This window comes from Ostrea edulis, chromosome 5 (genome assembly GCF_947568905.1).
Source record: "Ostrea edulis chromosome 5, xbOstEdul1.1, whole genome shotgun sequence".
NCBI classification, from domain to species: Eukaryota; Metazoa; Mollusca; class Bivalvia; order Ostreida; family Ostreidae; genus Ostrea; species Ostrea edulis.
Window position 1 is genome coordinate 27,801,564 of NC_079168.1, and position 72,089 is coordinate 27,873,652.

Consider the following 72,089-nt stretch of genomic DNA (forward strand, 5'->3'; position numbering starts at 1 on the left):
ACATGCATCCTATATAACCCCCACCTCCACCCAACACACATATATACAAACATCTCAAATTTATAGTGCACAGCTCAATACATTCAAGTGTGTTAGTCAAGCTTGTGGGCTTTATATGGGCTAAAAAGTGAAATCTTTTCGACGAACTTAGCAATGCCATATTTTGAAATTTCGCGGTATCAGTCTTGAATTCGGAGAATAAAACTCATACGTCACTTCCTTGTATACAACGGGCACGCCTACAGCACGCGGTTGAACCATTTGAGGTAAGTTACGGTTTATTTACGTTACCAAACGACAATCGGAGATATTGTTTTTAAAAGTAACAATAATTGACAAATACATATGTAATAAGAGTGCAATCAGATCAATTTTTTAAAGTAAAATTAACAATATTTCAGGTGAGGGAGAAATATATGCGTGTAATCTTCTGTTGGATTTCGTGAAACGAGGTCAAGACAAAGAAAAGCACGTTGTTTGTTGATAGATATTTAGATCATGATCATGACCTACCAGGATCAAACAGATATTGACTATGAAACAAGTCTGGCAGCAGAGGGACTCATGTTAATGTCAAATGTTGTGGTCGCTTCAAATATGGTACAACGAACAGCTGACGAGAAAAATATGGCAGACGTTACCACAGAGAAGACAGACTCTTTGTTCAATCTTGCCAGTATTCTCACGGACCTGGGGAAGATCAGGCAGCAACATATTGACCATGACTATTTTAGAGGGGAAATGAAGAGAGTTCATCTGAGATCTTTACAAAATGACGGGAGTTTCATTGATAAATCTACAAAAGACAAGAAACGAAAGCGCGCAAAAGCGACCCCGCCCACTTCAGTAGCTGAAGGTTCCGACGAAGATGATGGCTCTGTGTGTAATGCGAAGAAGAAGCTGCATCAATGTTATTATAAGGGATGTGCCAAAATGTACGGGAAAAGCTCACACTTGAAGGCACACCTGCGAACACATACTGGTAAATCAATTTAAATTCAATGCTTATAAAATTTGGGGGGTGGGGGTGGGGGGGGGGGGGGGGTGTAACCAATTGTACATAAAGTACTGTTAAACGTTTAATCGTATTTCCTTTTCAATATTTCAATTTCTTCAGCTTTTCATATTATTCACTATAAAATGATGTTTACATACATGAATATTAGGCTTATGTACAGTGTATGATACATAGAAATTTGACATTTTTTGATAAATGATTTATGGACATTTGACATGCATTTTTTATGTAGTCTCAGTTAAACTTCATGTTATAACACAACGGTGTTAATGTAAAGTAAAAATGAATAAAAGACCATTGAATGTTGTGAAAAGCATGTAATAAATCAATACTATTGGATGATTATTCACAATGCAGTGAAATTAATTGCTGATTATATATTATATAGTTGAAGCACGGCATTGTTTGAATGAACTGCTCACCAGAGGTGACATAATGACTGATCACTGTTTGATTGATTTTGTAGGAGAGCGTCCATTCCCCTGCACTTGGTCAGGCTGTGATAAGAGATTCGCCAGGTCAGATGAATTGGCCCGACATTTGAGGACACACACAGGTAATTCATATTCAGGTGTACATTTTACATTTATTCTGCAAGGTAATGTACAATGGATGAATATTCACAATACATATAACAAAGTATACATGTCAATATATAATCTATCAATGTCGATACATATAGCAGGTATACATGTCATATGATTTGTTAATGTCAATGGAAATGGAATAACTATGACATTGCAAATTTTATGGAAATTTAAGTATTGAGTTTCAATGGCTCCTTACAAACCAGTGCAGTTGATATGCATTTTTTTTTTTTATGATACACAAACTTTAAGGCTTATCATTTGATTAAAGTATGTTTAGCTTGCCTGAAGTTAGACCTGTCGGAGTCTGTTCTCGACCCCCAAACTTGTAGCCTCTAACATTCAGGGATGTAGACAAATGCAGTTAACATGTATTTTCTGTGACACACAAAGATAACCATTGTCAAACTTTACACAGCGCCCAAGGGAATTCAAGCTTATTATTATTTTTAAAAAGGACCACTCCCTCTTCCAAAGGGAGATTCCCATGAGGATCTGGGTTAGAACAGGTTCTTAATACCCATTACTTGTTATAAGAGGTGACTAAATGGGGAGGTCCTTCGGATGAGACCGCAAAAACCGAGGTCCCGTGTCACAGCAGGTGTAGCACGATTAAGTTCCCTCCTGCTCAAAGGCCATAAAGCTGACGATAGGCCTACATTTCGCAGCCCTTCACTGGCAATGGTGATGTTTACATATCAGTGAAATAATCTTGAGAGGGACGTTAAACAGTACAAAGCCAAACCTACTACATAAAAGTCTGCTGGTGTTCATAATCTCCCATATTTTCAAAACAGAAGTTTGTCTTCTATTTACAGTTTACTTTCATTTCTGTGAGAGTATTTCCAGCTGTTAAAATAATTGTACTATATTTATCAAAATTCATATGCACATTTTTCCACATTCATGAGGAAATGGCTATCATTTCAATTGGTAAAGATATCGAAGGTAAAAACATTGAAGATGTAAATATACTGCATGATTTTAATGACATTCTCACTTCGCCATTCATGTTCGACCTCATTTTGGCCTCCCTCTGTTCCACACAATACACCATGTATATATTTTGTGAATTCTAGGAGAGAAGAGGTTCTGCTGTCCCTACTGTGAAAAGCGGTTTATGAGGAGCGACCATCTTAACAAGCATGCGAGACGTCACCCAGAATTTGATCCCATCGTACTGCAGAGGTCAAGGTTAAGGAAGAATGGTGCCAGTCCTGCCACTCCGGGCGAAGAAACTGACCGCTGAACTGGGAAAATCCAGAAACTGGTTTAAATGGTTTAAAAATCAAAAGGATATAAGGATCTGTCAATTACACATAGCAAACACTCATTGAGATTCATCAATTGTGGGGTAGAATTATTGTGGGCTGGTCTATATTTTAACATTGTTTGAGAAATGAGACAGCACGTACCCTTGCATGTATAAGTAGAATATGATTCGAGAGCTCAACTGCTTTGAATTCAGTGATAAAAAGTACGAAGCATTCTATACACATATCACAATGTGCCAGCGAGAAAGTTCTTTGTAGCAAATATATATACACAATGTACTCGATCATATGTACATAAAATCAAATTGTATATTTTTTTCATGTTGTGTGGATCTCATGGAATGTTTCTATTTATGTTAAATTCAAGTAATCAATAAACTGATTGCTGAATGTCAACAATGCAATGTACGATGAAGCTGGGTGTGTATTTTGCCAATGGGGGAAACCCATTCTGATAAATTTGTGAAATGTTGAAAAAGATAGATATAGTGTTCTTATAAATGTTATAAAATTGATTTTTTTTGCTCTGTATGTATTTGTTTCCTAACGATGTGTTCACTCATCAGAGGAATACTATGTACAAACTTACTGCAAGTAGTGTTATTTTCATATTTTGTCTCTGTGATGTAAAACTGTGTTGATATCAAGAAATGCAGGTAGATTTAAATATTTTTATGAGAGAAAATTAAGAAACCATGTGTAATTTATTTTACTACAATATGGAGTTTTAACGTGTTTCATGTCTTGATCACATGTACTGAATAATCGCCCTCCGGTTTGTTGTTGCTACTGGTTTGCATTAGAAAAGTTTGGGACATGAATAGTCTTATTATGGATGTTGTTATGGAATATGGCTTCTGTTTATGTGGTTGGAATACAATGTTTGTCAGATTACACTAATGGCCAGTTGTTAAGCAGTTCTAGATACCAAACAAATGGCACAGATATATTAAATTATCTGTAAATTTTTCCTCAGTTGTACACATGTAATATAGTGGGAGTGAACAAGGTCAAAGGAAGGCAGGGATAAAAAAGGGGGGGGGGGGTATAGGGATAAAGGGAGGTACATGTAATACGAATAAAAGATCAAGAGAGAGAGGGGGGTGAGAATGGAGAGGGTAGGAGTAGGGGGAACCCTAGTTAATGCTCTTTGTATTCACTGATACTCACAGATCTGATATAATGTTGATTTTTGCAGTGATAATGATTAATCTCTTGTGTAATGAAACTTGTGGGAGATGATCACAATATGCTATCGAGTACCTGATGGGGCGGTAGTTGATTTGATTAGAATTGTGTGTATTGTGGTTTTTTACTTGTCATGTTCAGTTGTAGTAAGTACATAGACAATGTACACATTTATAGGTTTGGTAGAGGTACAGTTTTTGTGCGTTTCTCGGTCTGTTGGTCAGTTTGTTGCTCGGGTGTCTTGCCTCTGACCTATTGCCAGGTTGTGTTCCTTTGATATGTGGTGTTTTCCCTTACCATTTGTTATGTGATTTTTTTTTTCACTTTTAGTGAAATTTCACCAGTCCCCAGGATCATAAAATTGATGTAAACTTAAGTCAAGCTATCCATGATCTGTTAGATGCATATTGTATATAAAACTGATCCTCAGCACGTGTAATGAACAGCACTCTGAATATCTAGATTTATAGACTGAATCATTTTATTTGATGACTGTCCACCGCTACATATAGTTGTATAAGACTTGGGTAGAAGCTCTGATGTGATTCTGGGGTTAGTAATACGAGGGTAGAAGCTCTGATGTGATTCTGGGGTCAGTAATACGAGGGTAGAGCTCTGATGTGATTCTGGGGTTAGTAATACGAGGGTAGAAGCTCTGATGTGATTCTGGGGTCAGTAATACGAGGGTAGAGCTCTGATGTGATTCTGGGGTCAGTAATACGGAGGTAGAAGCTCTGATGTGATTCTGGGGTCAGTAATACGAGGGTAGAGCTCTGATGTGATTCTGGGGTCAGGAGTCCTGTTAAAAGTGATACATTGCCATATGATTGACACATGTATGTTGATGATATTTAACTTTCATTTATTGTTGTTTGTATTCTATCAGAGAAATCCAGTTTGCTACAAATATTTTTTTTTCTGATGTACTCTCTATTGCTAACTTAATTCCAAGTGAAAACAGTGAACGATTTCCACATGATATAGCATTAGCAGGTGAAGTATTTTCTACAATGGTTTGATGTTTTATGATGGTATAGAATTATACACAGGTAAATACCAAAAGTCTGCATTTGTGATTTTTCTAGACAGTATGGTCGTTGGTAGCAAAGGATTCATACTTTCATAATTGAGAGGTGTTTGAAAGTCGCACGCGTGTACACAAGGATGTGAAAGGGGTTTAGCCTGTGAATTTACATGTTGTTTTTTTTTCATGATTATAATCGTGTTATTGCGTTGTATGTACGATAGTTGAAGAGTTATATTCTAATGGTGATTTTGCAAAAGAGTTTGCATATGTAAAATCTTTCATTTCACTGTCTTAAGCAATCTCTTCACAGACAAAATGCTTCCACGTCATCAATTGCACATAAAAACATGAAGATACCAAAAATGAAAATTGTTTCAGTTTTCAGCATTGTGGTGTGCAAAGACTATTTTCAAGGTCTTAATTCATTCCATTTCGTGATAACTATGTGATTGAAAATTTTCTTGTTTGGAGAATTTTTTAAAATTCATGCTTATTACTACATAGACAATTTACTACATGTATATGTACATAGATATTGTATGTGTTACATACACATTCTCTATATTGTGTTGTAAAACATATACAGTTTACTACATGTACATTGTATATATACATTGTAGATATTGTATATGTGACATATACGCATTGTGAGTATTGCATTGTGTTATATACACACTGTAGGTATAATATTGTGTTATATACACACTGTGGGTATATCATTGTGATATATACATACTGTGGGTATATCATTGTAATATATACACACTGTGGGTATATCATTGTGATATATACACACTTTGCATATAACATTGTGTTATATACACACTGTGGGTATATCATTGTGATATATACACACTTTGGGTATAACATTACGTGTATTGTATGTATGATTGGTGCTAACCTGTGTGATTCATACTGATATCGAGATCTGTCCATATATATATTGTTGTTCCATTCATTTGAAATACATTATAACATTTTAGTGAAAGGGTTTACTTGCAGATCTGATTCATCAAAAACCTGTTATTTTACCATACCAAGCAAATAATTCTGAGTCAGCATTTATTATGATGATCATTATTTTTCAGATCTGAAACTATCTATCCATGTATATCTTCCTGCAGAGACATGTATATGTTCAAAATAAAAAGTGTGTAAATTTTTATTTTTTAATATTTGGTGCAAAATGAGAGTAAATTGTCTTGAAATACCAGACAAGAAGCCATCCTGGAGGTGAGATATCAATGATATTGAAGATGTATAGTTTTTGTACAGAAGTTTGTAACTTTTATCTTTTAAACAAACAGTATGAAATACATGTATGTTACTCCATTAGTAGTGGGTGTTTTAGTCTCCGTTTTTGAGTTGTACCTGTAAATAATTTTATTTTTGTTGATGTTGAATTATATATCTAGTTATAATGTAACTGTTTCATCGAATTCATTTGTGGCAATAAAAAATTTTGTCTCATGCAAAGTGTCAGATTAACGTTTTCTCCACTGTAAGGACCAGTATATTATTAACACTGATGTATTAAGCCCCTGTTTACACGCTCTGCTTTTGCAGCTGCTTTAAAGCAGACCGTGTAAACTAGGGAATATGCACTGCAGGCCTGCAAGCAGACGGAATAGAACTTGCTCTATGTCAGTCTGCTTTGCAGACGTAACTGACCAATAAACTGAAAGCAGACATGGTAAAGCAGAACGTGTAAACTCTCTGTCTGCTTTGCAGAGTAAAATGCAGACCTAAAAGCAGAGCGTGTAAACGGGGCTTAGACAACTGAACCCCCGTGTTATTAATTCATTTTATCCTTAATCATCAGTGTCCCCAGCTTACTGAATAGGATCTATTATCCCAGTCTGTTGTATAAGCCCACTGTCAACTTTTAGCTCACCTGAGCCATTACACCTGAGCTGAAGGCTCATGTTAGCTTTTCTGATCAAATTCATGAATCCACTTTATTTTCATTATTTTCTCATATATTTGAAATCTCAAATAGCACCGGACCAATTTTAGCCAAACTTGGGATGAAGCATTCTTTGGTAATGGTGATTCAAGATAACCCATTTACAGCATATTTGTGAAAGGATGTGTCCTTTTCCCAGGGGAAAAAATAAACAAAGATGGCAAATTTTTCTTTGATATTCCTATCAAAAACCACAATTACAGAATTTTTTTTGTAAAAGTTTGTTCAAACCTTAACCTCGCCTTTGGGGCCATAATAAGGGTTTTGATAATGATAGGCAAATATCCCATTAATGCACATTGATGGCTGCATGGCTCTCTGAGAAAATATTATATGTACATGTATATTTAGATGATACTAGTCATTCTTGTGGTGCTCTAGAATATATATCACTAAATGGCAAATGCTCACATACCCGTATATCATTAAATTTTCGTGATATCAATTATATTAAGTTGAGTATAGTGACACATCCCTTGCTATGAATGATATATGCATACCCTTTTCCATACCACACCCTGTATCATCCTCAGACATTAATATCACACCCTGTATCATGCCCAGACATCAATATCACACCCTGTATCATCCCCAGACATCAATATCACACCCTGTACCAGGCCTAAACACCAATATCACACCCTGTATCTGTCCTAGACACCAATATCACACCCTGTACCAGTCATCCCCAGACACCAATATCACACCCTGTATCAGTCCTAAACACCAATATCACACCCTGTATCTGTCCTAGACACCAATATCACACCCTGCATCAGTCCTAAACACCAATATCACACCCTGTATCTGTCCTAGACATCAATATCACACCCTGTATCATCCCCAAACATCAATATCACACCCTGTACCAGGCCTAAACACCAATATCACACCCTGTATCTGTCCTAGACACCAATATCACACCCTGTATCTGTCCTAGACACCAATATCACATCCTGTATCATCTCCAGACATCAATATCACACACTGTACCAGTCCTAAACACCAATATCACACCCTGTATCTGTCCTAGACACCAATATCACACCCTGTATCAGTCCTAAACACCAATATCACACCCTGTATCTGTCCTAGACATCAATATCACACCCTGTATCATCCCCAAACATCAATATCACACCCTGTACCAAGCCCAAACACCAGTATCACACTCTGTATCTGTCCTAGACACCAATATCACACCCTGTATCTGTCCTAGACACCAATATCACACCCTGTACCAGTCCTAAACACCAATATCACACCCTGTATCTGTCCTAGACATCAATATCACACCCTGTATCATCCCCAAACATCAATATCACACCCTGTACCAGGCCTAAACACCAATATCACACCCTGTATCTATCCTAGACACCAATATCACACCCTGTATCTGTCCTAGACACCAATATCACATCCTGTATCATCCCCAGACATCAATATCACACCCTGTACCAGTTTTAAACACCAATATCACACCCTGTATCTGTCCTAGACACCAATATCACACCCTGTATCAGTCCTAAACACCAATATCACACCCTGTATCTGTCCTAGGCATCAATATCACACCCTGTATCATCCCCAAACATCAATATCACACCCTGTACCAGGCCCAAACACCAGTATCACACTCTGTATCTGTCCTAGACACCAATACCACACCCTGTATCTGTCCTAGACACCAATATCACACCCTGTATCATCCCCAGACATCAATATCACACCCTGTATCTGTCCTAGACACCAATATCACACCCTGTATCTATCCTAGACACCAATATTACACCCTATATCAACCCCAGACTTCAATATCACACCCTGTATCAGCCCCAGACACCAATATCACACCCTGTACCAGTCCTAAACACCAATATCACACCCTGTATCTGTCCTAGACACCAATATCACACCCTGTATCTGTCCTAGACACCAATATCACACCCTGTATCATCCCCAAACATCAATATCACACCCTGTACCAGGCCGAAACACCAATATCACACCCTGCATCATCCCCAGACACCAATATCACACCCTGTATCAGCAGTAGACATTAATATCACACCATGTATCATCCTCAGACATCAATATTTCACTCTGTATCAGTCCTAGTCACCAATATCACACCCTGTATCACCCTCAGACATCAATAACACACCCTGCATCAGTCCTAAACACCAATATCACACCTTGTATCAGTCCTAGACACCAATATCACACCCTGTATCATCCCCAGACATCAATATCACACCCTGTATCATCCTCAGACATGAATATCACACCCCGTATCAGTCCTAAACACCAATATCACACCCTGTATCAGTCCTAAACACCAATATCACACTCTGTATCAGACCTAGACATCAATATCACACCCTGTATCATCTCCAGACACCAATATCACACCCTGTATCAGACCTAGACACCAATATCACATCCTGTATCAGCCCCAGACATTAATATCACACCCTGTATCAGTTCTAAACACCAATATCACACCCTGTATCAGTCCTAGACAGCAATATCACATCCTGTATCAGCCCCAGACATTAATATCACACCCTGTATCAGTCCTAGACACCAATATCACACCCTGTATCAGCCCCAGACATCAATATCACACCCTGTATCAGCCCCAGACATCAATATCACACCCTGTATCAGTCCTGTATCAGATAATAGATAGTGTACACGTGCACACACATAAATACTGATAATTTTGATAAAACAATAGTGACGTCAACAAAACAGTGAAATTTTAAAAGAAACTAATGCAAAATCAGCCTATTAACTCTCCCAATACTTCAGTTATTTATTCAGCCCAGATATTCATTATACTTTTTTTTCAAAATCATTGTCCCAATGATCATTTACACGGTGTACTTTGTAGACATGTTATTTGTATCTCGACGTCGTGTACCATTGCAATGGTCTCAGCGAAAAATTCAATTTTGATATTGATTTAATTTTACCTGTACTTGTTCCTCCAGCTATCAAAATTAATTAGTCATACCGATTCAAAATGAATGCTCTCTCTCTCTCTCTCTCTCTCTCTCTCTCTCTCTCTCTCTCTCTCTCTCTCTCAGAGCATGACATCTACATGCAACTTTTTTTTTTCAAATGTAAGTTTATTATAGTAGCTAATACAATAAATTTTTAATTAATTTAAAGAAAAAAAATGTTGCCTTGAAATGTATTATTACATTTATAACTTTAAAACTATTTAGATGTCTGGGGATGATACAGGGTGAGATATTAATGTCTGGGGCTGATACAGGGTGTGATATTAATGTCTGGGGCTAATACAGGGTGAGATATTGATGTCTGGGGCTGATACAGGGTGTGATATTGATGTCTAGGTCTGATACAGGGTGTGATATTGGTGTTTAGGACTGATACAGGGTGTGATATTGATGTCTGGGGATGATACAGGGTGTGATATTGATGTCTGGGGATGATACAGGGTGTGATATTAACGTCTGCTGCTGATACAGGGTGTGATATTGATGTCTGGGGATGATACAGGGTGTGATATTGATGTCTAGGTCTGATACAGGGTGTGATATTGGTGTTTAGGACTGATACAGGGTGTGATATTGATGTCTGGGGATGATACAGGGTGTGATATTAACGTCTGCTGCTGATACAGGGTGTGATATTGATGTCTGGGGATGATACAGGGTGTGATATTGGTGTCTGGGGATGATACAGGGTGTGATATTGGTGTTTAGGACTGATACAGGATTTATTGAAAGCTACAAAACAAAGAGAAGCACTATACTAGTGTTATTTTGCATTGCTCTTAATTACAATTCCTTTTGATTAGGGTAGGGAAATATTTTCCTTGAAATAAGGTTTTAAAATGTCATAATTATAATCTTTTTAAAAATGGTTATTGTTATAAATAGATATATAACCATTTGATCTGTCAAATTAATTCATATCATTGAGTACTTAATTTTTCATAGGCTAACCTCATTTGCCGTGTTTTGGTCTGTAAACATACCCCTCCCCCGTGAAGTTACCTCTCAATCGTTGCTTTGTCAAATGCGTCAACTTTTATGAAAATTCATATAGATATCTATATTGGCATTTAAAAAAATTATTTAAAAATGATAACTTTTAAAAATTGACCAGAAGGTAGGCGTTAATAAAAAACATTTAAAGTTTATTTCTAATATTTTCTAAAATTGCAAATCAAGGTTATTTATTTCTTTCTACAGTAAATACATCGGGGTCGTTATACTCGTCTAACAACTTCCGATCTGGGCCGGTTTTGGTACACGCAAGCAGAATAAACGAACATGGGTAAAGTTTTTATCAATAGTGAATATGCACTGCATGATGATATACAACAATATATATTTTCAATGACAATGTGGTCAATATTGAAAGGCACGGCAACGTTTAACGATGTAATGGAGTTTAAGGCCAATAGGTTGGGGAAAGGGGGGGGGGGTGCATTTGGAAAAATATCCCTTTCTCAAGTTTCTGTATTGATAATAAGATGATTATAGGATATACGAACAGAATTCAAATTCATAGTCATCTACCACGGACAATGTTTATCCCTTGTCTGATAAACAGGTTGGGAACACTTCCCCTATAGCGAGATATTCTCGCTAAAACGCGAAATTATCTCTCTCTAATGAGAGTAAATATATCCCGTACAACCGAGAAAAACACCCGTGGAGTACATCGCTTCGTGTGTCACGTGAAAAGAAGAAAAAGTGCTAAAATGTCTGATACTTCTGCAAATATATTAATCAAAACAAAAACATTCATAATGTGCATTGGATTTCAGAGTCCTTCCCTCTTACGCAGCAACTTTGATATGCAATTTCTTGACTACGTTGTCAATTTTATAGAAACAATTCGCGTCATGTTCAGTATGTGTCGCACTTATACAGCATTTGAACTTGCACAGAATTTGCCATTATTTTCAATAAAGACTCTAAAACACCTGTTTATGGTAATGTTTACTCTCTCACTAGAGAGGGATAATCGCGTTTTAGCAAGAATATCTCGCTATAGGGGAAGTGTTCCCAACCTGTTAAATGTTGAAGACATGTTACAGTTTAGTTAGAATAATCTAACTCATCTGTGTCTCGGGACATGGACAAGCCCTCACCACCGACCCGGTTATAGGACATTATCACTTTAACATTCTATCTAGTTACAGTTAGGCATAGTGATGGGCAATTGGAAAAAAAAAATTAATCGATGATCGGATTAATCGGATGCACCTTTTCGATTCATTATTCGAAAAATAATCGAATTTTATTCATTTCAAATTTATAGCAGAAATATATTAAATTTACTGTATTTTTTTACCCTAAAAATCAAGTTAATTAGAATAAAATCATAAGATTGATCGAATGTATCTAGTTTAACGTCTCCCTCGAGAATTTTTCACTATGGAGACGTCTAAAATCATTTGAAATTTGAAGTTAATAATCCCATACTATCGATTTTGTTTTCCTGGAATAGGGATAGATCTCTCAACTGTTGTTGTTCCTATGGGTTAGAATAGAGCCTCATTTCCCCTTGCTTGTTGTAAGAGGCAAAATCCGAGGCCCTGGGCCGTGTCACAGCAGGTGTGGCACAATAAAGATCCCTCCCTGCTCAAATACTTTAAGCGCCGAGCATAGGCCTAAATTTTGCAGCCCTTCACCGGCAATGGTGACGTCTCCATATGAATGAAAGATTTCAAGAGGGACGTTAAAACAATATTCAATCTTATCGGATGATTCAGCTTCGTCAGCCATTTTTAATTTTAGTGAAGTCGTGGCAGTAATATTCGTATTATAAAAAAAATACTGATGTCGGCGATTTTCGATTTTGAAAATGACAATCGATTATTCACATCGTTTCAGTTTTAGTGACCGACAATCGAAAGTCGGCGACAATCGGTACATCACTAGTTAGGCATATAACTGCAATTTTACATCGTCGGAAACCCATGGTTGATTACGCTTCATTTCGAAGCATAATCAACCGTGGGTTTCCGACGATGTAAAAGTCACGATGGATCAGTACTCAGTAGTTGGACTAAGTGTTCACTTATAGCAGGTTTTGTGTTTGAGGTCTGAAGTCAAAAAATTTCAAGCCAGCTTGGTACCTGTGACCACTTATACCTTGGCCATTTTAAAGTTACAATGTGAAAATTTTAGGGGTGGGATGATACCCAGTAAATATATGTAATGATCGCTCTTTTGACCAAGCACTCGACATTTTGAAGTGAGAGTTCTGATTGGCACTGCACGTACAGCTGGTTGTATCTAGATAGTAGTGAAAAATTATTGAATGAAGAAGCAAACCAAAAAACAGAACAAATTTATTTCTGATTCAAATTCAAGAATATTTTCCATTAATGAAATGTAATGGCAAATAAAGCTTCAAATTACTCGCCCTTGATTACAGGTGGTGCACGATCCGTTTACATCCAAGGCGTTTCTAACCTCAATTTTAAGAGAGCGTCGGAAGGACACGTTTAGATTAGAAAGTTGTTGAATATTTAGTAACGAAAGTGAATTACGGTTCGTAGTACCTCGCTGCGCTTAGAGACGAACTTAGAAAACGCAATGCAAGACTCTCTGGGCGGAAAGGAGAGCACAATGAGAGTTTCAGTTTCAACCGAATTTTCTCTGCCACATCGATTAAATAAAGACATTCAATACACATTGAACGTTTTTCACTATAAACTAATTCGTGATTAAGTTTACATGCTTAAACAGTAGTATAGGTTGAATATATAATATACAATACATCATAATTCTTTATAAGTTGTTGAATTGCATGTGTTTAAAACAGTAAGATGCGGATCCCCCGCCCCTCTCTTTCGATCGAGGATTAAGAATATCAATTATTAAATATATCCATATATCTCTGAATTTCTATTATTAAGCTGTTAAAATATGTAGTAATAGTGAATATATATGTATAACTTCTCTTTATAAAATAAAATTCATGATAGAGAAGGTATACATGTATATAGAGTACATATATCATAACCCTTAACTTCACACTTTAACAGTTTATTTGTGTGTTTTAACTTATACCACTTACGTGATGATGTCACGGTAAGTAAACAGTCCTTGCGATTAACTTTTTTATTAGTCCATAGGGCAAGCAAGAGCATAAAAATTGGCAGGTCAAATAAATTTTACTATCCCAAATGTTAGCTGTAAAATAATGATTCAAAATTTCGAGTTTCTACATTTTAATTGAATATTACAATTTGGATTGCAAGTTTAAGACAGAAGTTCAAGCTTTCTTTCAACTTCTAAATTCATGTCTCTATCCATATAGTATTATTGATATACTATGAGTTGGTTGTACTTTGTGTGAAAAGCACGACTGTATCCTGCGTAGGAATTTTTGTATCCAAATGACGTTTGTCCATGGTGTTGCAGGAAACTGATGTAGGCCTACATGATTTGACCCGTGTTTACTTTCATATATAAGGATTTATCATGCTTATATGTACCATGACAGTTCATGATATGAATGATTTAATGTATACTAAAATACATCACTTAACAAATGTAGCACACTTTTCAATTTGTAGGTCAATTTGAATGTTCATACTTCAGATTGAAATCGAAGTTACAAGTGAATATTGAAAAATGTAATTAATGTAATGCAATGATTTTTTAAAATAAAAACCACAATGAACAATAGGCCTATGTATGGCTTTTATTATAAACACAACATTGTATATGTGACAGTGAAATTTGTATTTACTTCACTTGGATAAATATATAGCTTTATGAATTTGCTTTTAATTTTCAATTTTTGATAAAAGTAGATATGATTCAAACTTTATTTCTAAAAATTTCAGGAATATCTTAATCTCTTGTACTTCCATGGGTCAGTTGATCAACATGACATAACAAAATAACCATGATAATGCAAACTTTGATAAGTTATGAAAGTTTGACAATTTCATCACATATTTTGATTTATGTCATATGTATTGAAGAATCCAGACTCGTTTTCCCTGAAATTCAAACAATATTTTACAACACTTTGAATTATAACAAAATTAACAATGAAAGTAAAGTGTTGAAGTTAATTTACAATCCAGTCATCAAAAACGAAAACAAGACCTAGGAATATTCACTGCCTTACAGTTACAGTCTGATTATAGCCATCCCCTTATTACAGTCGCGTCGTCGTAGCGAGTGACGGCGGAAGGGGGGGGGGGGGGGGTAGCAATCGCGTTCATTCATATTTTGACGACCTTGGTTAACTCTAAAATTAATTTTTTAATGACATCTTAAATATATTATTGTACCATACTTCGTTTATATATTGATGACTCAAATTTCCCCTGTTCGATTAGATCTAGTCTATAGGGGGGGGGGGGGGGGGGGGGGGGGGTGAGAGTCATAGAATTATAAGATCATTGATGACTGTATCACTAAGGATAGATAAAATTTCAGCATAAAACATTAATGCAGAATATTACGATCTACAGAGCAAATGTGTAACCCACCGTAAATACTTTCTGCAACAAAATCGTCATCTGATATATGTGAAGTCGGACTGAACTGAAGACTGGCTTTTCTAGCGCACAGCGCTGCGTGGAACTTAAAATGATCGTTGTCGCTGTCACATTTGATGACAATGAACCGATTGGGTTTTTTTTAAAGCTTCATTTCTCAGGAACTCTACCCCTGCTCCCTGTTTGCACTCTCATGAATCTTATGTACACCGGAAGTCAACAAGGACGTAAACGAGTCTTGCGCCACCTATGTTTGAAATAGGGGAAAGAACTGACAAATATTCACAATTCTGCACAATATGCCAGTTGGTGCAGTAAGTGATACTTCGAATGCCTAAGTTGGTAAATCTACGTGTATATCCAGACGATAAAATCAAATGTATTAAAGGTGTCTTCTGTTTGAACTTTCAATATGTGAATGTAATAAATGCAAAATACAGTCACAAGAAATGTCTTGCTAAAGCAAATACTTAAAAACAATGTTATATTTGTAAGTACTTTTAATTAGATATAGTAATTACAATCAATGTGGTTTAATAAGAATTGCATGTAATTTTAAAATTACTTTCTGAATACTTATCACTTACTTAATTTGGGTGATGAAATCTCAAGTACTGAGAGTGTCCGGGTAGCACAGAGGTAGTGCTTTCACTTCTCACTGCTGTCACCCGAGTTCGATCCCTTTTATCCGCAGTGAGAGGGAATGGTGGTCACCCGCACAGGCACATGGTTTCCCCGTTTATATGTATATTCTGAGCACAATTCGACATGAGTATTTGTTCCTCTCCTGCATGTAAACAAATTGTTTCCACCTTACTGTGTACAAGATTTCTCTAAAGGGAAATAACTGTTGTCTAAAGGAAAAGTTAGGAAATTGTGAATTACAAAAATAAAAGTTCATGCCACCAATGTACGGTATGATTACAAAATTTTAAGGTTAAACAAATGTTCTGTCTAGAAATTGATAAAATGTTGCTTGGATTATTGCTATAATACTAAAGTAAATTAGATGATAAATGTAAAGAGTAAAATGATTTTTAAAAAGTGATTTTATATAAAAATGTAAGGGGGGGGGGGGGACTCATATGTTTATCATTTTATGGTCCACAGCTGTTATTTTACATAATACTAGTGTTATCATTTTTAGCTCACCTGAACCAAAGGTTCAAGTGAGCTTTTCTGATCGCTTTTTGTCTGTCGGTCTGACTTTCTGTCCGTCTGTCTGTTAAACTTTTCACATTTTCGACTTCTTCTCCAGAACCACTGGGCCAATTTCAACCAAACTGAAGGGCCATGTCCCTTTCAAATGGGAAATAATCACAAAAATGCAAAAATAGGGTGGGGTCATTTAAAAATCTTCTTCTCAGTGGTTCACTGGGCCAGAAGAGCTGAAATTTACCTGAAAGCTTCCTGACATATTGCAGATTCAAGTTTGTTCAAATCATGGCCCCCGGTGGTAGGATGGGGCTACAAGGGGGGATCAAAGTTTTACATACAAATATATAGGAACAATCTTTAAAAATCTTCTTCTCAAGAACCACTGAGCCAGAAAAGCTGATTTTTACATGAAAACTTTCTGACATAGTGCACATTCAAGTTTGTTCAAATCATGGCCCCCGGGGATAGGATGGGACCCCAAGGGGAGATCAAAGTTTTGCATACAAATATATAGGGAAAAACTTTAAAAATCTTCTCAAGAACCACTAAGCCAGAAAAGCTGAGATTTACATGAAAGCTTCCTGACATAATGCAGATTCAAGTTTGTTCAAATCATGGCCCCCGGTGATAGGATGGGGCCACAATAGGGGATCAAAGTTTTACATACAAATGTATAGGAACAATCTTTAAAAATCTTCTTCTCAAGAACCACTGAGCCAGAAAAGCTGATTTTTACATGAAAACTTTCTGACATAGTGCACATTCAAGTTTGTTCAAATCATGGCCCCCGGGGGTAGGATGGGGCCACAAGGGGGGATCAAAGTTTTACATACAAATATATAGGGAAAAACTTTAAAAATCTTCTTCTCAAGATCCACTAAGCCAGAAAAGCTGAGATTTACATGAAAACTTTCTGACATAGTGCAGATTCAAGTTTGTTCAAATCATGGCCCCCGTGGGGTAGGATGGGGCCACAAGGGGGATCAAAGTTTTACATACAAATATATAGGGAAAAACTTTAAAAATCTTCTTCTCAAGATCCACTAAGCCAGAAAAGCTGAGATTTACATGAAAGCTTCCTGACATAATGCAGACTCAAGTTTGTTCAAATCATGGCCCCCGGGGGTAGGATGGGGCCACAAGGGAGATAAAAGTTTTACATACAAATATAGGAAAAAGCTTTAAAAATCTTCTTCTCAAGAACCATTGGGCCAAAGAAGTTGACATTTACATGAAAGCTTTCTGACATGTGTAGATTCAAGTTTGCAAAGGGTAGTTTGGGCCATAATAGAGACTAAGGTTTTACATGCAAATATATATGGAAAGTCTTCAGATATGGGCCAAGGTGACTCAGGTGAGCAATGTGGCCCATGGGCCTCTTGTCAATCTTACAATTTTTACTTAAGGGATGATAATGTAAGAAATGCTGTACCAATGTAATAATGAATATTTCATTGATTGCGGAGTTTCATTAATTACAATGTTTTGTTTCAGCCGTTAACAGTGGTACGTCCTGTGTTCTGTCCTTTACCATGGCGCTGACATCGTTTGCCGCTATGCAGATGTTTAAACAACAGTTGGCAGGGTCAGAGTACATGACGATCGTAGGCGGACTTCTTGGGAGCACCGTTTTCTTCTTCATTCTTATTGTATCCTTTAAGGAGGAGTGACACCTCAAGAGAAATTTGATATTGATGAAAAGTGAAGGATATGTAAATTAGTATTCTTAATTTGAAAACTTTCAAATTTACTGATAAAAAAATTGCAATTTTTATTGAAAGTAATCTGAAAAATATTGAAAACCTGTGCACTACTGGATTCGAACTGGCTATCTACAGATCAGCCATCAACATGTTAACCGACTGAGGTACTCAGCTAGGCAATTAGATTTAAAATGAATATACGAATATTGCTGATATTCATATTTTCATTCACGTTTTTTAAAGGAAGTCAGCCATTATGATGATGTAGTATACCTCCTTAAGGACATTTACTGAAAACTACAGCAGTCAGTCCCTTGAAAAATGAAATGTTTTTTGTTCTATCCCAAAAAGGTAATAAATTTAGTTACGTGCTGATTAGTCGAGTTTCAATTACACTTTTAATAATAATAATAATGATTGGTTATATATAGTGCTTTTTCCAGCTGCTCAAAGCGCTTTACAATACATTATTACCCCGGCGGACCTTATATCTATCTAGAACTTTCTCAGCTTCCTGGGAAGCATACAGTGCAAGCTGCCGTTACAGGCGCTTGAGCACTAACATTCTAACAATATCTTTCACTGTCTATAGCCAGGTACCCCTTTTACACTTCGGTGGAGTGAGGAAATTCATGTAAAGTGCCTTTCTCAAGGACACAACGTCGGCCCTGCTGTGGCCAGGACTCAAACCCACGACCTTTCGGTCGAAAGTCTGACAGCTGAACCACTAGGCCACCGAGGCCACAGGCGTACTTCCTCCTGTGTGTTAAAACGTCATTGTATTTTAGTCTGGCCACAAAAGTGTAAATAGCATTAATTTAATTTTAAGTGAGCAGGTAGGTAAAAATCAACAAGTATTTCTGCAGCTGGGTCCAGGCTGTAAAATTTAGATGAACTCACTTTTAACCTAGGTCTCACCTTTTTACTACATATAAAAATATCTTCTGTAAAATTGAGACATAGATTAATAGGGATCTTTTCAAAATTTTATGGCCCCGGACCCTTGTGTTTATTTTGCAAATTACTGCAGTCACCAGTATTGCAGGGCTTGAAGCTAACTTTTTATGTCACCAGTCCAGCCGGACTGATGGGTATGATTTCAACCAGTCCGCAGAAAAATTTACCAGTCTAACAGTTATTCAGAAATAATTAAACATATTTCGTTAATGTTATTAAAATGAAATTTAACTCAATATGCCTCAGACAATACTGTAACACTTAAATGTGGGATTATTTACGAATCAGATTCGTCTGATATCTACAGATCAAAGCATGCCAAATGTGTGTATAAATTTCATAAGTATATTTTCCAAAATGATGCTTAATAAAATTAACCAGTCCCATCAGACTGACTTAAACAAATGTCAGTCAGTCCGCTAGACTTTTAACCAGTCACAGACTGACGGGCATATGTTAATTGCAAGCCCTGTAATGGCTACATTTCTCACAGGAAGAACAGAAAATTTCAATTCACTTTGTTGAAGAATGTTTAGTTCCTTAATCATCAATTATAAAACATGTGAATATTGCATTTTTATGACACTGGAATCAAGATTCGGGTGGGGGGGGGGGGGGGGGGGCATATAATTAATAATTAAATTTAAATCAAAAACTTTAACCTTGGTCATATCTTTTACACCATAAAGAGGTAGAGGTTTCATAATTGAAACAATGTATGTGTATTTCTTGTGATATCAAACAATGATAAATTGCAGTAGTTGTAACTAGAATTCGAGGTTTATCCTTAATAGTTTTCCAGGGAGTTGGTAATTTAGAAAGCACATTATTTGGCAGTAACTTTCAAACCAAACTTTTCCCTGAAGGTAAGTTTTAAGACATATTTCACTTACTTTTTACTTTGAGGACATATCACAATGCATGTACAAAATTTAATTCTCAATTTTATTTCCTAGTGCTTTTCTGCCTGGCTGTGTCCATGTTTGCCTCTGCCTTGGTTCATCGAGTTTGTGTCACCACTTGGTAAGAATTGAATGTGTTTTACAATAAAATACAATTAGATACTGGATTTGTACTTTATATTGTATACCTGTGGTATTAAACAGTTTCATGAGTTGATTTTAATATATTTCATTGTCAATCACACGAAATTCTGCAGTTTGAATTTTTTGCAATTTGATCCGTAAATGGTAGCAAATTATATTCTGTGTTTCCAGTTTCTTCGTTTTCATTATACCTATAATAATAATAATAATTGGTTTTATATAGCGCCTTATCCAGCGTATGCTACTCAAAGCGCTTTACAATAATCAATGTACATTATTACCCCGGCAGACCTTATATCAATCTAGAACTTTCTCAGCCTCCTAGGAAGCATACAGTGCAAGCTGCCATTACAAGCGCTAGAGCACTAACATTCTAACAATATCTTTCACTGTCTATAGCCAGGTACCCCTTTCACACTTGGGTGGAGTGAGGAAATTCATGTAAAGTGCCTTTCCCAAGGACACAACGTCAGCCCTGCTGCGGCCAGGACTCGAACCCACGACCTTTCGGTCGAGAGTCTGACGGCCTAACCACTAGGCCACCGACCTATCTATACTTATATGTATCAATACAGTTTTTGTGATTGTAATTTTTGCGGATATATCCTATCCACAAAATTTTGCAAAAAGTTGACAACTGCATAAAATATCCGTTATGCGATATATAAGATTTGTCCACAGCTATATAGTTTACTTCAGAATCGTTCCCATGGGGTCAAGATTTAGTTAGATTTTAAAAAATGCTATATCTATGGCATCTTGATTTTGTGTCGGAGGAATTCTCACCCTTAAATTCACTTCTTCCTGTTCATGCATGATTGTATCAAGGAAATCAACTAAACTTAAACAACCACAGAAAATTGTGTTTATTGGGAGTTGAGCGTAATTCACCTTCCTAAGTCATTGGGCACAGAGCACATTGATGTCTGTATATTGCAAGGGACTTTTGAGTGAGCAGCATCGCACCTCCATCTTTACCTGTGTTTGGTGTGTACAGTAACAAACATGATAGAAAACGCCCACTAAAACTTATATTATTCAAATCTCAATTTTTATACAGAAAGATCCGTTTTGTTTCATGGAAACGGCGTCATATGAAACAGGCATATTTTTTTCTATTGATGAATAAGAAAATCTTCAGCTTTAATTTTCATGAGCAATATAGAATGGTCATCTTTATTCTAACTTGCATGCTATAGACATTATATGGACGAGTTCATCGCTGATTAGAGGGGTCGAAGGTTAAAGACATACTACATAACACACTGTGTATATAGTAAATAATCACTGAACCAATGTTAACTGTGCACATTTAGTAAAAATAAATCAATGTTAAAAAAAACCTGTGGAATTGCTACGTTATGTAATTCATTTTTTTTTCATCTTTTAAACTGTTTGGAGTTCCACTCCTAGGAGTACATTCTGTGCTTTGATATTTCAGGCTGCAGCAAACTCTTAATCAGAGTTATGGTTCTTGTTATGACTACAAAATTGTTTTGTTTTCAGCTTTCTCTTCTCTCTGGTGGCTCTGTACTACATAAACAAGATCTCTTTGAATAAGTACACAGCACCTGTTTCTGCAACTCCAGTCAAAGCCTCACAAAGCAAAAAGAAGAAGTAGATTCTGACATTTAATGTTCAGTGTTCACTGTCATCACATATTGTTACAGTCATCTATATTTAGAAATAAAGTTTTTTTAAATGTATTTATCTGCCCTTTGTTCTTACTTTAGTGGGAAGGCTCGTGATGCACGTATTCAGCTGTATTTTGAATTACGATCTTTATAGACGCAATATTGCTGATTCTCCATTATGTTCCTGTGGCATGCGTGAAGACGTATATCACTTTTTCTTTATTTGTAAGAAATATTCAATTGCTAGATACAGATTAATGGATAGATGGCTATGGTTAAATGATTTGGTCATTATTGACACACATCTTCTACTGCAGGGTGATAATGTCTTCTCTACCGAATTAAATAATTGTGTTTTCTCTTATGTTCAAACGTATATTCATGAAACTAAAAGATTTGGCTGATGATCATATCATATTCCATTGTTTATCTATAGAACACTTACCATTTTTGTATTCTCTACATATTATTTTTTTAATGACAATTGTGTGTTACATGTATTGGGTTGCTTCTGATCCTTTTGTATATATTATATACAATAAAATACATTCAAATCAACTGGTGATCAATTCAATGAGACCAAGTGTGAGATTTAGGGGGTCTGGGGCTGAGATTTTTATCAATGTCTAAACAATCCAGTTTTTAAGAATTTTTCCATACAATGCTCATGTATGTGTTGTTGTTTTTTTAAACAAACATGCTTCTCCCTTTCAGATGAATGTAAAACCACTGGTTTCATTTAAGCTAACTCCATACTCACATTATTATCCAATAAAAGTTTAGAAAGTGTATTTATTTCTATTTATTAGAGTTAAAACAAATAAATTATCATATAGAATATGTAAGTCATCACACTTTTTAAGATGCGAGGCATACACATACAGAATCATATACCATCGTCAGAAAATTGCATTTTTCTGAAACAGCATTATCAAAATTTCACAAAAACTGATTATAACAATATAATATTATTCATTACAATTTCAGGAAACCGTTTCCATACAAAAATATACAAAATGTCTGAAAAGTAAAGGAAATCTATTGCATTATGGACATGATAAAGATTTCAATGAAAACAAGAGTTATTGCTCTTGGACTCAATATTTTGAAAAATATCAGTGACTATTCATGACTTTTGAAATATTTTATATTTATATAGGGAGTAAATGGCCCCTATTGATATTGAGGGCAAGGGTCAAACTGGATACAGTGAAATATTGTGTGCACAATATCTTGAGATCCCTTTGCTTGATAGATATATAACTTGATACATTCTAAGGAGTACCGGTAGATGACCCCTATTTATTTCAAGATCAAGCTGCTATGAATATTTCAAATATGCCCGTTCAATTATCCATTGTACATGTATTTAGAATCATTTGCTTGACAGGCATCAAACATGGTACTCTGGACTCGCCTAAAGAGTTAAGGTAACTCCCATTGGTTATCAAGTCACGAGGTCAAAGGCCATGGCAAAAATGACTGGTTATATTGATATCAAACTTATTGTTAGGGTTGATGGTCCAAAGCATGAGAATTTGTTACGCGCGCGTGAGAGCATAAGATGGACTCAAAAAGCGTAAGACTCGCGCGCTAAGCGTGAGATATCATGGATATGAAACGCTATAAACTGCAATTTCAGTGACTGAGGTCGTCTGATACAATGAAGCCCCGTCGTCATAACAAACCATTCTTTTGAACTTTTAGTTTGAGTCTCTAAGTTTAAACATGGACTCCACTTAAAATAAACCTCGGGGCATTTATACGCTATCCCACGAAACTTAATTACAAAATTTACCAATTACCAGGGTGTGCTTCGATTTTTTACAAATGTCAGACTTCTTAGAATTAAGCCATTTATTTGTAAAGTTCTAAAGGTTTTATTTTGCTTATAGCGCAAAGACGTAATAAATGCATAATTATGATGAGGTTTTATTTTACTTTTAGGGGCCTATATCAAAATTGTGAAGTTAATTATGGTCTGGGTTTCGCACCCCAGTGTAGAACACCTCTCTCTCTCTCTCTCTCTCTCTCTCTCTGTATTCTGTAAAATTTATCGTCGTGGATTTAGAATGGTGTATAGTGACATCAGACAAGCACATTTGGAAAAGAGAATTGAAAAATGGCCATCCCGTTCAAAGATACATGAATAGTGAAAATTAAAGCTTGATAAAATGGTCATCTTGGGGTGGGGTGGGGTAGATGAGATGTAATCGGGAGACAGGAAAGGTGGCGTTAGAAGACGATCAGAATACAATGCTGTATCATCTTCCCAAACTAAAGGTTTCTAATCATGATCCGCTCCTCATAATGCTTGATGTGTAGCGGATCAGAAACACTTGGGTTGGTTGGTTGTATATTGTTTAACGTCCTTCTTGAGAATCTTTCACTCATATATCGAGACGTCACCATTACCGGTGAAGGGCTGCCAAATTTAGGCCTATGCTCGGTGCTTATGGCCATGGACCAGGGAGGGATCTCTATTGTGCCACATCTGCTGTGATACGGGGCCTTGGATTTTGTGGTCTCATCCGAAGGATCGCCCCCATGTAGTTGCCTCTTACAAAACGCAAGGGGGTACTGATGACCTATCCTCACGGGGTTAGCACTGCATCAAACGTATCCCGGAGTGAAGCGTTCGTAACCAAATTATATATGTTTAAAATTAATCTTATTTTTTATATTCAAATTTTATTTTCAATTCTGTCGTAATTCCCAGTCGTTAAATCAGACCTACTACATGTACATTTATGTGCAGATACATGTAGTATGTCTGACTAACGCATTCACGAAGAAGTAGAGCTACTATCATTGCATATTGTAGAGATATGAAAGCAGGGGCGGATCAAGGCATTGCAGTTAGGGGCGCAACTTTATGAGGCTAGGGCCGCCTTGAGGCCCCCAGTGGATCCAGAACGAAGCCTTGGTGGGCCCCCTCAAAGCTAATGGATTTTACAGATTTTATAGGGCTTGAAATATGTCTCCTATGTAGTAAATTTTACTATTTTCTGTCATTTTTAATTAGCTGAAATTAATTAAAATGACGCAAATTTGGAGTTTTATTTTTTTTTTGCTGATAAAAGTAATTCAATGTTGTCATTTGTTTCTCCGAGAGTGGAAGAAATTACTAGTATTGCTTTCTTTTCAGTATGGTTTACATATTTCTAAACAATATACATGTACTATGATTTAACTTAAAGAGTGGCGGATTTAAGGAGGGTCAGCCGGAGCCCCCCCCCCCCCTCCTAAATTTTTTCAAATTTAAGGCAAATCGTGGCTTAGAAAAATGTAAACTATAAAAGAAGCAATATATTCTTCCACTCTCGGAGAAATAAATGACACTTTTATTGGGAGAACTTACATTTTTTCCCCAAAAAAATCCTTAAAATTATCTTCAATAAACCATATTAAAAATGACAGAAAATAGTAAAATGACTGCATACGTGATATATTTCAAGCCCTATAAATTCTGTAAAATCCAGGAGCTTCCGGGGACTTCGCCCCCCAGGCCCCCACCAGGGCTTCGTCCTGGACCCACTGGGGGCCTCAAGGCGGCCCCCAGACCCCCTGCCTCATAAAGTTGCGCCACCCCCTAACCGTAATTTCTGGATCCGCCCCTGCTTAAATTTAAAAATTAGGGGGGGGGGGTGTTGAGCCTTAAATCCGCCACTGGAAAGGCAAAAACAATGGAAATGTCAAAATTTTGTGGTGCAAGGTACAGATTGATAAATTTATATCTTATTGATATTTCCAATTAATCAGCTAGCTGCAGAACTGTAGCTCTCTGAAAAAATATTGTGACGGATCTGTTCCGTCACAATATTTTTTCAGAGAGCTACAGTTCTGCAGCTATTTTTGAGGTATGGGGATTGAGAGAACTTGTCCGATGATGTAAATGTCCGTAAAAAAAAAATGAATATCAGTGAACTCATTCATGAAAGAATCAGGAAGAAATGAATTGCAAATATGCATACACTGTATTGTGTATAACTCTCGTTTTGTATTCCTTAACTATTGTCATGCGTAATTATACTTTTATCAAAGGGATATAAATCCATATTTAAGCTAAGAGAAATTGTTTCCCTTTTGTATATTTACAATATTACAGTTTCACATCAAATCTTGTCCTCTGATGAATCGATAAACTTGAAACTAGAATTTCGTCGATATCTTCTTATAATCTAGATTTAATGAGAGCGAACTCTTTTAAGATTCTTCGAGCTAAAATAGAAGGTTCATTCTCTATTTCTGTCGGACCATCGATCTTGGATATTTCAATTATGACTGAAATTTTATTAAGTAAAAAGTGAATCATGTTGTCAGTGTTGGTGGTATTTTTTCAGCTTAACAATTCATTTGTAATACTGTAAAGACATTTATGTATAGCTGATAGGGTGATGCTCCGTTTGGGCACAATATTGCTCCATTATAAGAATGAATCGTAACACCTTTGTCAGGGATTAGAATGGTCATTTATTGAGGAAATAGATGACAAGAGTATTTTAACATATATACAAAAGGATGTGTAAAGAAATAATTGAAATAATTATGTTATCGAATTCAATCAATCGAAGGGTCAACTTTCTATAAAGATATTCCATAAAATAAAATGACCTAAATGTTTCTTTTCTTCTGAAGATAATGTTCATCTTTTTATTTTTCATTAAAAAATAAATATTTGCAATGTAAGAAGATCTTTGATATTCATTTCGTAGGTATTTGAATAAAAATAAGTATCAAAATATGAATGAAATTAAATTATATTCAAAATATAAAATCTCTAAAATTTAATTTTCAAAAAATCCAAAATTATCTTTTACATGTATAATATATATATATATATATATATATATATATATATATATATATATATATATATAATTTGAAAATATTCACGCGCATCCATTAAAAACCGACAAGATTCAATATAATCGATACCTGTTACTTATAGCAGCGGATGTGAACGGCAAACAGCACTTCGCGTGAACAGACTGGCGGTAATTAATTCTGATTGACAAAATCCTGATTATGAGAATACCAAAGTAAAAGTTGGGCACTTCCCATTGTTTGATCAGTTTTGTTAGCTGTGTTGTAAATAACAATGGAGATATGTCCTATCGATTTCTGTTGCTTTTTATTAATATCACACTGGATTTAATAAACTCACGGAATCACAAAGCTTGATAAAGGCTTCCTTCTCTATACCTGATTTCGGGTGTGCATGCTATAATACTTGATTAGCGAGCAGAATTAGTAGCTGTGTTTCGGAATAGTTGTCTGTCCATTGTGTTGATTTAGTTCTAGACAAAGTCAGGTACTCTTCCTTCGATCTCTACTACACGACAATGATTCACCTCGCCAGTTTAGAAACGTACACATTCTTAAACAATGGATGCATGTAACCTTCAAGGTGCAGAGAAGAAGAGGTTTTAGAAGATAGATAATTGTATGGGTTTTGTTTGTTTGTTTGTTTGTTTTGGGGGAGTTTTGTTTGTGTTTTGGTTTGTTTGTTTTTAAGGTGAGGTTATTGTTGTGTGGTTTTTTTAGGGGGTGGGGTGGAGGTGGGTGGGTTGGTTTTTTCATTTTATAAATTCATTTGAATACAAATTGCAATGCGATATACACATTAATCATAAATTGTAAATTCATGTCTGCAAGCTGTGTATAATAGAAACGTATTTACTTTAGTGATTAAGTAGAATCCGTAATCAGGATCAAGAGGGGGTACAAGGGTTTCAACCCCCCCCCCTTTTTTTTTATTGAATGTTTTTAACGTGGATGAAAGATTTCATTTAAAGTTTCTTTTTAGGTGAATTTTCTAGACGATATCAAAGCGCCGAAAGTACCGAGAAGCGCTAGGCGTGGTTTTCACTATATCTAGAGTAATCCGTAGTCAAATTCAGTGTGTAAATAACGGTCTAACAGTCAGACAGCATTTGGCCCAATAACAGGTTGCATTGGTACATTATATCGTTATGACGACCATAGCATTTGCGAAATGCTGATTTGAAACAAGACTGTTAAAATCCCTGTAACATCAACTTACTATTCAGCAGCTAGCTTCGAATTAAAAACTGATCATACGCAGAACATGCTCTTGTGTATTGAATCAGGTGAGAGACATTTTAAACACCATATGCAGGTGATGATCGAATATTGGTAGATAAATATGGGAAGTTGACGATGGAGAAGCTGAAATCATCCCGTTTGTCATACAGTTGAGTTGTCAGTTTGCCGTTAATGTCTACTTTCAATAAAATATCCAAGTATGAAGCAGAAGTGGACGACTCTGTGGTGTCCTTTATTTCGAGCTCACAGGGATATATTAAATCGACATATGAATGAAAACTATCATTGTTAATAGACAAAACGTCATCGATATATCTAAAAGTCGAATTGAGTTGTTAGTTTGACATTAATATCTATGATTAATAAAATTTTCAAGTATGAAACGATTTTATATCTTGTAAATGAACAATTGATGTCGTTGTTCAATCAAGTTCGACCCTTTATTTAAGAATGACTCGTATATACTTTGCAGTGCCTAGATATAGACCATGTTATACGCGATCCACCACCGTGTTCTTGTTCTTCATCTTCTTTCAACTATAGTCCAGCTGTAGATGTCATTACTGGTGATGTTGATATAGTTGAAAATGAGGACCTCAAATCACTTATTCTAAAAGGTCCTAAATACAGAAAGCCTCGGTCTTTTAATTGGCAACAGAACTTCATATCTATTATGAATTATGTCGAAGATTATGCCAGACAATGGGCTAAATATGAAAAAGAAGAACTTGATACAGTGTCAGAATGTGTTGAAAGCATAAGAGGAATATTAAAATCCCGCATTAGACATATGAAAACAAAAGTACGTACCATCTATCCTTCTGTGTTTAGTAAACCAGAAGTGATAAAAGAATTAGATAGGTTACATGAGGAATATGTTTTGGTTCCAGCTGACAAAGCTAGTAACAACATTGTCTTTGTTTGTAAGGCTCATTATTACAACTGTATTTTCAACGAACTTGGCATTAATTCCACTTTTGGTAATCGTGCTTATACTCCAACTGCCCTTTCAAAAGATGAAGTTCTTCAAAACCATGCTTCAGTTTTAGACACATTTAATATCCCAATCAATGGGTCGAATGAATATGAGTTACCGTACCTATACTGGATTCCTAAACTACATAAAAACCCTTACAAAGATACATTGCTGGATCCAGTAAGTGCTCTACCAAGCCCCTATCTTTGCTCCTCACGAAAATATTAACAGCTATGAAGGAGAAACTTCAAACTTACTGTGCGACTACATATGCCAGAAGTGGTGTTAATCAAATGTGGATTCTAAAAAATTCTAAAGAACTTTTAGTAAACTTGAAATCGCAGAATTTTCCCCAAATCAATAACATTAAAACCTATGACTTTTCAACACTATACACGACCATTCCTCGCGATAAATTAAAGACTAGACTTTTTGACATCATAGACAGTTGCTTCTTCAACAAAAATGAAAAACGGAAATATTCATATCCAGTGATCAGTCATTCAAAAACTTACCTTGTTAAACACCATTCTGATTCCCCGCACAAGTACTCTGAAGTTGAAATAAAAAATATGCTAGAGTTCCTCATTGACAAATATCTTCGTGGTCTTTGGTGATCAGGTCTTCCAACAGTCTGTTGGAATTCCCATGGGCACGAATTGTGCTCGTTTGTTAGCTGGCCTATTTCTATATTCATATGAAGCAGAATTTATTCAAAAACTTCTACGTGAGAAGAATAAATCTCTCGCTGTGGCCTTCAATTCGACATTTCGATGACGTTTTGTCTATTAACAATAATGACTTTCATTCATACGTCGATTTGATATATCCCTGTGAGCTCGAAGTAAAGGACACCACAGAATCGTCCACTTCTGTTTCGTACTTAGATATTTTATCAAAAGTAGACATTAACTGCAAACTGACAACTCAACTGTATGACAAACGGGATGATTTCAGCTTCTCCATCGTCAACCTCCAATATTTAAGTAACAATATTCCATTATCACCTGCATATGGTTTTTATATATCTCAACTGATTCGATATGCAAGAGCTTGTTCTGCGTATAGTCAGTATCTAAATCGAGGTAAGCTACTGACAAACAAGTTGATGGTACAGGGCTTTCAACAGTCTCGACTGAAGTCAGCATTTCGAAAATTCTATGGTCGTTATAACGATCTATTTCGTCAATACAACCTATCATTGGGTCAAATGCTGTCTGACGTGTTTCATACCGATTGTTAAGCCGTTCTTGGTACACTGATTTTGACTGCGGATAACTCCGTTTACCTTAACAGGATATAGGGCTCACGGCGGGTGTGGCCGGTCGACAGGGGATGCTTACTCCTCCTAGTTTATAGGCACCTGATCCCACCTCTGGTGTGCCCAGGGGTCCGTGCATTTTGTCCAACTTTCTATTTTGTATTGCTTGTAGGAGTTATGAGATTGATCACTGTTCGTTATCTTCACCTTTCATTGGGAGAAATGACCGTATTTTGCAATGATATGCATTGTACATGCAATGTATTATCCTTTAGGGCTTTTTATCGGAATGAACTACAAACTCGTGTGAAAAACATACCTTTTTATCAATAAGATTTAAGGAGAATAATGCCTGATCTTTTCCTCAGTGTTTTCACACAGTACCATTAGGAACAAAATATCTCTTTAAAGGAACATAACAAACCAGTAAGTGAAATAATAGTATCAGCCACACGGGCAGTTTTTGTACATAAATCAGAAGTTGATATAAACTTTTTAATTTGTGGAATGTTTAATTTTACAGCATTTCTATCAGGGAATTGGTGCTTTTCAAATAGTGGTATCTGTTTCTGTGTAGTGTGAATAGTTTTTGATTTTCTACGGTATATTTTGGGGAAAGAATGCGATTTTTCAGTTGACTTGTTTCTATCGTATTTCTGGATGGAAAGTAGGGAGGAGATTTACTATGAATCCTAGAGCAGGATAAGACATTGCTTAGAGATACGGCGATTAGTGTTCTTGCTAGATATTATTGTGGTAGGTAACATTAGATGTAAAATACGTGGATTTTATTCTGTCCCTGAGGTGTGCCTCCCTACCATTACTAATCCCAAACAACAATGCATTGTAGGGGCATTCACAGGGGCTAAGCCCGTTTTGGGCCCGAACTCTGTGATACCATAAATATAGAAATTCAAAAAAACTGCAGAAGTTAGTTTGCTGCCCAATCCCATAAATTTATTCAATAAATATTCTTTAAATTTAATCATTTTTTTTTTTTTGCTACATGTACAAATGATATGCAAGTGCTACCAAAGTTGGATTCTTATGATAAATGTGTTAAACATGAACCATCAACTCAGGATGAATATGTCGTCACAAAAGTTATAGTTCTTGAACTTTTTTCGTATTGTGAAAGTTATTACATCATTTATGATAAATCCTCGTGTAAATGTAACTACGAACTTATGGTCTGCGTTAATGCATCAGTTTAATGTGATTGGCTGATAGCAATATCACGTGATATGTGCATGACGATGCGAAAGGACAACAAAAACATGGAAATTATTAGTGGTCAAAGCATTCGATGAAAAACAATATGTAGATGGTTTATACTATAACATTTACCGATACAAATGCATAATACAGACTTTAGATAGAGTAATTAACGCAGACAATGACAAAAATTACGATGTTTCATTATTCATATAACGGGCTAAATTAATGGCGAAAGTCTTCAAAATCGATGAAAATTTAACCTCCACTTTGTGAATGATATAATGGCTTTATCAATATGTCATCTGACGGTAGCAAAGTAAGTACTGGCATAAATATTGTAACAATAATGTCACAAAATTGTAGGTGGAATTAGATGAAAACAAATGTTTCTGAAAACATTGATTAATTTTCTATCTGTTTGAGTTGTGAGGAGATTTGTTGACTTTGATTCAGATAAAATCATCAATGTCTCTTGAATATTCATGAAAACAATTCTTCAAATAAACAACTCCATTATCCACGTTGATGCCGGTGAGTGCGGCCCAAAGTGTACCGCTAATTCCTTGGCATTTCCTTCTCCGCCCAGTCATCACAGATCTTGTCACGAGTGGGAGATAAGTGAACACAACTCAGATTTCGGATATTTTTAAATTCCAGTTTTTTAAGAATTGATCTGGTATACTTCACGGTAGAGTTTGAAAGTGCCTGATCAATGGAATCGATGATTGAAGCGGCCCGTCGGGAGTCTATATGATAAGCAGGTGACTGACAGTCATTTTTGAGTACTGATGCTGCGGGGTAAGTCGGACTTTTCTGTGTTTTTATCGGTCGCCATTCCTTCGCTTAATGCTTAAATAAGAAAATGCAATTTCATAAACTGTTTTTTATATAGGTGATCATTGAATAAAAGAAATTTTAAAAATGTTTGAAATAAAATTATAAAAACGATAATGTTAAGAATAAAGCAATGGGTTAACCAGGAGATATAAGTTTATAGAGATTCTCTATTTAAAGCTTGCGTGTCGTTTTCAGGATGGATTGTAACCGTGTAACGCACGCAACTCCCCTGAATCTTTTCTGAAATGGGTCCAAAATGGGATCATTTATGTAGTGAAGTATTGTTTATGCCGTGATTAGTAGTACACTCAGCCTCTGAATTATAGAACTGGGATACACTGGACAGTCACTCGTACTTTAGATTTACACTCCCAATGATTGGTGTAAGGTTGAAACCGGTTGCTTTATTCAGAACTGTTTCTTATGCAATGTTCATGTGGGGCAACTAAAATTAATCGCGACGACTTTATTTCGCGTTTTACCGGAGAAAATCTTATTTACGGTAACTAATTTTCGCGATCGAGATTATCTTAAACAATTACGAGATATTAGAGGATTAGTTTGTGGCAAGAAATATTTTTCACCCGCGAATACAAGTTGGTTTACAAGATCTATATTCTATAAGAAACATCCTATATCGGCATGTTTTATTTTAGATGGTCTTTTTTAGGGATAACATGAAAACAACCTCCGCACAGCTAGGTGACTCTCATTGGATTCATTTAATCAGCACGCGTCAGTATTCACACACTAGCTGCCATTTCATTCTGAAATTCAGAAAACTATCACGGTGTTAGTGTTACAATCAGAATTGAACAGGTCGCGTATAAGAGTCTCCAAACCTCGTGTACGACATGTAACACGGAATACTAATACTCTAAATGTTGACCGTTGTCACAGATAATTTGAGCACAAAACCACCATTCACTATTTAGTTATATCTGATAAAATGGAACTAGACATTTACATGATTTCGATATTCATCCAATCTATTTTAATTGTTTCATCGATCGTATCCCTGGTTTAAATTGTCTCTAATTAACGACAAAGGCCAGCTACCTTTGAAAAAATAACGATTGCAAATATAAAATTATGCTATAAATGTCACACATTCACCTTCACCCAATACGATCATTTCGGTTTATGAATTACAAGACCCAGCATTTTTCTCCTATTCATCCTTCTATTTTGTCTAAATAATGTTTTTATTTTCTATGAAAGCACTACGATACTTTAATTTGTAAAAGCATTTTATAATCATTCATCAATCGTCGTCAAATAAGTGACATGTGTGCAGTTAACTTAACCTTCAAGGCCAATGTTTCCCTCTATTGATTTATTGCATTGTTGGGGTAGAGCGCCTACCAAAATACGGGACTTCGTGGAGTTTTAACTCACCTGAAATGAAAGCTCAAGTGAGCTATTCTGATCACCCTTTGTCTGTCGTCTGTCTGTCCGTAAATTTTTCACATTTTCATCTTCTACAGAACCACTCGACCAATTTCAATCAAACGTGGTATAAATCATCCTTGGGTGAGGGATTCAAGTTTGTTCAAATGAAGGGCCATGTCCCCTTCATAGGAAGACAATCACGAAAATGCAAAAATGGGGTGGGGTCTTTTAAAAATCTCTTTCTCCAGAACCGCTAGACCAGGGAAGTTGAATTTTACATGAAAGCTTTCTGACATAGTGCAGATTCTAGTTTGTTAAAATCATGGCCACCAATTGCAGGGTGGGGCCATAATAGGGGATCAATATTTTCCATGGGAATAAAGATTGATAAAATATCTTTTTAAAATCACAAAAATTGAACAACGGCAGGACAGCGTATCTTGATTCCGATCAAAGATCATTGTTGAAAAAAGAAATTGTGCAAAACCTTGTAATGGAGAGGCACTGCAAAATAAAAAGATTTCTCCCATTAGATGAAGCGATTACAAGGTGAAATATACACTAATTAAATTACAATATCGGATACCATTTCATACCCTGAGATAGCTAAGACAACAATATCTTAAGCAGGCGTGACACGAAAAAGATCCCTCTCTGCTTAAAGGCCGTAAGCGCAGTGCATAGGCCTAAATTCTGCAGTCCTTCATCGGTCTTGGTGGCTTCTCCATATGAGTGAAAAATTCTCGAGTGAGACGTTAAACAATATACAACCAACAAACACACAACAAAGTCCAGACGCATCTTACACATGCGCACTTTGTGTTATTGTGACGCCATATAAACTTTACTATCTGAACACTGAGACATCCTTAGATTACGGCAGATATTCAGGCAGTTTGAGATGAAGTGTAGATCTTCAAGCACCTGCAAAAATCTGTCGACATTTCTCAACTGATTAATATTAGGAAAATTTGGAATCACATAGATAAATCGGTTGGACTTTATTTACTCTTTTGATACCATCTGTTGAAGACAAGATATGGTTTTTTGGGGGTTTTTTTCATGTAAAAGCTTTTAAATAAATTCTACCTCTTAAAAATACAGAAAGAGAACAGCTAATAAAGGAGCACAATTCGTACCCATGGGAATTCCAATAGACTGCTGGAAGACCTGATCACCAGAGACTACTAAGATATTGTCAATGAGAAACTCCGGCATCTTTTTGTTTTTAAATCAACTTCAGAGTACTTGTGTGCAGAATCAGATTGGTTACGTAATTTTTGAATGACTGATCACAAGATATGAATATTTCAGAGTTAATTTTTACTGATGAAACAGCCGTCTATCAGATATCAGATAGTCACGTCTTTAATTCATTGTGAGGAATGCTGGTGTAAAGTGTTAAAAACTCATTCGTTTGGTGCTTTTGATTTTGGTTGAGAAATGTTCTGTCAAATTTACTAAAAGAACTTAAGAAGTTTTGAAAATCCACATTTAATTTGACCACTTCTCGTTAATTCATAAAGTCATTATCACTACGCTAAATTGCCTATATTTAGATATACTAGATATTATTGTTGATTTTCATACTACAGGAAGTTGTGCTTTGTGCTAAATAAATTTATGCAAATGAGAAAAATGGATCTCCATAGTTACATAGCATTTACAATGTATAATATACATACATATATAATCATCCATTTATTGTTGAGTAAAAAAACATAAAAGCTATTTGATAATGGCCTATCAAAATTCCAATATACCAATTCCCGGTAATTGCACAGAAACATTACCGTGAATAATTAATTCGTCCCCTCACCGTTTGCCATTTCCGTGTAAATAATGTCGACATCAAATACTCGCTCATTTTCATTAGAACAGAAATGCATTGAGCTAAATCTTAAGTTTGAAAGCATATCTGTGTTGGGCATTTGCATACCGATAATGAATCACTGTAAGAGGTTGCTGGAATACAGAACTATTTTTCAACATAATTTTTATCATGTTCATATCGCTACGTCATTGACATTGATATATTTTAAAATGAAAGCAGAGAAGCTCATTTAATATGATTGGTGACGATAGTGACGATAAACTGGTGACGATGATATTGGAATACGGCGCTGGCGTTATTTAGTGGGTACCGTGGATAGGATGGTCTAGATACACGCAACTGATTACATAACGGAGTGATTAATAGTTTTATATCAATAAATGTCATCAGGCTGTCATTTCTTACAATGTTGACTGAAATTTAATTAAGAGTGGTAAAAAACGGTGTTATGGATATTGTAGCGATGACTGACGAATGCATGCTTAATCAATTATATTGAAAAAAATAAATTCAATCCAGTTTCTTTATTCTCCTTACCAATAGTACAAAGGTATTGAGAAAATGCATATAAGTATCCATACCAATATATAATATGATGTGTTTACAATAAATACATATGTACAGAAATAGAAATCCTCAATTATATTTACCAACTTGAATTTCGGAAGCTGAAAGATGTATCGTGACAAATATCCTAAATTTTTGTTAAATATGCATGGGGGTGTTGAATACAGGTATGAAGTAATGTTAATGTCAAAATGTTACCTTAATACGACATCAACTGAATCAATCTGCTAAATGTGTTTGAGTGCTAACAACATGAGAAAAAAATCACCCATTTTATTTCCAACATTCCAAACAGCTGTTATAGATAAAGGCTAAGAGTGGTGTTAATATTACGTGTATCTTTCTGTTCATAAAATCCCGGACTTTAAATTATTTAAAACCCATCTCTGTTCACATACTTAGCGATTGTAAAAAATAATCAATTTTTCTCTGCTTCCTTTATTAGTGTGATTTTTCGCAGTTTTATATCACTTTATGCAGTTTGAAAAAATGTAAAAGTGAAATGGCATCGCCATTTTTCATTTTTTTTTTTTTTATCTTTAGTCATTTTTGAATTTGAGGTTTCTTTCAATATCTTTTCCTGCGCCATCATACCTTATGTTATAGTTTACTCCGCTTTATTTTCGAATTAATCTAATTTGCATATTTAGTTCAGATGATGTCACAAAGGTCCTATACATGTAATAGTCATTTATGGCCCTCAAACTATTCTTAATAAATGGAGAAGCTGAGAAGCGGATGGTAAACCCTTGGCTAGCGAAGATGTGTCAATTGAGAAATAATACATTTTATTTAAATGTTGAATTTTTTAACCATGCTCTGATCGAAACACCATGCTATCATTTCATACTGAAAATGTAAATCATATTTCAAATTTGAGCTATATCAATATGTGCATGCTTACATGTGTACGTAGAAATCAAGAAGATTCGATTAAATACTGAATGTTCAGTATACATATATATGATACATCTGAAAATAATTACCCCCTTTTATATTTCATTGTTGTTGGGGGGGTTTTTTTTGGGGGGGGGGGTATTTGTTTGGGGTTTTTTTTTTTCGTTGAAGTAGTCAGAAACTAAAATCAAAATTATATTTTTCCAGATCTGACTCCTTTTCTCGAATATGACATGGTTGTTAATGTGGTTTCCTTAAAAATTGTCAAACATGTACATGTAACTATCAATTGTTATTGACAAGAGCGATACTTATACCACCCTTGCGCAAGACCAGACATATCTCACCACCTTGCCTTCCAACTTCCATCTAGCAATACTTCCTGTCGCAAATTCTCATTCTTCCATCCAGCAATACTTCCTGTCGCAAATTCTCATTCTTCCATCCAGAAATACTTCCTGTCGCAAATTCTCATTCTTCCCACGCACACGTACCATCAGGGAATGAAACGCTATTTTGATCTTTCAACCTACCCTGCAAAAAATCACTGTAAAACAATGATTTCATTGCATTAATTCTAGATTTTACGAAAGCCACGAGAGCGAGAGGAAAACCGCTACACCTGGCAGTCTTATCACGGGCGACTTTCTAAAGTCGCACAGGTGTTGGTGGTTGTTTAATGTCCCGTCGAGAATTTTCAAGTATATTCAGACGTCACCAGCTCAAGGTGAAGTACCACAAATTGTTTGAAAAAAATTTGAAAAATGCCCATCTTTGGTCATTTCAAATACTTACATGTAGGTATATTTTTCATCATATGCGTATTCCGAATGATAAATTTGAAATTAACTGCAGAATGGTCTTTGCTAGCTTTAAAATTTACATCCACCATTCTCCGTTCCTGAAGTCGTTAAATGTTTTTGACTGACTTTTTTTGAATGATTATTTTGGTGTTTTGCTGGAGTGGGTATCTGCTATAGTACGTGTATGCGGTAAAACAGGGAAACTGTAGTATATTAACTAACAACGTCTAGGTAAGCAAAGCCCTATAAGCACTGAAGAAGGGCTGTGTTACGTGTTAACGTGTATGTCGTAACAAACTATCAAGAAGTGCTTTACCAGCACCAACTGAACTCTGCTTCTGCTATAGTTTTGTCATTGAAATTTACACTAATCATATAGTAATGTAAATATAATAATTTAATCAGCAATAGATCTACCTACTCTATCCTTTATTCGCGTTATTTGATCCTGGTACTGCTATCTATTTATCAATATAAAAAAAACTTAATCAACCATTGAAAAGTTCAAAGTGCTTTTTATATGCTCTGTTTAAAAATCGATTACGGCGCTATAAAATGGTATACCGCTAAGTCGGCCTTTAGCCAGGGAATGTTCGGACCCTCGGGACTTGTGTGCTTGGTTGTTGATTGGATGATTGGGCTTTTTATGTCAGATGGGAAGGATACATACTGACATAATTTGATATCAAAAGGCTAATTAACAAAATAATTATTTCCTTTAAATTTGTGATTGATTAATCAGTACTGAATGAAAAGAAATGGAGAAAATATTATATATAATCATTTCTATTTTCTAAAGTAATCTTCCTTTCTGAATGAAAAGTGCTATAAGTATCATTAACAACAAACACAATAATTTAAATATGTGAAATCACTAAAAATGGGTAGGAAATAAGGCATAATTATTTGTGTTTGGTTGGGTGTTCGGGGTTTAATTTCCCTCTGATAGTTTCCCTTATATAGAGAAACTACCAGTAAATAGATTAAGCATTCCAAAGCAACGTTCTGACTTGCATTTTCAGGTGAGCGATTTAAAAACCGTTTGAGGATTTAACGACGTAACATAATGAACTAATGCGCTGCTTGGTTCCAATCCAGGTCACGCGCACACGAATACGATAGAATGGAAGCAAGCATTGTCTTATTGCATCTTTGTTTACTGTGAGGACTGTAAACCAACATTTATTCGCGGGTAAAATTTTCGGTAGCAGTTATTTCTTGCCGCGAAACAGACCTTTATTGTCTCTCGTATTTGTTTAAGATACAACGTCGGTCGCGAATATTAGTAACTGTGAAACAGTTTATCGCTGGTAAAACGCGAAATAAAGTCGTCGACAATAGAAATTGGTTTACGGTGTTAATGTAACTGGCGGTTGAAATATTTGGATTCTCTTTCGTTTCGTATCATTCTAAGTATTCGTAGTTGACTCTACGTAATAATATTCACAGATTAGGGATTGAAAATTAGCTATAATTCCATTTGTTTCATCCATTAAAGCATATACATGAATAGAAAGAAATGTAACTCATCTTATCAGCGCGTCTGTTGAGATGGACCTCTCCACGTTTAATGTATCAATTCATTTTAAGATGGTCTGTGTGTTTACATTTCAGGAGGAAGAACTTTAGATTTTAGAGTATGGAAGTGGATGTCATTTGAAGCACGGGTATTGATGTAGGACCACATTACAAGCTCCCTTTCCCTGTAAAATGGGAAAATTAGACAAATTTGATATAGTATTTAAAAACTCCGACGGCGTGTGTGTTTCCGGGAATCCACTCTATGGAACCGTTGTTCTAGAACTCTCTGGAAAATTAAAACTTCACGGTAAGAGTTTTTAAATTAATGTTATTATTTTTCCTCGAAATGAAAGTAAATACCCCCCCCCCCCCCCCCCCCCCCGTTCGTTAAAGCATATAATCATTTCCTGAAAATTGCACATTATTTTCATTGGCTACCAATAAATGATAAGGTATTTATTAATCAATGACCATGCATAGTTGTATCATATGACGTGCTTAAAGCTATCGTTTAAAGTCATATTTCTCTAGAGATATTACAATATTCCATATATAAATGCTTTAGGCTAAGTGACCGGTTGTTGCACACCTACCGAGAAAGTCACGTGTGTAAGAGTTAATACATGTAATGTTCAATTTTTTCCAAATCAAAATGAAAAAACAACAACACTTGTTAACCAATAAAAAATCCCAACGAAATAAAACAAATATCTGAAATTGCTTTGGGTCCAATTTTATATTTTAAAAAACTTAGAATTTTACATCTTTTATATACAAACTACGGTATTTTTGAAACGCACTGAACCCCGCTTTTCAAGGCAACTCAGATAGTCCCACGGGTCAATAGCTGAAAAAAAATCGACTAAGACAGTCCCACGAGTCAATAGCTAAAGAATCGACACAGATAGTCCCACGGGTCAACAGCTAAAGAATCGACACAGATAGTCCCACGGGTCAATAGCTAAAGAATCGACTCAGATAGTCCCACGAGTTAATAGCTGAAGAATCGACTCAGATAGTCCCACGAGTCAATAGCTAAAGAATTGACTCAGATAGTCCCACGAGTCAATAGCTAAAGATAGTCCCACGGGTCAATAGCTGAAGAATCGACTCAGATAGTCCCACGGGTCAATAGCTGAAGAATCGACTCAGATAGTCCCACGGGTCAATAGCTGAAGAATCGACTCAGATAGTCCCACGAGTCAATAGCTAAAGAATCGACACAGATAGTCCCACGAGTCAATAGCTAAAGAATCGACACAGATAGTCCCACGAGTCAATAGTTAAAGAATCGACACAGATAGTCCCACGGGTCAAAGCTAAAGAATCGACACAGATAGTCCCACGGGTCAAAGCTAAAGAATCGACTCAGATAGTCCCACGGGTCAATAGCTAAAAAAAATCGACTAAGACAATCCTTCGGGTCAATAGCTAAAGAATCGACACAGATAGTCCCACGGGTCAATAGCTAAAGAATCGACTCAGATAGTCCCACGGGTCAATAGCTAAAGAATCGACTCTTTCTCCAAGAACACAAAGGGGTTACAAGGACACAAACAAAATGGAACACAGGTAAAATGACGTAGCAACAAAGATATTCTAATACACCATAAGAAGTTAAAATGTTTATATATCTTTAATTCACATCATTATGCCTTTCTTTAACATTATAACGACTTTATTTCGTATTATCACGCCTTTGATTTGCGTTATGTATTTTTTGCTTTACCATGCCTTTGTTTTATGTTAACATAGTTCCACCCTCCTGTGACGTCATAAGATTTTGCAAAGTCAATGATTTAATAAGATTTATGCATGACAAGAACATAAATTTTGTTGGAGTCTTTAACAATAGTTATTGTAAAAAATCTTATTAACCATAAAATACTTCAAAAGTCTAAATTATATATGAATAATCAATTATGTTTCAAAATATTTTATCCAAGGGCAATAACTCTGTTTTCATTAAATTATTTATCAAGTCCATTATGCTATATATTTCCTGTATTTTTCACAAGCATTTTGTATATTTTTTTAAAGAAACAATTTCATGAAATTATTATGAATACTATTACATATCGTTATTACCAGTTTTCATGAACTTTTGATAATGCTTTTTAAAGAAAATTGCAATTTTCTGACGTTTTTGATAGATATATGTGTGCTAATTGATTTTTTTTTTATTAATACCGCAACATACTGATTTTATCATTTTTATTTGTTACTAAGATATATTATTTAAAGAATCAACAATCAAATAAAAGATTGAACCTATAATTCTAGAAGGGTGGAATTACCTTAAAACGCCTGTAATTTGCGTCCATACATGTAAGCTTTTGATTTGCTTTATTGCGCCTTTTAAATTCGCACTGTTACGTCTTTCAAATTCGCTTTTTTACGCCTTTTAAATTCAAGTTATTATATGTTTTAAATTCATGTCATTACTACTTTTAGAGTGGCATTAATTAATACGCCTTTTAAATTCGTTATCACACCTTTGTTTTGCGTTATTACGCCTCTCATTTGAATTATTATGCCTTTCGTGTGCGTTATTAGCGTTTTCTTTGCGTTATTTCGACGTTGTGTAACTTTATTATACGTTTGTATTGCGCTAGAGAGAGAGAGAAAGAGAAAGAGAGAGAGAGAGAGAGAGAGAGTACAAACTTTTCCCCCCGAAATAGATTAGCCTTTTTCAAACACTAAAAGTTACTCGCTTTTCCACTGAGATATGCTTTAGTGCACATCAAGTCATTAGGCTTAGAATATAAAATATTTACAGCTTGGTGATTATTTATAAAATACTGAAATATTGGTGTTTATTCAGCAATAGTTCCTCTTATATCTACCCGTGTAATACCAATCTATCTTTAATTATTGATTTGCCTATCTATCCATTTACTGTAATTTGAAAGCCGTTTCTGACAAGTTAAGTCCGAATAGGACTGAGAAGAATATGTCATAATATGTCATAATCTGTCATTAGCTGACGTTAGCTGCAAATATATTGCTTTCCACATTTCAAAAAAAAAAAAAAAAAAAAAAAAGGAAAGAAAGAAAAGAGGTCAAGTTTTCTACTCATTCAGACTCACTTTCAGTTAAATTGTGTGGTTATGGTTTACGGGACAATTTTATACCAAAAAATGTATTTATCCTCTTTAAAGGAGTGGACAGACATACAATTAGCCTACATAGGTCTGTCCACTTCTCTAAAGAGGATAATTTGTATTTAGATTCACCAGTCTCTGAATCTATGTAAAATGTAGGCAATGCCTGTCCACTTCTCTAAAGAAACGATTTTGGCGTGCTTTTGCTTTGGGGGAAATTCTGTGTGCGTTCAACGAGAAATGAATAATCAAGAGATATATATCTTTAACTTAGAGAGATATCTCTTTGATTGAGAGATGTCTCCTATGGACACCTCGTGTTTTAATATTATCTCTCAAGCAAATTCTTTTAAAAGATATTTCTATAGGATCAAGATATAAATTTCTAACTTAAACAGACATTTCCCTAAATGAAATAGGTGTCTCTTAATATAAAGAAACGAAAGAGATACCCCTGTAAGTGAAAGAAATACCTCACTTAGTGAAAGAGATATTGCTTTCTTAGAAATACATCTTTCTCTATGTTGAGAGATGTATTTGGGCTAGAATAGGTCCTTGCTTATCGTAGGAGCCATTAAATCTTTCCGATGAGACCGAAAAACCGAGGTCCCGTGTCACAGCAGGTGTTGCACGATAAAGATCCCTCCCTGCTCTAAGGCCATAAGCGCCGAGCATAGGCCTAAATTTTGCAGCCCATCACCGGCAATGGTGACGTTTCCATATGAGTGAAAAATTCTCGAGAGGATTTCCATTGGCACGAATTGTGCTCCTTTATTAGCTGACTTGTTTGTATATTCCTATGAAGCAAAATTTATTCAAAACCTTATACGTGAAAAGAATAAATCTCTTGCTGTGGCCTTCAATTCGACATTTAGATATATCGTTTTATCTATTAACAATCATTTTTATTCATATGTCGATTCGATATATTCCTGTGAACTCGAAATAAAAGACACCACAGAGTCGTCCACTTCTACTTCATGCTTAGATATTTTATTGAAAGTAGATATTAACGGCAAATTAACAACTCAACTTTATGACAAGCGGGTTGATTTCAGTTTCTCCATCGTCATCTTTCCATAGTTATGTAGCAATAATCAATTATCACCTGCATATGGTGCATATCTCTCAACTGATTCGATACGCAAGAGTTTGTTCTGCGTATGGTCAGTTTTTAAATCGAAGCAGGCTACTGACAAACAAGTTGATGGTGCAGGAGTTCCAATAGTCTCGTTTAAAATCAGCATTTTGCAAATTCTATGGTCGATATAACAATCTAGTTTACCAGTACAACCTATCATTGAGTCAAATGTTGTCTGAAGTGTTTCATACCGATTGTTGGGTCGTTCAGGACACACTAATTTTGATTACGGATAACTCCATTTACTTGATCAAGATATATGGCTCATGACGGGTGTGACCGGTCGACAGGGGATGTTTACTTCTCCTAGGCACGTGATCCCACCTCTGATGTGTCATGGGGTCCATGTTTGCCCAACTCTCTATTTTGTATTGCTTATGGGAGTTATGAGATTGATCACTGTTCGTTATCTTCACCTTTCACGTTATACAATATACAAACCAATCAATCATAACTTACAGAAATATCTCTTATTTTTCTACAAGAATGGATCAAATGGACTAATTTTAATTAGATTGTTGTATATCATTCAACAGTTGATAACTATTTTCTAGCGAACAGTTTATAGGATATAAGTATTACTCATCCTGGCATGTGCATTCACGTGACCGCCTCCATTTTGTTTGCAGCTCGAATCCCGGCTTGTTATCCTTCCAATCTTGCAGAAATCGTCGGTTATTAACATTATGGAATATTTTATATTTCAGCCCGAATTAGTTCAGTTTTGTTCGGAGTCCTAAAGCAGGCTTTTTTCTTTGTTATACAATGTATGTAAATTTCTTAGATTTTCTGCCTACGAGAGCAATTTGTTCCCCTTTTACCTGATATTAAAAAATTGGAAATTTGTTATTAAAGGGACTGGTTCAAGATTTCCCTCCACTTTAAATGATCAAAATCTACTGTTTACTGTTTTTAAAGTGTTTCACCAAAAAATAATGTTTTAATAGCAGCTCATTATAGAGAGTTTATTATTTGTTTTAAAAACAAAAGATTGAGGTGTGTTATTGTTTACAAAGTTTTCAAAATAAATGAATATCGAACCAAGTTTATTATATATATCGCATTTCAAATATACTTTACGTAAGATATGTCATTTAAAATTTAAATTTGTGACTGTAAAACATTCAGATGCTTTTTAAATTACAAAATCAACATTTCACTGGTTTGTTTGTAAACATAAAAAAGACTCGACTCTTTGTTTACATAACTTTTGTCCTTGCATTCAGAAGGTCCAAATTTTGGTTGTCAACATTAAATGAGATTAAATTTAAATTTTCAACATTAAGAATGAAAACTATCTTCTTCTTTTCTTCAAAAAATGTGAATCAGTCCCTTTTAATAATTGAATTGTATCCAAACGTTTTAAACAGAAAGTAGTGTTATTCTAGTGACGCCAAACCAAACCGGATAAAACTGCCGCCACGGCCAGAAAATTAATATGAATTCAATAAAAAGTATTTGGAATATCTCTAGAGTGCAGTTTTAAACATTAGTATGGTATTGAATTACTCACTATAAACAGCGAACCAGAAAACAAATTAAAATGTCATCAATTGTTAAATGGTATTAATTAAATGTATGTTTTGCTGTCTTCATATATCTATGAACAAGAAGAAAAATAAAACTCAGAAAGGTACACAATGTACTTTCTTTCCAGACTAATTAGTAATTTGGTTTTTAATTGCAGATATTTTACTTCGCTTCCATGGTTACGCCAGTGTTTGCTGGATTGAGCGACATTCCAGCGGCCATGGGAAAAACAAAAAGGCGGTCGCCAAGCACTTCTCCAGCGAAGAGATTTACTTTGACCACACTGTTAATATTTATGGTACAATATTAATACCGTTATGATTTTAATTTCATCATACCCAAGATTCAATTAAGTAATAAATTTCATTTTTGAAAATGCATGACGGTGTGAAGGGAGAAGCTTCACGCGTTTGCGCTTCATGAAAAATATGCCGGCACGTAACACATTATAGTTCATACCCCCATGTATTTTCAAAACTGAATTCCTTCATTTATATCTATATTCTATTGGAAGTCCCAGCCGTTAAAAAGGATTAAGTGAGGCAACACTTATATCTGATAGTGAAATAAACACTTTTGTATTTCTTAGAAATTCGGTTATTCTGACGTCATGAAAATGGAGATTTTGTACATTTTCCTTTGAATATTTTAAGCGTTATGGACCGCCCGGAACGATTTTCTGATATTTGCAACTTTCAATATAAGAATTACCATATCTCAATTTCATTGAGGAGGATGTGTTATGCCTATTCTACTTTTAGAAAATAGAAAGTTTTGGCCAGTTGAAAATAAATGGAGTTAACTTGATGTATTTGTGAGATACATGTACATCATAAATCCAATGTTAACACCTTTTCTTTATTTTTTATGATATAGTTATTGGTTTATGTTTTACGTGAGAATTTTTCCCGCGTTAACTGACATACCACAAGCTTTAGGAGAAGTACCACTTTAGACCTCTGCTTAGCCCTCCATCTCCTGCTGTATGCGTGGTTCTCCATTTATAAAATCATACCTGAAAGACCTACTACTCTCACTTCTAAATGGCGAATATAAAAACAGAATGTAGACACGTAAAAAAAAAAACCCAGCGCCTTGATAAGTTGACTCACTCCTTCTCTAGTTTTGAAATCCTTCATTTACTAACCATTTATAAAATAAAATTATACAATTTGCAAAACTATTTCATGACTAATTCATGTCTTAATTTCTCAGAATATACATTCATTAATCTACTGCCTTGATATTTATCAACATTTCATTTGCCTATTTTCTTTTTCTCCTGACGATTTTGTTAAAGTATGGAAAGTCTAAATGAGAATGAACTGAACTTCAAGCGAACATTTCTTGGCGATTTTTTAATCATATATATATATATATTGCTATATCAAGAAAAATACAATAAAATGAAAAGTTTAATCAGTGACTTATATAATTAATTTAACTAACTTTATTTACTTTCATGGAATCTAGGTCATGTAGGTAAAGAAGTGCAAACGCTGCCTTCCGGTTCCCACTCCATCCCGTTCGAGTTTCATCTTCCTGCTGACTGCCCCACGTCTTACGAGGGCTCCATTGGTCGCGTGCGTTATTATGTGTCCGCCCGGATCCGGAAGTTGTATGAAATTGAACACACGACGATGAAACTCTTCACTGTTATCAACCATCTTGACGTTAACAACGATTTACGGTTACAGGTAGACATTTCATATGCAACAGGCAGAGTTAACTGCTTACACGCAGGTTTTACAGGTTACAGAGTTCATAGGTTACATAGAGTTCATAGGTTACATAGAGTTCATAGGTTACAGAGAGTTCATAGTTTAAACGTAGATTTTCCCGGATACAAACAGAGTTTACAGGTTACAGAGAGTTCAGAGGTTACATAGAGTTCACGGGTTACACGTATATTTTACCGGTTACATTTGGTTGTAGATCAGACTTTTTAAAAGTCTTTAATTTTACAGCTTTTTAAGGGATTCATTTATTAAGTACTAAGTTTTATTTGCTGAAGGATCAGAAGAGACTTACAGGTGTAAATTTTGTAATCGTTGCATATTACTGGCCGACTTCGAAAGGTCACACCTCTGTTCGAAGTTACAAATGTATGTATCATTCAGATCGAAACGCGGGACCGTTAACTATTGGAATAAAACAGAAATGGTAAAGCAACAATGTTGAAAAATCATGCAAATTGCAAAGAAAATTTTACACCATGTTTTGATTAAGCAGCCTTGGCGGGAATTATCTATTTTTATGATACAGAATTTATTCTCAAGCTCTTACATTAGAAGAAAAAAGTATCATACTGTGGCCTTTACCGTAACTCGATACTTATTACATGTAGATATATCAACGACGTTTGATTTATCAATACTACTCATTTTCATTCATGTGTTGATTCGATAAATCCCAGTGAACTCGAAAGGTAACTCGAATTAAAAGACACCACAGGGTCCTCCATCGTCGGAAACCCACGTCTGATTACGCTTCGTTCCTCTCTCCATCACCCGTGAGTCCATTCATTCCTACTCGCTCGTTCTCATGAATAATTAATGAGGCAATTTGATTGGGTGCTCATCGTATACCCTGAGCGAATTTGTCAAATCAACAAGACGCTTTCAGCCCAATTTCGGTATACAATATTTGTGATAGCAAAGTTAAATTGATGTTACCTTTAAAAACAGAAGAGTTCTGTTACTATAACGATTACTTTGATTGGACTATATTTTTAAATATTTATTCATGAGAACGAGCTAGTATGAATGAATGGACCCACGAGTGAAGGAGAGAGGAACGAAGCGTAATCAGCCGTGGGTTTCCGACGATGAGGGTCCTCCAAATCTGCTTCAAATTTTGATATTTTATTGAATAGACATTAACAGCAAACTGACAACTCAAATTATGACAAACGAGATGATTTCAGCTTCTCCATCGTCAACTTCCCATATATATGTAGTAATATTCCATTATCACTTATATATGGTGTTTACATCTCTCAACTGATTCGATAAGCGAGAGTAAGTTCAATTTTCAAATCGAGGCAAGCTACTGACAAATGAGTTGACGTTACAGGGGTTTCAACAGTCTCGTTTAAAGTCGTAATTTCGCATATTCTATGGGCGTTATAATAGTTTATCAATACAACCTGTCATTTGGTCGAATGATGTCTGACTCGTTTGATACAAATTGTTAGGTCGTTACATAATGACTTCGAAGTATTCCGTTTACTTAATCAAAATATACATGTATATATGTAGGGTTCAAGGCGAATGTGACCGGTAAACAAGGGATGCTTACTCCTCCTAGGCACTTGACCCAACCGATCTATTTACCGAAGAAAATGCATTATATTTCTCTCGGGCAGTGCCCTTGGTTATGGATGGATAGACATTCTTTAGTTTGATCATTATTTGTAGCATCATCAATAATCAAAGGACATTGTAGTTAAACAGTCTACACACTTATGATAATTAAAAATCTTCAAGGTTCTCTAGAGTTCACTGTTTAGAAGAACTACATTAATTAAATGGCTGATTTTTTTAAATAACAGATTATGAATGTGTTTTGTGTTTTTTTGTACAATATTGCAAAAAATATATAAAATATTGAAAGAGTAATATTACAACCCTTTCTTTACTTCCAGCAATCAGCGGATGCGAATAATGAGATAATGCTTTGTTGCCTGTGTTGTAAGTCCGGACCAATCAGTGCCACGTTATTTTTAGAAACAATCGGTTTCGTACCCGGTGAGGGAATACCTATCCACGTGGAGATTGAGAACAGGAGCGGAAGGAAGATTTCTGCGGCCAGTGTTACGCTGCTAATGGTAAATCTTTATTTTTCATCTCCTCGATATGAAGAGTCCTGGTATGATTTAAATCTAATGTTGTAGTAATATTACCATTGTTTATCGGCCCGGATAGCTTAGTGGTTAGATCACCTAAATAGTAACGCAAAGGTCCCTGGTTCGATACCCGTTTATTACAAAGATTTTGTTACAGTTAGAACATTCATTTATAAAACTTACTGATTTTCACTTGCAGCAACCTCGAACTAACTCTATAACAGATATGGTAATATACCCAGGGTTTTTAGTTGAAACGAAATAGAATGCAAGTGGATTGTGTGTGAAATTTCATGCATGATTGGGAAACGTCGCGTATGTCCTTAATAAGGCCATGCTCGAATAATATCTCAAGCGGAACTTCTGAGAACACGAAAGGGAACAAGAACGGTAACTCTGATTAACTTGCTACACCATTGTCAAAAAGAAAAAGAGTTTGGCAATTCTATAAACCTATATTGCAATCGAAACTAATCATATTATCTGCTATCATGCTCTTTCTGTATTTTGTCAATGTAAAAGTACCTGTACAAGAAGTTTGCACTGTCTGGTAAATTTGAAAATTAAAAATCAAAATCAAACGCTATATCATTCACAATCCTAACTCATGAATAGTAAAATATGATAAATCAAGTTTTATCAAAAGGAGTCTTGCTTCACTGCAGAATCATGTTTTTTGCCTCTTTCAACAAAATCAAACTATTTAATTTTCATTTCGTTTTTAAATAGAATAGATTCAAGAAACCCAATTAAGAAATAAGACAAAGCAAATATCAAAATCCACCAAATTCGATACATTCACAGGATCCTGAAATGAGTATTTCACATCAATCACAATATTTCAACATTTTGTCAATTACATAGTGATAATAAAAGATTTTCCATATAAGTTTTAAAATCTGTGTTTGAGATTTTATCCTTGAAAGAGAAGAACACTCAATGGAAGACATTCACTGATTTTGTAAAGATGAGGATCTTAATAGTATTCAATCGATGTATAATTTAATGGCCAAAGTCCTCTTTGAAGAAGGAAATGTCTTTCTTTGAATATTTCATGCCTCCACGGGATATTTCCTTTGATTAATATCTGGAGAATTATCAATTTTCCAATCAGGTGGTCCGGTACAACACAAGCAAGAAATCGAAGACCCACACAAATAAAGTGGCGTCTGCGTGTAAAACTGAATGGAATGCTGGGAAATCAGGAGTGTGGACAGGAGAACGACTAATCATTCCCTCTGTCCCGCCATCATATCTCTTCGGATGTGACATCATTGACATCTCATACGTGCTCGAGGTAGATGATCTTTGTATGAAAATATTTCGCAAATTTAATTTGACCTATATAGAATTCAGGAACCTCTTGACAGATTAGAGAGATGTGTTGTTCAAACACAATACCAGCCTTGATTTTACCAATTGATGTGGTATTTGTACATATATAAGCATGATTCTACTTAAAGGTTTGAGTGTGGTCCTCTGATATGACAATATAGTTGCGAAAAGCTTATTGTAATCCATGATATTATTCATCAGTATTAGTTTCGTAAAATTAATCAAGATTAGTTTCGTAAAATTAATCAGGAGTAGTTTCGTGAAATTGATCAGGATTAGTTTCGTAATATTAATCAGGATAACTAATTAATTATAAGCAAATGCTAGTATCAATGAAGAGATTCCATGATGTCCTTTACCTTTATTCATAGAAAAAGATGGTTCTTTATCCCATTGTTCAGAGGCTCTGTAGCTTAGAAAATGTCACTAACATTGACATTCAATACACAATGCGAGCCATGGTTTTTGCTCGAGATGCTTAAGTATACATAAGCATTATATATAAGTATTGAGATATAATGCTGCAAAACACTTTGATGATTTGCTAAACTTGGAGTTAATTCAAACTGATCCTTCTAAAAAGGCCTTCTTTGAAACTCAGCGTAACATTCATTATTTATCATTCTTGGGAAACTTTCAGCTTCTTTGCATCAATATTTTTTCACTTAAACCTATACATTTGAAATCCAGAGAAAACTGATTCGTATCAAATTGTGTTTGCACAATGTATACCAATCATAAATACACGAATGATATCGATTTCATGAAAAACTATGACTATATATCAAAAGGCGTTTTTTTTTTCAAATTTTTCAAAATTATTTCGCTATTGAATTAAATATCAATAGAAATATGACAAGAATGGATCCAAGGTAAATATTCGCCAGAGGTTTAGCAATATCAAAGCCTATACAAATTATTTCACAAACTTTTATGACAATTGTTATAGAGTACCCACTGTATTTAATGAAAATTATTCTAATTTCAACCCCCATTATTACTCAGGGGAAACACGATAAGGGATATGGCGATATTTTATCGTTCTTGGATTATATTATCAGTCACTAGATTTGAATAATAGATAGCATTCCCAGTTTGATTATTGTGCAATAACTTTTACGGTAGTTGCAACAACCATGCTTCCTGCATTTTGCTGCAATTATGTCTCTTGGTGACATTTTCTGTTCTTCGTAATATCCTTTTAAACTTTCAAAATGTAATTATCAACACTTCACCAGTCCACCATACATGATCTAGTTTGCCAATACAACTTATCATTGGGTCAAATGCTGTATAGGCATGTTTCATACCGATTGTTCGACCGTTCTTGGCACACTGAGTTTTACTACGGATTACTCTGTTTACCTGATCAAGATGAGGGGCTCAAAGCGGGTGTGGCCGGTCGACGGGGATGCTTGTTCCTCCTGGGCACATGACCCCACCTCTGGTGGGTCCAAGGGCAGTGGCGTAGCTTCCATTGAGGCAACCGAGGCAGCTGCCTCGGTAAAAAAAACCCCACCTTTTACGTTGTTAAAATGTCGATAGCTTCTGGGGGGCTGCGCTCCCCAGACCCCCTGCCTCGGTAATATTCGAACCCAAGCTACGCCTATGAAGGGTCTGTGTTTGCCCACTTTCTATTTTGTATTGCTTGTGGAAGTTATGAGATTGATCGCCGTTCGCTATCTTCACATTTCATGCGTTATCCGTTCGTTTGCAATTTTATACACGTGGCACTGTTTCCCAAACATATATGTACCGTTTGTGAATTTATACATACGATTTATTGAACAAATATATGTACATTTTAATCAATAATTCTAAAGTTTACGCTCTCGTTATTATTTCAGCTCCGTTTCGTTATTACGTCCGTTTCGTTATTACGTCAGCTTCGTTATATTACGTCAGCTCCGTTATATTACGTCAGCTTCGTTATATTACGTCAGCTTCGTCTGTACTCTCTTTTGGGTTTTGCTTCATTCGTATAAGTATAAGGAAGCGATAAGTAATGTACCCGTCGTCAGTAAAATTTGGAATCTCTTTTACGGTAATTAATGTACCCGTCGTCAGTAAAATTTGGAATCTCTTTTACGGTAGTATCTAGGGCACTGCGTGCATCCCAATCTTTATTCAGCAGTCTTTACATTTTCCATTTGTGCATCATAATTCTTCCAGCATTCAAAATGTTCTTTTCATGAAAGAATTCTATTCTGTTTCTTCTTAATGAGATGTTCAACTTCTAAACCTATTTAGAATGTAAATTGCACATACTCCCTAGTGAATTCCAAACCAAAGAAATTATAAATCAATTTCTTCAAGTCTCATGCAAGCATTGTTCAAAATTTGTCATATTTTTACCACGAGTACAGTTGAATCATGTCACCATTGTTTAATTCTCGTCACATTTTACATGTTAACATTGTTTAATTCTCGTCACATTTTACATGTTAACATTGTTTAATTCTCGTCACATTTTACATGTTAACATTGTTAATCCTCGTCACATTTTACATGTTAACATTGTTAATCCTCGTCACATTTTACATGTTAACATTGTTTAATTCTCGTCACACTTTACATGTTAACATTGTTTAATCCTCGGCACATTTTACATGTTTTAACATTGTTAATTCTCGTCACATTTTACATGTTAACATTGTTTAATCCTCGGCACATTTTACATGTTAACATTGTTAATTCTCGTCACATTTTACATGTCACCATTGTTTAATTCTCGTCACATTTTACATGTTAACATTGTTAATCCTCGTCACATTTTACATGTTAACATTGTTTAATCCTCGGCACATTTTACATGTTAACATTGTTAATTCTCGTCACATTTTACATGTTAACCTTGTTTAATTCTCGTCACATTTTACATGTTAACATTGTTTAATTCTCGTCACATTTTACATGTTAACATTGTTAATTCTCGTCACATTTTACATGTTAACATTAATCCTCGTCACATTTTACATGTTAACATTGTTCAATTCTCGTCACACTTTACATGTTAACCTTGTTTAATTCTCGTCACATTTTACATGTTAACATTGTTTTAATCATCGTCACATTTTACATGTTAACATTGTTTTAATCATCGTCACATTTTACATGTTAACCTTGTTTAATTCTCGTCACACTTTACATGTTAACCTTGTTTAATTCTCGTCACATTTTACATGTTAACATTGTTAATTCTCGTCACATTTTACATGTTAACCTTGTTTAATTCTCGTCACATTTTACATGTTAACATTGTTTAATTCTCGTCACATTTTACATGTTAACATTGTTTAATTCTCGTCACATTTTACATGTTAACATTGTTAATCCTCGTCACATTTTACATGTTAACATTGTTTTAATCATCGTCACATTTTACATGTTAACATTGTTAATTCTCGTCACATTTTACATGTTAACCTTGTTTAATTCTCGTCACATTTTACATGTTAACATTGTTAATTCTCGTCACATTTTACATGTTAACATTATTTAATTCTCGTCACATTTTACATGTTAACCTTGTTTAATTCTCGTCACATTTTACATGTTAACATTGTTTAATTCTCGTCACACTTTACATGTTTTAACATTGTTAATCCTCGTCACATTTTACATGTTAACCTTGTTTAATTCTCGTCACATTTTACATGTTAACATTGTTAATTCTCGTCACATTTTACATGTTAACATTGTTTAATTCTCGTCACATTTTACATGTTAACATTGTTTAATTCTCGTCACGTTTTACACTTATTCTGCAGCTAAAGGTTCATCCCTCTGGACCTTCCTTTACATTACCAGTGAAAATGGAGGTGGTGATCGGAACAAAGCCCCTGAAGAACTCTGTCAGTAACTTCTCGTACAGCGGATCAGGAGTTTCACTGAACTCTACGATAATCCACAGCAACGAAACCCATTCACAACGTAAGCTCCTTCTTAAGAATCTACTTATCAATTCTTGTTTTTCTCTACTTGTTTTACAAACAGTAAAAGTATATATGGTGATAAAAAGAATATCTTTTCTTCTGTCATAAATGACAATGTCAAAAGAAGAAAAAATATTTTGAGGTATTCACTATAAGCCTAATCTGGAGACGTTCAGAATCTACGTTTTATTATTAGTTAATATTTGTCATTATGTATGATATTAATCCAATTTGAAACATGAATTAATTAATCAATAATACAAAGACATCTGAAGTAACACGCTAAAGGCTTAACGTCGAATATCATAGTGAATTTTACTTGCATCCAAATAATACATATTAATATTATTACATATATAATAACATTACCCCCTTAAATACTTATTTCCTGGGTTTCTCGGGGGTGGGGGGGGGGGGTTGAGTAGAAACTTTGACTTCTGGGATTGTTCTCTAATTTTGACTGCTCAAATAAAAGAAAATTCAAACTTAAATTGTAGAGTTTTTTGGGAAATCCAAGTCTGCTCATAATTATATTAAGTCAACGGGCTTTTAAAATAATGGACCGTTTATCACTATAAAGCCAGTATGATATTATGCTTAGTTTATCTATCGGTCATCATCTCAATCAGAGAATCCATTGAATTAATGATATCTTCTGTTGATATGCGATAGCGTTAGTGGATGAAACTGAACCCATTGATTTCAGAGGCGGATCCAGAAAATTTTCAAAGAGGGTTTGTGACCCAAGTTTGTTCCTTTACCGCTCATAAAGGAGATGACTGTTAAAGGCATCACAATGGCAATAACTTACCCTTTTTAAAAATAACTTTCAACCAAAGGGGGGGTTGGGTTAAAAAAACCCATACCCCTCCAGATCCGCCAATGGATTTAATGACATAATTCTACCATTAGTGGTTGATGCTATTATTTTGCTAGTAGTGTATATGGTTTTGTTCATGAATGATACACTTCTGACTATATATCATTTATGTGTCATGTAAATTTTGAATATACTGGGTAAAAACTAAAATTACACTGACAGATGGATGACGTAATAGTTACACTGTGACAGGTGGATGACGTAATAGTTTGTTATCTACACAGTATCGCCAACAAACCTATGGTATATCATTAGTGGATTTCATATCCTTACTTGATGGACTACAATGCGCATTAATATCTTACACGGCGTAATGAGACTGTTGTTGTTGTGCTTTGTAGTTTGTGCGAGGTACACAGAGAGCGTGCTGGGGAAGGTGACGGTCGAGGATGACAAGGAGTGTGATAAGATTCCCTATGACATCACTTTCGCTCCGGTCTATCCCTACCACTCACTCTCCAATAAAACCGACACCTTTCAGGTAAACTCGCCCAAAACTAGAGTGAAGGAAGTCCAAAGACAACAGACGCTTCCCAGCTGAATGCTGTTTTAGAAACTGTGCACAACTTTGCCGGTTCTATGTTATAGGCTCACCTTAAATGGAGAGCAATGCCACGCCACATGCTGATGGATCTTTTCTTCTCAATCCGGGACCTTAAGGGAAAGGAACATTCTGCTGAATTTCGAATGTGAATAAGTTGTGTTTCTTAAGTACTAGTATATGACTTGCAGTACTTATTGAAATTGGAAGTGTACAGCCAATAATTTCTTGTGAAGATTTGTTCAAATGTATTTTTACGCCGAGAAATGTACACCCGATTAAAACTTTATTTTACTATTCAATATACAATTGTACCGTACTTTACAGTCGGGATGTGACGTAGAACAGGCTATAGGTCTGTACGGGATGTGACGTAGAACAGGCTATAGGTCTGTACGGGATGTGACGTAGAACAGGCTATAGGTCTGTACGGGATGTGACGTAGAACAGGCTATAGGTCTGTACGGGTCCCCTCCATGTTTCATTGATACCGAGTCATTAATTGATATATATTTTTTACTGGTTGTTTCATAACATGTGAAATCATTTCAATGTTTTTATGTTCGACTTGCTTTAAAAAATAAAGAATGAGACACTAAATCTAAACTGTTTTCACTCTTACCTAAGACACACCGCATCAGTAATTCTAGAAATCTTGATCGCAAGTGACTAGGTCTCAAAAGGTTGCTATAAATACATAAATTCAACGCACACTGGACAGTTATTAAACATATATAAATATGAAATTTACAAGACATTCTTAAGATATTATATTCTGTTGTTTGGCATGCATGTATTGACACGATTTCAAATGATTACTTAAATGAAAGGTGAAGATAACGAATAGTGATCTATCTCATAAGTCCTTATAAGCAATACAAATCAGAAGTGGGATCAGGTGCCTAGGAGGAGTAAGCATCCCCTGTCGACCGGTCACACCCGCTATAAGCCCTATATCTTGATCAGGTAAGCGGAGTTATCCGTAGTCAAAATCAGTGTGTCAGGATCGGCCTAACAATCGGTATGAAACAAGCCAGCATTTCACCCAATAATAGGTTGTATTAGCAAACTAGATTGTTATAACGACCATAGAATTTGCGAAATGCTAACTTTAAACAAAACTGTTAAAACTCTTGCACCATCGACTTGTTTGGCAGTATACTGCCTCGATTTAAAAACTGATCATAAGCAGAACAAGTTCTTGTGTATCAAATCAGTTGAGAGATATAGTGAAACACCATATGCGGATGATAATGGAATATTGCTACATGAATATGGGAAGTTGACGGTGGAGAAGCTGATATAATCCCGTTTGTCATACAGATGAGTTGTTAGTTTACCGTTAATATCTATTTTCAATAAAATATCTAAGTACGAAGCAGAAGTGGACGACTCTATCGTGTCTTTTATTTCGTTCACAGGAATATATCGAATCGACATATGAATGAAAATTATCATTGTTAATAGATAAAACGTCGTCGTTTTTTGGTATAGTTAAAGTATATTAAAGGTTTTCCGTTTTACTTATCAATCTATAATTAAGGTGATACGATATTAAAAAAAACCCACTGGGAAATATAAAGACGTCGCGCACGGTACTGGTGTTACTTTCATACGTGCATAAGAAAATGCCTCCGCTGTGTTTACACAGATGCATATTTTGCGGATTATTAAAGTCTTATACATCAATGGCAAGGAAAATATATAAATAATGACAATAGCTTATATAAAATATAATTTACACGAGTTAAATGCACGCAGATGTCGTCATTTGTCGATGTCCCGCGTTACATAAAATACTCATACGCTTTAATTGAAGATGAACAAGTCAAGTGTAGCATGTAGCTGAGCCAACATCGCTCACAATGTTATCCAAATTAGGCACTGAATCACAATGACAACACCAAGTTGTATTTAACCTTTTATTGTTCAATCAGACTATATTACACTAGTAGTGGATAAGAATGGCCGCAAATGTTTTGTAGGAATCTAGGGAGACAACTAGTATACCAATGAACGGTGGGCAAAACTAGTGGCCCCGCTTTGATGCGAGTGCCAGAAGGGACCCAGGCTTAACATGGAACCACCACATGTCTTATATTACAAATCACGCCTGGTGGCCAGGTATACAAGACCCAGCTTTTTCACCCTGTCTCTCGCTTGCTACCTGTATAAGTCACCGTTCAGTTTTAATTCCAACAGGCTTGTAGCCTCTCCTCCTTTTTATAGAGGTAGAGGGGGACCTAGCTCTGACTGCATCGGACCCCAAGCATTGAGTGAAACTAACCAACACTCCATGACATATCACCTAGCCATGAGTAACCTGCCCTCATGCTTTGATGCAGATGGGGAGAGACACCCAGGTTAAGCATGAGGCCAGTTGTCTCCCTTGACCCTGCCACTGACATTGATATGATGTCCCCCTCAAAATTTTTTTTTGTCTTGGTTCCAAACTTACAAGCGGTATGTACAATTAGAGGGTTATCCAGATCGAGGAGGGAAGATTTTGCCCTTTCCCTTTAAAATGAAATGCAACCCCCTTTGTAAATTATCCAAGAATTCCTTATTGCCTGAATCTGATAAGTGGGTACCATCCTGTCTGAAAAGCTGTGCTTTTCGCACATCAATATTGTGTTACACCCTGCTTGAACTTATGACAGTATTTGTTCCCTGCCATAGAAATTGGGATCCCCCCATGGCTCAGATTTGAACTTTGTGCAGGCATGTTGCCATAGTTGGCGGTATGGCTCTGACCTTGAGCTGATGAGGAATCGTTAACGTACAATAGCCAAAATTCTTGGTTAATAATCCCCCAAGAAGATTCTGGATTAGCTTCTTTGCGTAACCGGTATTGTTCATCAGACTTGTACCACCCCCCTGACCTGCTGGCTGCTAGTCTGATGTCTCTCATGTATTTTAGAAACTCCTGGGCCCTTGTACGGTATTTCTCTAGCATGACACTCGTGTAGATAAAATAAATGGTCTTTCTACAAGATCTGGCTAGTGATTTTTACCCCCTTGTGTTCAATAAATGGTCTTCCTACGAGATCTGGCTAGTGTGTTTAACCCCCTTGTGTTCAATAAATGGTCTTCCTGCGAGACCTAGCTAGTGAGTTTAACCCCCTTGTGTTCAATAAATGGTCTTCCTACTGGCAACTGGGTTTGACCCTCTAGCTGAATAGATAGAACAGCTACTGCTAGCCATGTCAGAAGTCACGGGTTCGAACCTCAACATAGACATTGTTTCTGTAACATCAATACATATATGGAATATTTATAGATAAGGTACACTGAGGTTGATATGGAATATTTATAGATAAGGTACACTGAGGTTGATATGGAATATTTATAGATAAGGTACACTGAGGTTGATATGGAATATTTATAGATAAGGTACACTGAGGTTGATAGGATCAAGTTCATAATCAGATTTTTGAGACATTTTGTTTTCATTACACATCGACTGAGCAACAAAATATTCCTTGATGAATCCTACATATACTGTGTATCCGGTAATGAGTGAAATATCACCGCGTAATTAACAAAATCAAATATTAACCTAGTCCTGAGTAGAGCAAGCCATTTAATGTTATACACTCCAACATTCATTTTGATTCTATTCATATTTATCGCCACAATTAAATGTTCATTGCGACTGAAAGCTGTGTGGAAATCCACGAAGGACGATATCTGATCATAAAGTGTAGCTTTTTATTTTAAACAGCAGCACAAAATGAGAAAAAAGACCCAGGATGATTAAGAGAATATGACATTTAGAAATGGGTCGACTTAAAATATCTCTATTTTGTAAGGAGTACAGTACTCAAAAAGTGGATTTTAATGCAACGCTAAACCGACACACAAACTCGTGGTACTCCGCTGAAGTAGTAAAACTCATTTAACTGAATGATTAAATCACTAATTGAGTAATTTGATATCTAATAGTGTAAGTAAATATTGCATCTATAAAATAACTTCACATCAAAAAATAAGCTGCGGGATTTAAACAAAACGAAATGAGCTACATAATAAACACAAACATGCACTTCAAGATTTAGACAACAAGTCGTTTTATTTCATATATGTACTGGTATACCACACGAAATCAAAGTTGTTGTTTGTTTGAGTTTTACATTCATGCTTTAAACAAAGACAATTTCTATCATTGTTATGAGGTTTTTCCTCTCAATAGAGCAATACTTTTATTTCTGATACACTACAAAAAGTGTTTTCCATCTCAAGTTAAAATCATCCGATCTCTTCTATTCGTTCATTAAAAAAATGATCTTTATTTCAAATCCATGCGCTCCAGAGAGAGAGAGAGAGAGAGAGAGAGAGAGAGAGAGAGAGAGAGAGAGAACTGATGACAATATAGACTAAATAACACACTAGTAAACCTCATTCCAATGTGCGAATTTGTGAAAGCCGGGGGAATTCACTTTGAGACATACTTCGCATAAATATATCAAACACATGTACCTTTCTTTGTAAATATGAACTACATTTAAACACTGAAGTGGCATATCGTTCACCATCTCAATACTTTAAACGGAACAGCCAATGCAATGACCTTGACAACGCTCCATATTCGGTAATGGTGGTATGAAAAAAAATCACGGATCGAACAAGTTTGTAACAAACATGAATTCATTGTCTTTGATGAAAGCAATGTCAATTTCAAAAGAAATATAAGAGAAAAGATTCAGTGCATGTAAATATTCTTTGTTGACGTATCCATATTAGGTAATTGTCAAATAAAACCCCGTTGATTTTTCATAATATCCGATCCAAGGTAAGTTTTGGTCTTCATTTTTTATAAACACAAATAGATCAATGTAAAATGAAAAATGTATCATTTCTCTAGACATAAAATAAGCTCTTGAGAATTGAACAGTAATCATGGCACGTTATGAAAGCCTACTTAGTAGCTTGTCTGTTTTCACTGGCGAAGGAAAGTCTAAAAACAGAATGGCAGAGTGGAGACCAGACAAAGGATGCCATGAATTGAGTTCAATATTCCAACCTATTTAGACATTTTTTTTTTAACCGAACTGGAAGGATTTCATCCCAAATATTTAGATAAAAATACCTGTGGAGATAATTATGAACAAAGACATTGTTTTGAAAAAGTATGAGTATGGCAATGAATCGGGTTCGGTTCGACTATAATGGCTTTCGTCAACAGAACGAAATCATTGAAGCTGTGGGTTGAGGCTTTCATGAAAGTTTGAAGGTGTGTTTGGGCACAAGAGTAGATGGGAAATATGCAATCTGTTCGTTATCGTCACCTTTCATGCAGGTTTTTTAAAATTAATTTCTGACACGGCGTTGCAAGAATACAGAATATATAATACCTCAACCGTACGCAGATTTACGCTTCGTAAATGGAAGGTTTTCATTAGGGGTGGATTTATTGTAGCTCTCTGGTCTGTATTTTCCCAGAAAGCTACAGATCTGCAGCTATACGTTAGACTTCCGGACGTGAAACGATTGGAATGACGTTCCAGTTAAAACTAAAGTCTGGTAAAGGAAGGTGGCAGAGGACAGGTCTTTTTTTTCTTTTCTTTTTTCTTTTGGTTCTGAAATATGTGGGTAGGGGGTATACATCAAAGTCAGATTATGACAGACTAATGAAAAACCATGTTTCTTCCCTTTTATGTCAATACATGTATTTCATATTGGTGTAGTTAATAAATTATGACCCTAAATTATGTGTTATCTATACATACTGGTGCTGGTGCACAAAATATGCTCTGAGCAGGTGCCCAATTCTAACTTCGCTTTTCTCTCATTTGGGCTAATCTGCACCACCCTCACAGTACCAAGCGAGGGTATTTAGACACTGTGCACAATCAAGAACCCTATCTTCCCTTCATAAGAATCTACCTCTCATATGGGGCCATCCACCTTCCCTCTCAGCTACAGAACTTTTGCTGGACCATGCATGTTTTCACCGGAATTTCTTCAGCAACTGACCACGTGTCTTAGTTTCGTATTTGCACCCATCTATATGCTAGGAATTATGGTGACACCTACATGTTGTATATCAACATTTTTATGAAATGTAATATCACTTCAAATATGGGGTATTTCCTTTCTTAAAGAAAGTTGACCGAGCCTATAGTGCGAAACTGTCACCTGCTACCGAAGCGTAAAGGTCACATATATCGTGCTTCTGCGTAGACTGCGCATCCTTCAACGTATTCTCCAAGTAGTAAAACACACATTTAACAATCAGGTGTTGATACAAAGGTTCCTTCTCGTCTTACATTATGTACTAGATTATTAGTGTCTAAGTGTATCGTACCCAGAACAACATGGCTACTAACCATGTATCAATGAATAAGATGCTTCAAAGAATTATGAACGATTTATTTTTGTTCAGAAATTCAACCCTTCGTCTCCTGTCTCATTATCACAATGTGAAGCTACGCTTTCTGAAGGCATATTTATTTTGATCACTGGTATAGACACCGGACTGGATCTGCAGTTGTCTTCCTCCGTTGTTGTACATGAATGCTGTTCATGAATCTCGTACAGGATTCCCCTGGCTTTGTATAAATTGGACGGATTAGAGCCAGTCAGTTCTGGTGCTTCTGTGGACCTGTAGATACTGTTCTCATCCAGACTACTGAAGTTGTCCGGGATATTTGTAAACGCAAAAGAAGAACCATCTTCCTGTCGTGAAAAATGCTTTATTGACATCGTGTACGTTAAGCAAGGTACGGAGCGAAGATTATAAAGAAATACAAAAAGGAAACACTGCTTCTGATGTTTTACTATTTCTTAATTTCTATCTACATATAAATGCTTCTGATGTTTTCATATTTCTTAATTTGTATCTACATATCAGCCTGGTGTTTTACTAGTTCATAAATGAGTCTATACATAAATGTACTACATAAGTTAGCATGCTGTTCGTACAAGATCTCAAATTTTAATATTTGAATTTCAAGATTCTCAAAAAAGTTTCTAATTACCGAGCACAAGACTGAGATACACGGATTCGTTGTCCTATGGTTACAAGTACAAATTTATGGCAACCAAATCATGAATACTAAAGGGTATTTTACAATAAATATTCATTGGAGAGTTACCATACACATTGCAGTGCAGGAAAGGGCATATACTTCCTTTTTAAAAATGATTTTGGCGTCAGCAATAAATATTGCCCCTAAATAGCAGTGTCCTTAGCACTGTCTAAGAGCGGCTTGGTTACCACCACAATGTCTTTTTGTCCAAGTACCTTAATGTGGAACATTCCCTCTCGTTGCTGGCACATTTCCTCTTTGGCTATTTTGGCCACACGACAGCTGAGGAGGATTGAGAGAATACAGGTCAGACACTCGACCCCAGCGGTCCCCAAAGCTATCAATATCAGGGGGTCCTTTTCCTCCTTCTGAAACGTACTTCCGTCAGTGGCATGATTCTGCAGACCAACTCTCAAAAGTTGGAAACTGACAAATGTCGTCACCATAGAAACGGCTGATATAGCAATAAAACACATTATCTGGAAAATAGATCAGACTCCTTATAATGTCGTGGGATACGGGGAATTTCAAAATTTTCGAAGAATATGTTTTAAAAAGGGACTGATTCACGATTTCCCCCAAAATTTAATTTTTCACTTTTAATCATCAAAACACACTGTCTAATGTGTTTAAAAGGTTTCACTGAAAATAACGTTATACTATATAAGAGAAGGTAATTATAGATAATTTATTATTTGTTGTGTAAACAAAGACTGAGGTATGTTATTGTTTACAAAGTTTTGAAAATTTTTAGTTATTAATCTAAGTTTATAATAATATCACATTTCAAATATTCTTTAGATGAAATGTGTCATTTAAAAGTTAAATATGTGTCTGTGCAAGATTAAGATGCTTTAGATTACAAAATTAACATTTCACTAGTTTGTTTGTAAACGTAAACAAGGCCCGAGTCTTGTTTACATAACACAGATTTAAGGCTAGAATATTGCTCTTATCCTTGTATCAAGAAGGTCCAAATTTTAGTTGCCAACCTTGAATGAGGTATATTTTTGAATACATGTAAATGAAAAATATTTTTTTTAAAAACGCGAGTCAATCCCTTTAAAACAATTAACGTACCACATATGACGTTTTTCTTTTGGCACAAAGAACTCCAACAAGTCCTGTTATGAAAAACTGCCGAAAGAGAAAAAAAAAACCAACAATCAAATTTCTCCTATCATAGTTGACGGACTTAAGGAGAAATGGAATTTGATCTTTACTTACAATACCACCGCTCCATATCGGCGACACACTGTGGGCCAACCAGACCTCTGCCTGAATACTGAGAATGACGCCGACACAAACACTTAAAAGACCCAGAAAGATGTGAAATCCCGAGGCACAGAACACGAGGGTTAGATCCCAACGAACCATGTTGAGGGGGCAGCTGATCAGAGTACTTTGGTCATCGACAACATACTGGAATATCGAGATGTTACATACAATTCCACTTTGAAAAATTATAATTCATCCCGAGGATGAAAACAAATCACTGACTACCGTGCGATACACAACATAAGGTCATTTAAAAAAATGTCTCCTAATTCTGATCATAAAATATCAATAACAATCATATTGCTTGCTACGTTACCTGATGGTTATTTACGTTGTTCCAGAAAACGAATTATGATATATAATACCTGTAAATCTTACCCATGTCGGGGTACCACGCTAGCATCCAATTAGTCTCATCCTAGTCTGACACACGGGTTACGGAATCCTATAGACCGGATTGATTTAAAATTTTCCATGTTATTAAAAGCTTCAATTGCGTCAAGCCAACTAGTCCAGGCTGGAGGAGAACCTTAATATCAGACCAGTGCCATAAGAAATCCAATACTTGACGATCTAAGAACTAAACATAAAGCGTGCTTCTCTCGATCGATGTGTATTTGGTTTCCTTATTGATCTGTTGCGTGTAGGCAAACGATGTTGTGTAGCCAGGAAAGGCCATTACGCCGTCTGCCATGGATAAGGAAAGGGCGAAAATCAATACCATAGGTCTATATGTCTCCATTATTGAGCGGAATGTACCTACCTATATTGTTTAGATACGTCCAATTAACGTCAGAAACTAATTACATTGATGTGGATTTAGTGGGTAATGACCATGTGAACAATGAGAAAAGAACATATGCATTATAGAAATTACTTGATAATTTAATTCTTGGGTTATATAAACGGAGAAATTTCCTGTCTAGATTGTACGGATTTCAAAACGCATCTCATCTAAAAAGAGGAGTATATTTCAAAACCAGTCCGTTCATTTTAATGTAAATCAGTTCAAATTTCGATTTTAAAAAAGCAACAGATATTTTTGCTGCTGATGTTTACACAGATACGAGCATCTCTCTAACTTTGTGTGATTTTTATGATTTTGAAAATGTAATTTTCTATTTTTATCCCGACCGGATGATGGTACAAACTCTCTTCCCCATCTCTACCTCCATCGTCAGTAGACACACTTACAACGAAACCATTGTTCTCAATTCAGTACAACAGTGTGTCATTCTTGTTAACAATGTAGATGATATTTGTTTCCAAGTGAAATGATTGTTTCAAATAAGTTATCACAAAACAAAATGGTTTTTTCAGATAGTTATCACGAAACAAAATGATTGTTCAATAAGTTATCACAAACAAAATGATTGTTTCAATAAGTTATCACAAAACAAAATGATTGTTTCAGATAGTTATCACGAAACAAAATGATTGTTCAATAAGTTATCACAAACAAAATGATTGTTTCAATAAGTTATCACAAAACAAAATGATTGTTTCAGATAGTTATCACGAAACAAAATGATTGTTCAATAAGTTATAAGAAACAAAATGATTGTTTCAATAAGTTATCATAAAACAAAATGATTGTTTCAATAAGTTATCACAAACAAAATGATTGTTTCAATAAGTTATCACAAACAAAATTAATGTTCAATAAGTTATCACAAACAAAATCATTGTTTCAATAAGTTATCACAAAAGAAAATGATTGTTTCAGATAGTTATCACGAAACAAAATTAATGTTCAATAAGTTATCACAAACAAAATGATTGTTTCAACGAGTTATCTGTCGGCGCGAGTTCGAATCTCGCTCGCGCCGGTAAGCGAGAAAGTTTCCCAGTTTACTTTACTTTCGGAAGGTCGGTGGTCTCTTCCCAGGTACATTGTATCTGGGTTCTCTCTTCCACCAATAAAAACTGGGCGCCACCAGATATTTTTTCTTGTCTGTTCAATTTCCTCAGGGTATTGTCTGTTAATTTAAAACGGTTTTCCTTTTAGCTTATATGAGCTGCGGAGTACTTTGTCCAAATCTTGTTTTAATAAGTTATCATAAAACAAAATTATTGTTTCAATAAGTTATCACAAAACAAAATGATTGTTTCAATAACTTATCACAAAACAAAATGAATGATTGATTTTCGCTCTTTAGTGAATCTTACTAGGAAGTACCCGTAAGGATTAGAGTGAAGGTGGTGGATTTTCGCTCTTTAGTGAATCTTACTAGGAAGTACCCGTAAGGATTAGAGTGAAGGTGATGGATTTTCGCTCTCTAGTGAATCTTGCTAGGAAGTACCCGTAAGGATTATAGTGAAGGTGATTTCCGTAACAAGTTTCTCATATATTTCATTAAGATTATTATACATGTTTTTCGCTAATGAATTTTTATTCCCATGAGTATTCATAAAATTCCGTTTGAAACACATTTTGCACACAATCACTAGATAAAAGAATGTCATTACCATAAGCACAATGTCCATGATTATGGCATTTTGTTTTTAAAACTAAACTAATGCAACACAAGGGCGGATCCAAGTATAATTCAAGGGGTGTTACCTTCTCCGCTCCCCGCTTTTGTGATAAGCCGGGAAGCCGTAATAATAAATTATTATCTGAACAAAACAAGTAGAAACAAAGGGGAGACTGCACATCTCTTCCATTACCACTACAACAGTAGATATTGTGTTCCTTGCCGTCTTGTATATAGCGTAGTTAGCTCCCTTAGATAAAAACTTTCCTTTAGTGCTTCAGGTTCCTTCTAATTCAAACTGGTTTGATTTCTACAATGGTATTCTAGCCCTGTTTCTAATTCTTTACAATATCTCAGTATTGTTTTACGTAAAAAAAAAAAAAAAAAAAAAAAGGAAACATAAGAAATATATCTAAACAATTCCCAAATTCCCGAGAGATGTAATTTTTTCTAAATGCTCCGAGACACAAATAATGCCTGAAATACAATGTATATTGAAAATAAATTGGAAGCAAACTAACCTTATTTTTCTACATGAAGGTACATATGTGTTTATTTTAAAAAGCAATATTACAAAATTACTACTTTCAATTTACATATTTTCTAATCCTTAAACATATTATCCTTAGAATAGTGTCAAAATAAAGTTTTACGAAGATGAAATACCAGCGACTATTTCGCTTCGCCAGAAGTTCCGTACTCCCTGGTGATAGCTGACATATTCCCTGTCATTAGCCTCCTCCTCTATTACCTCTGCTCGCAGATTTTAGCGGCAAAATGTGATATGCAGTAGAATGATTGGTCAATCAGATTCTCTGACGAGTTCCCATTCGTCGCACTAAATTGATTCGTCTGGAAGCCGTAATTCGCGTAAACGTTACGAAGTGTAGTCGGATGAGGGGATTAATAGCTTTCTGGATTCTCGTCTGAATTCCTCGAGATAGAAGAAAGTAATCAAAGTGGATGTGAATCAGCTAGACAATTGTCTACTAATGGCGATTTGAAACTCCATGTTTTATTAGATCATTAACATAGAAGTCTAATTATTGATATCATAGGTAAAGTTGATTTTGAAATAAACATTATAAAACACTTGCTAGCTCCGTGTTAGAATAGGTCCTCAGTATCTATTGATTTTTGTAAGAGGCGACTAAATGGGGCAGTTCTTCGTATGAGACCGCAAAAACTGAGGTCCCGTGTCACAACAGGTGTGGCACGATAAAGATCCTTCCCTGCTCAATGGTCATAAGTGCCGAGAATAGGCAAAAAACGAGGCCCCGTGTCACAGTAGGTGTGGCATAATAAAGATCCCTCCCTGCTCTAAGACTGTAAGCGCCGGGCAAAGGCCTAAATTTTACAGCCCTTCACCGGCAGTAGTTGAGAGAAAATATCCCTGGCTTTGCAGATAGCTTTTTTATCGACTGTGAGACAGAACTGTAGGGCTTGATAATAAAATATATAATAAACCTTCATGTAGAATAAAAAGTTTGGCATGTCCTCCATTGATGATAAAAAAAAAACCAAGAAATGTTTTTGAAACATAATAATTATATGTCCCCCGTGTGGCACTATTGAAATGTGTAAACTTCAAATTTAGAATATATATAATGATAACGAAAAATTGGGGACAACAGTTCACAATGTTTGATGTTTCTCAAACACATGGTTCATATGAATATTGAGCGGACATTTTCTTATGTCCGGGGTAGTTTGGCTCATGACCTCTGACCCTGTGATCTCAAAATCGATAGGGTCATCCACTCTTTAGGTGGTACCAGTAATGTGCTAAGTCTGAAGTCTGTCCAGCAAAACAACGATCAAAATTACGTATATACGAGGAAGGAATTTATCTTGTTATAATTGATCACGATTATTCACAAGTAAGAAACATGGTTGAAATTGACGACATACACTGTACATTAACGTGTCCAGAAATGAGTTAATTGTTTCCAGTTCATGGTTAATGAAAATACGAAATCCACTTAGAAAAATAACAAAGCTCCATATAATAATCACATATAGGTAATAATATCAAAGCCTCCACGCCACCGACGATACGAAACAAGACATCTTCATTAAGGTGTAAACTGTTCCGGACTTGGTTGTTGATGGTGGGTTTTGTTCTATGCCAACACATAGCGTTCATGTATTCGCTATATTGAGCCACTCATTTTCAGGAGCAATGTCGAATTTGTAAAAATGAATGCCGACACAAAAAGAAAAATACACAATCGATCAAAATACTTCCCCGCATCTTTCCACGTGATGTCATGTTTTTCACTTTTTTCATTTTGTGTTTCTTCAACTTTGCGAAAAGTACATATAAAGTTCTTGATGCACTTGGGGACTTCTTTTGTTGATTTGCGATGAATTCGCAGACCGATGATGGTGAAGATAATGATAAATGCCGAGAGGAAAACGTTTGCTAAGAGTAGGTAACAGATAAGGGAAATGTTTGGCTTGGACGTTTGCGGAAGATTTCCGGATACAAGCGTTAGAAAGACAATGATTGCTAAATGAACAGAGAGGGTGTAGGCTATTCTGTCACCATGGGCAACGGGAATAACAAAGACGAATATATTCAAAAGTCCCAACATCAGGACAGGTACTAACATGTTGATTAAGAAGAATCTCGACCTTCGCCCTAATTTTACCACAAAATGCACGTAGTCCATGTTGTGTTCAGATTGCGCGAAAGCTGACGTTTCAAGAACATCCCAAACACCGTGTGGGGAGAAATACTTAAGATTCACTTTATCAAAGAGGAGTTTGAAATTCATTTTAGTTAAAGAATATCCCCAAGTGACATAGGTCAACTTACAGACTTGGACATCGAAAGGAAAATTCACAACGTCCACATCGCAAACGGTCTCAATGACGTCACCAGGATTCCAGGCTGCGTGTCCGGAAGACGTATAATGAATAATCATTTCATCATTCCCGAGGTTACGATGTTTGGAGAAGGAGTTTGTCAGGAAAATTGAAGGTCTCCAAACCAGAGTTTGCGGGAGAAATATGTTTCGGACGTTATGGTACCTTTTCGGTTCCCACTGTATCCTGGGGTCCCACCAGGATATGTAGAAAAATCCCATGACAGAAAATTTCCCTGTTAGCTCGTCCAGTTCGTTAATATTCATCAAGCTGAACACTATGTTTATTTCCATTGGTTCCTTCAAACTAAGACATGGCCTTACATGCCTGTTGTAATCCTTCATAACCGAAACAACGACATCTTCCTCAGATCGACAAACAGTCGTATTGTTGCGTACAGCTCTGGCTGCATAACAGACTGTGGACAGGAATATGAGAAGCAGCTTACCCGGCTTCATGTTCCGTAAATTTCAGAATCAACCGAGCAACAGAATCCATTTATACCCCCTTATCGGGAGACTTCAACAGAGTCCATTAGCGAGTGTTCATTTTGAAGTGCTGATTGAGATGACAAACAGTTTATAGCATGTATTAATAGACAAAGGGTGTTTTAAAATATTCCAGGAAGATTTCGTTTCTATGGGACAGATGAAAACACCAGCTGGTCAATTCCCTGCGTCCCAATGAAGTGAACATCATTCTCGAAGTTATACACCTATATTCAAGTATTTGTAGTTCATACATGTAGTAGTTGGACTTTGTAACAAAACCTATTTGATAAGTCCAAGCTTTGCAAAGATGATTGAGAATAAACGGATGGGGCAAACGATATACTGGTATCATTTTTTCAGAGATGACATATTTTCTCTTAAAGCGAGCTGTACATGTATGAAATTTTCCCTATATTTTTCTTCTCGTTGTGTGTATATTTGCAATTGTTTAAAAATTGAAGTCTGCCAAATAGAAACAAGAATATCAATAAAACTGATGGATGTTCCCTAAAGTGCATGTAACTAATGAACTACTTCATATGGTTAATGATTTAATGGAGAGATGTTTCTACTTGTAAAGCAAATGTTTAGTGTTCGGACTTACGATCGCAGGCATGCAAATGAAACATTTGGGAAATTGAATGTAGTTTTCCCGCGTTTCGAAGAATAGCGGGAAAACGTTGTATGATAGGAACGTATTCGAATGCCTATGCGTATTAATACAAGGCGTGACCATAGGAAGGCCTATATAAAGTGTCGATATCATGAGTAAGGTCATTCTAAGCCAGTCTCACGAAGTGCACGTAGCACATTTTTTTATTATTATATTTAATTATGGATAGTGTCCGATATTCACCCTTAGACGTTACTTAACACTTGCTTTCGGACACAGGTTTCCATAGTTTTTCAAATATTTTATCTATGGTTTTTCCTGGGAGGTTTTTAACGTCAATGATGGGGGGTTTCTTGACATTTTGTTATATGATTCAGTATTTGCATAAAACTTGTTCATATCAGTTACCATGTATGTAGTATATTTGTTGTAAAGTTATTAAACGCCGGCTACCCGACAAGCTTGCCTGGCTTACACCAAAGTTGTGTTTGGTTGCCTTGTATGCCAAAGGATTGCATTCACAGAAGTGTATATTATACGCTTTTTTTCCAACACAAGCCGTTTTGAGTGACCTTGACCTTTCACAAATGCCCTCTCTTCAAAAGTAATTCGCACAATGATAAAGAAATGTTAAATATTGTTGATTGATTGTATATTGTTTAACGTCCCTCTCGGGAATTTTTCATTCCTATAGAGATGTCGCCATTGCCGGTGAAAGACTGCAAATAGGCCTATGCTCGTCGCTTACGGCCTTTGAGCAGGAGGAATCTGTATCGTGCCACACCGGCCTCGGGTTTTGCGGTCTCATCCGAAGGACCGCCCCATTTAGTCGCCTCTTACGACAAGCAAGGGGTATTGAGGACCCCGGATTCCCACGGGATTTTGGACTTTGAAAAAATAATCAGAAATATTGTTGAAATGAGACTTTTTTTATATATGAAATGTTCCGAGTGACTTTGACCTTTACAAAATGACATTGAGTAACCTTTGTCCAATAGTCATTCGCACAATGATGGAAAAAAAGTTGAAATATTGTTGAAATGAGGATTTTTTCATATAAAAGGCATATGTTCTGAGTGACCTTGACCTTTAAAAAATGATCTTAAGTGAACTTTATCAAAAGTCATTCGCACAATGATCAATAACTATCAAAATATTGCAGAAACGAGATTTTTTCAGATATAAGGCATATATTCTGAGTGACCTTGACCTTTGCAAAATGACCTTGAGTGACATTTGTCCGAAAGTACTAATCTATGTTATAGATATGATCAATACATGATCAAAAGTTGTTGAAATAAGGAACTTTTATATCAAAAACTGTAGAAATAAGGAACTTTTATACCAAGAACTGTTGACATAAGGAACTTATATATATGTACTGAGGGACCATGACCTTTCCAAATGACCTTGAGAAATCCTTTTCCAAAAGTCCTTGTCTTAAGAAACATTTTTGATCAATTTCTAATGAAAGGTTTAGGAGATGTGAGCTCAGAAGGACGGACGGACGGACAGACACGACAGCGACAATAAGCTTCCCCGAATTTTTTCGGGGAGCATAGAAATA

The 72,089-nt window shown here is 35.6% G+C and overlaps 5 protein-coding genes across 7 annotated transcripts; 3 read left to right on the plus strand and 2 right to left on the minus strand.

Annotated features, from left to right (window-relative positions):
• Positions 1–226: 226 nt before the first annotated feature.
• Positions 227–6,570, plus strand: LOC125651842 (Krueppel-like factor 9). The gene is made up of 4 exons (XM_048880646.2): positions 227–266; positions 402–982; positions 1,485–1,574; positions 2,685–6,570. Exons 2-4 carry the CDS (start codon positions 499–501, stop codon positions 2,852–2,854), a joined length of 744 nt encoding a protein of 247 aa, XP_048736603.1. The 5' UTR covers positions 227–266; positions 402–498; the 3' UTR covers positions 2,855–6,570.
• A 4,730-nt stretch (positions 6,571–11,300) lies between these two features.
• LOC125652067 (keratinocyte-associated protein 2-like) lies at positions 11,301–22,145 on the plus strand. Its single transcript, XM_048880989.2, has 5 exons — positions 11,301–11,374; positions 18,228–18,382; positions 20,196–20,259; positions 20,350–20,416; positions 21,946–22,145. Exons 1-5 carry the CDS (start codon positions 11,371–11,373, stop codon positions 22,058–22,060), a joined length of 405 nt encoding a protein of 134 aa, XP_048736946.1. The 5' UTR covers positions 11,301–11,370; the 3' UTR covers positions 22,061–22,145.
• Positions 22,146–31,725: 9,580 nt separating this feature from the next.
• On the plus strand, positions 31,726–56,361 carry LOC125652705 (arrestin domain-containing protein 3-like). Of its 2 annotated transcripts, XM_048882066.2 has the most exons (8): positions 31,728–32,395; positions 39,542–39,755; positions 45,381–45,521; positions 46,697–46,920; positions 48,870–49,052; positions 50,185–50,367; positions 54,176–54,338; positions 55,562–56,361. In XM_048882066.2, exons 2-8 carry the CDS (start codon positions 39,638–39,640, stop codon positions 55,759–55,761), a joined length of 1,212 nt encoding a protein of 403 aa, XP_048738023.1. In that variant the 5' UTR covers positions 31,728–32,395; positions 39,542–39,637; the 3' UTR covers positions 55,762–56,361. The 2 variants fall into 2 exon arrangements, with proteins under 2 accessions (XP_056021613.1, XP_048738023.1); XM_056165638.1 differs by lacking the exon at positions 50,185–50,367 and having other exon boundaries at positions 31,726–32,395.
• Positions 56,362–62,116: 5,755 nt separating this feature from the next.
• On the minus strand, positions 62,117–64,726 carry LOC125652809 (transmembrane protein 196-like). 2 transcript variants are annotated; one of them, XM_048882212.2, is made up of 5 exons: positions 64,436–64,726; positions 64,020–64,214; positions 63,873–63,929; positions 63,008–63,271; positions 62,117–62,439 (listed from the first exon to the last, which is right to left on the minus strand). In XM_048882212.2, exons 2-5 carry the CDS (start codon positions 64,167–64,169, stop codon positions 62,143–62,145), a joined length of 768 nt encoding a protein of 255 aa, XP_048738169.1. In that variant the 5' UTR covers positions 64,170–64,214; positions 64,436–64,726; the 3' UTR covers positions 62,117–62,142. The 2 variants fall into 2 exon arrangements, with proteins under 2 accessions (XP_048738169.1, XP_048738168.1); XM_048882211.2 differs by having other exon boundaries at positions 64,449–64,725.
• A 3,657-nt stretch (positions 64,727–68,383) lies between these two features.
• Positions 68,384–69,884, minus strand: LOC125652134 (acetylcholine receptor subunit beta-type lev-1-like). The gene has a single exon (XM_048881117.2). It carries the CDS (start codon positions 69,874–69,876, stop codon positions 68,701–68,703), a length of 1,176 nt encoding a protein of 391 aa, XP_048737074.2. The 5' UTR covers positions 69,877–69,884; the 3' UTR covers positions 68,384–68,700.
• Between the last annotated feature and the right edge of the window lie 2,205 nt (positions 69,885–72,089).

Coding starts and splice junctions, on each gene's coding strand:
- LOC125651842 (XM_048880646.2), top strand. CDS start 499: ATGATCATGACCTACCAGGATCAAACAGATATTGACTATGAAACAAGT. Junction 983..1,484: donor ACACCTGCGAACACATACTG/GTAAATCAATTT, acceptor TTGATTTTGTAG/GAGAGCGTCCATTCCCCTGC. Junction 1,575..2,684: donor ACATTTGAGGACACACACAG/GTAATTCATATT, acceptor TGTGAATTCTAG/GAGAGAAGAGGTTCTGCTGT.
- LOC125652067 (XM_048880989.2), top strand. Junction 18,383..20,195: donor TTTTCTTCTTCATTCTTATT/GTATCCTTTAAG, acceptor ATAGTTTTCCAG/GGAGTTGGTAATTTAGAAAG. Junction 20,417..21,945: donor CGAGTTTGTGTCACCACTTG/GTAAGAATTGAA, acceptor TTTTGTTTTCAG/CTTTCTCTTCTCTCTGGTGG.
- LOC125652809 (XM_048882212.2), bottom strand. CDS start 64,169: ATGGTTCGTTGGGATCTAACCCTCGTGTTCTGTGCCTCGGGATTTCAC. Junction 63,930..64,019: donor CGATATGGAGCGGTGGTATT/GTAAGTAAAGAT, acceptor CTCTTTCGGCAG/TTTTTCATAACAGGACTTGT. Junction 62,440..63,007: donor AGGGAATGTTCCACATTAAG/GTACTTGGACAA, acceptor TTTTCACGACAG/GAAGATGGTTCTTCTTTTGC.
- LOC125652705 (XM_048882066.2), top strand. CDS start 39,638: ATGGGAAAATTAGACAAATTTGATATAGTATTTAAAAACTCCGACGGC. Junction 45,522..46,696: donor CCACACTGTTAATATTTATG/GTACAATATTAA, acceptor CATGGAATCTAG/GTCATGTAGGTAAAGAAGTG. Junction 54,339..55,561: donor CAACGAAACCCATTCACAAC/GTAAGCTCCTTC, acceptor TGTGCTTTGTAG/TTTGTGCGAGGTACACAGAG.
- LOC125652134 (XM_048881117.2), bottom strand. CDS start 69,876: ATGAAGCCGGGTAAGCTGCTTCTCATATTCCTGTCCACAGTCTGTTAT.